Source organism: Centroberyx affinis, unplaced genomic scaffold (assembly GCF_046629955.1).
Source record: "Centroberyx affinis isolate AG114_WGS23_722 - 3 ecotype Tasmania unplaced genomic scaffold, CSIRO-AGI_Caff_v1 ptg004702l_1, whole genome shotgun sequence".
NCBI classification, from domain to species: domain Eukaryota; kingdom Metazoa; phylum Chordata; class Actinopteri; order Beryciformes; family Berycidae; genus Centroberyx; species Centroberyx affinis.
In genome coordinates, this window is record NW_027282273.1 from 1 (window position 1) to 66,979 (window position 66,979).

Genomic DNA, 66,979 nt, shown 5'->3' on the forward strand with positions numbered 1-66,979 from the left:
TTTTTTTTCTTCTATATGGGAATGATGATGATGATAATGGACAATTACAGTGATAATGGTGGCTACATCAATAGTGATGTTGATTGAGGCTGTGATGATGATGATGATGATGATGATGATGATGATGATGATGACGATGATGATGATCTTGGTCCGCAGGGCTCCAACAGCACCAACTACATCCAGAACGCATTTCAGCTGCTGCTGCCCGTCCTGCAGATCTCCCACATCCAGAGCCAGCACTCCAGACCCAACACACAACCACCAGCCCAGACCCAGCACTAACACACACACACACACACACACACACACACACACTTTCTCTCTCTCTCTCTCTCTCTCTCTCTCTCTCTCTCTCTCTCTCTCTCTCTCTCTTTCTCTCTCTCTCTCACACTCACACTCACACACGCACACACACACACACACACACACACACACACACACACACATCACTACCTGCTAGCACACCTGCTTGTCTTAATGTAACTATTGTTGTACAGTAAGGTATATATAGAATAGATTATACCAAATTAAATGCTTATATCTACAGCAAGTGCCATAGCTACAGACAGAAGATGCTGTTATACATATACACATATATATATATATATTTATATATATACACACATTATTGGAGATAACAACTTAATATAGACAGGTACATATAACATAGAGATGGTCCCAATGCAGGCCTATTCCATTTCATGTGCCAGTGATTGTATGAGCGGCTATTCCAAGTTGTATCTGAATGTTGTTTTGTCGCTGTTTTGCAATTGATATTTTGCTTTGAGGAACCAAACAGAGTTCGGAGCTGATTCAAGGTCTATCTAACAAACCAAAAGCTGAACCAAAAAGGAGGTACTGATGTTTTCCTCTGTGTTGAAGGGATTCTACATTAATCTGTATTAGTTTTTCATTGCACTCCCAATGTCACAGAGGGTCACTTGTTTCTAGATTAGAGCGTTGACTAACACTAACACTAGGGGAATTTCTCTCTGTGGAAATAGATGTGTTTTAATCTGATTTGAGTCAAAATGCCAGTATTGGTGATTACACCAGCAGTTCTGCTTGTTTTGTTTTTGTATGTTAAATTATATGAAGCAACACTACCTTGTGCTGTTATCCAGTTTGATTTGAGAGAAAAGTTGGATCATGATACTTTAACTAAGAAGACATTTGGTTCTCCCACTGCCCTCTTGTATACGTCGAGGAGGTGAATTACTGACTAACTATGTATTGCTATGCTGCTACTAAAAAACTGAAAGTCCAGCCCTCAATTGGCTCTTAGCTTCCAGCCCATAATTGTTTAGATCGTACAGTAGATACAGGATATTTATTTCTCTTCCCCTTCTCTACTTCTGCTTCTCCCCTTTAGAAATACATTGATTTTGGCCTGAAAGCTCATACTTGTCTAATGGTTTAGATCTTTTTAGCTGTAGCCAATTTGGGTAAGCCCGGTGATCAGATATGAATGGAATACAGAATGATTTATAATTTGGGCTGGAAAATGTCTGGGAGCCAGTTCATTTATTCAGGCTTGGACCGTTTACTGATGTAATGTCTTATTATGATCGCCCCTCTAATGAAGTGCCCTTAGACTGTCGGATGATGAGACGTCAACAATAAACACGTTTTAACCATCAAAATGTGACTCAGATTTCTTTATTTTCACCGTCACAATGGTTGCCATGTGAAGAAGCAGTCATCTTTATTTCACTCTATCCATTTCTATTCGGCTCACAGGGGGCAGCTGTCTCACTGGGCTTGCTCCTCAGCGGGGGAAGAGAAGGGCGGATGACCTCGGTGATGCAGATGGGCTGAAGGCGAGGATGGAAGGATGAACAGATTGGAGTGGGAAGATGAGAGAGAGAAGGGTCAGGGTGGAGCTGATCTTCACTTTCAGCCTGTGGTCTATTTTACAGTTCAAGTAAATATATAATATACATTACCATCCTGATGTTCAGACTGTAAACACTGAACATATAGATAAACAGACATGGAACCAGATAAAAGCTAAAAAAGGTGATGAGTATGATGCGGCTAATGCTGTGACTCACAAGAACCTATTTTAGGAAACACTTCCATTATGGTCCTCAATGAAAACAAAACATAAATTTAACAAAAAATACATATTGAAAGTAACATTATGTTTGATTTTTGGTAATCAGCTAGTGTATTGACAGCTAGGATAAACATTCAGTTTGTATGATTGTTCCAATAGCTGCTAGTTTACCATTACAGCCAGTGATGTCATACGACTGATGGTCCATATCACCAGCCAGCAGAGTGTCTGCGAAGTCTGAGAGGTGTACAAGACATAACACCATTAACACACACACACACAGAAAGTCTTGTTCTCTGTGGTGTCTACTAATATTACATGTGCTCTTATTTATTTATGTGTGTGTGTGTGTGTGTGTTGGTGCATGCAAGTGTTCAATTTACCTGTCTCAACTTCTTCAATTGGTGATAGTCCTGTCCATTTAAAGGAAAAACAGCTCAGTGTAGTCAGAGGATTGAGTTTAATCAAATCATTTGGTCTAAACTGTGTGTGTGTGTGTGTGGAACTGACCTGACCAATAGTGGGACCCAAAGGAGCGAAGGACCATCCCTATTGGACAATATACAATCCTCAGTGAGTCATTACCATGTTTGACATTAGGATCCTGTTCCACTCAATCTACCAAATTTAAAACCATAAACTGTAGCGTTTTGCAGTGCAATGCACCAGAGACATTTACCTTTTGGAGCGGGCATCTCTGTGTGCTTCTCTTCTATTGAAACATGTATCAGAAATGATCATTATTACACATTGCATTCATATATAATTACTATCACAAGAGAGAGAAGTGTGGATCTGGTCTTTGTCAAAAGCAGTGGAACAAGCAATGTACAGTGAAAGCAGTGGAGCAGCTGAAATACCTGAGCAGTTTCCTAATGAGGGAGCAGACGCTGTTAGGAGAAGAAAAATGTATTGCTGGTTAGGTGTGTGTGCACATGGGAGATAATGACAAAATAATTGTGAGTAAGAAATGTGTGTATGTGCGTGTGTTTGGTAAAATACTGAATATTTCCTTTACCATCCAAGTGTTGACCGGTGTAGCAACGAACAGGACACACCTTGGGCTTTTCTGACAAAGGAGAGGAAAGGGAGGGTTCTCAGGTCACTTCAAAGGAGACCAGCCCAGTGTGTGTGTGTGTGTGTGTGTGTGTGTGTGTGTGTGTGTCTCACCGCAGCAGCATCTCCCCCGGTAGATCTGTCCCAGCACTGTGGTGGCTACAGTCAGCAGCACCACACACAGCAGAACCAGCCAGAGCAACCTGAACATACACCACCACTCATCTGGAGGAGAGAGAGAGAGAGAGGGTGAGAGAGAGAGAGAGAGAGAGAGAGAGAGAGAGAGAGAGGCTCTAAAAAGCAGCCTACCAGGCGATTCACCAACTCAAAAAGAAGAGAAACAGGGACAGAGATGTAATTGGTGAGCAAGTGAGAGGAGAGAAACAACCGGGGGGGGGAAGAAATACGAAAAGAGGAAGATAATGCGAGAGACAAAGAGGAGGAAAAGGCAGAAGAATAGCGGGGGGTAAAGAGAGACAGTAACAGATAATGAGCGTGACAGAAAGTGATGTTGTGTAGTGAGGCTGGGGGGGGGGGGGGAAACATAAGATGGAGGGAGAATATGGGAGAGGATGGTGAAAATGGGGCAGAAATATGAAAGTGAGATGGATGTCAAGCCTTCAGCGTGATATTGGAAAGTATTACTTAGTCGTAGCTTTAAGCACGGGGGAGAGAGGGAGAGCCGAACAGACAGAAACCAAGCCAAAATCAATAGAGCCTAGGAGATACAGTGGATTAAGATGTATTATCACTCTCTCAAAGTCTGCCTGACCGCACAGTACAGTAGGTGAAGGAACAGAGAGTCACCAAACCTGAACGAAACTGAAGTCAAGAGGAGAACTGAGTGAAATTATTTCTATTGAACAAAATGACTCAATTGCTGGCTGAGGGACTGGGCAGGTTTGAATGAAATGGAACCTGTTTTACCCATTATGAAAATTGATCCAATTTCCTCCTCTCCTCTCCTCTCCTTCTCCTCTCCTGTCCTCTCCTCTCCCTCTCCTCTCCTCTCCTCTCCTCTCCCTCTCCTCTCCTCTCCTCTCCTCTCCTCTCCTCTCCTCTCCTCTCCTCTCCCTCTCCCTCGTCCTGACACCAACCTTTCTCTGTCCGTTTCCATGGCAGCTTTCCCCTCACCGCTGCAGTCCAAACGGTTCGATTGCTGAGCCGAAGGAAACAGCGGTGGCTGCGATTGGTCGACTCGGAGGCGGGGAAACAGCAGTAGCACGCCTCCGTCTGTCCTTCATCTTCCTCTTGTTCCTCCTCCTCCTCAGGTGGGGGGAGGTATAAGGAGCTGTGGTTGGTGTGGCTGTACAGGGTGAGGTTTAGGAAGCCGGCCCCTCCGAGCCGAACCTTCACTGACACCTCCAGACTTGCCTCTGGGCCTGCGGATGGACGGACGGATGGATGGATGAATGCATGGGTGGATGAATAGATGGATGGATAAACTGTAGGGATGGGACAATATGCTTATCTCACGATATGATTTGTATACTTCTGTGATTACTACAGTGGAATAAAATGTAGCTAACATCGCGATTCATTTTTCTGCCCCACAATACGTATCGTCACATTTTTGCATTGTGATATATTGAATTTCGATATATCGTCCCATCCCTTATAAACTGGTCTTATCTGCAGAATGACTACAAAAACCCACCTGACAGCGAGTCGTTGCCATGCAGATCTGCCATGTCCACGTCAGTCTCACACATAAACCAGCTCACGTCCGGTCTGGGGTCTGTCACATTACTGCAGTCCCACTTGTCACTTCCCAGAGTCAGGCAAGTGTCACACACACCCTTCCTCCTCACCTCGGCCCTCCTCGTCTGCCCTTTCCTCGCACGACTCCCTCGTTCAGACGGTTGGTAGGGCGCACACAGAAAGTTAACTCTCAAGACTAAAAAGGACGAGACAGAAAGATGGAAATGGTTTCAGAATGCAGTCGCTCTCAGGTGTTGCTGTGTTTGTGCATCTAGCAGTGTGACTCTAATGCTCTTTCACTCCCCCCCCCCCACACACACACACACACACACACACAGACACACAGACACACCACAAAGGAAGCATATAGGCTCTGGAAGAAACGAGACACACTTCATCTTTGATTTCACCACAGGAGCAGGCAGAGAGCAAAGAAAGCAAACTGCTCTCGAGCCAAAATTCTATTGATCGCAAAATGAAAACCATTGCCTCCATTTTATATCAGAGGCAGAGAGAGACAGAGAGAGACAGATGGAGAGACAGAAATGAAGAAAGACAGAGAAAGAGAGACAGAGAGAGAGATAAAGAGAGAGAGACATTTAAAGGCAAACACACGTGCACAACTACAAAGCGAGTAGAGAATACTGAATCTCGTTTCAAAGCAGCTGTCAATCAACAGCGTTCTATGTAGCTGTACGTGGGTGAGATTTTTTTTAGTTCAGAAAGAGACGGAGAGACAGAATCAGTGAGACAACAAGGAAGAGGAATAAAGGGAGATACAGTAACTCAAACAGAAAATGTGTTTTTTTTTCTTTCGTCAGCCCTAAAAATGTCAAGTTTCAACACAATTGCAAAACAAAGCACAAAGCAAACAGTTGTTCCTTTTTTAATGCTTTAGAGGCTCTTGACTGATAGTGAAGCATGTGGACATGCACACACACACAAGCATATGGTCTCACACACACCACACACAGAGACACAGTGTGCCTCAAGAATAACCCACCTCTGTGTGAAGTGAAGAATTCTGGGAGGCAGATGATGAAGGTGAGGATCACAAGGATGAAAAGTTTAGTAAGCGCCGCTCTTGTCATGGCTGCACCATGGGAACAAACTGACATTCATTCCCACTCACACACACACACACACACACGCTTTTACTCTGACACAGGCATGACTCGTGCCTCGTGGTGTCTTGCTTCCTTCTTACACAAACACTCACACGCTGTCGCTGCCCATCAGACTTATTCTAGATGTTGGTAAGAGTGTAACGAACACAAACGCTGTTCCTCGTGTCTTCATGTGGAGATAGGCAACAACGCCGCATGACACACACTCCACACACTCCACACACTCGCTCGCCACTTCACTTCCTATTACACTTCCTGTTGTTTTCTCAGAAAGAGTGAGAAATGGAGAGCTACAGAAATGACAGGCAGTTTCTGTCAGCAAAATCTAAGTAGCAGTGTTGTATCTGTGTGTGTGTCGGGGGGGGGGGGGGGGGGGAGTCAGATGCTTACAGTAAATTGCCCTTTCTTGGGGAGAGATATAATATGCTTTCACGTCATTACTTTTGGTTATGTATCTGTGTGTGTGTGTGTGTGAAAGAGACAGAGAGAGAGAGATAGAGGCAGAGACGTTGATCTATGTAACAGGATGAAAAGAGGAAACAATCTCCACCCATGGTAGACCGAACAAACCTTTTCAACCTTTCACCTGCTGGTATGAAAATGTGAATGGATGAGCTGTTGACCGCAAGCTCAACCCCCAGACCTTCGGCCCGACCTCCTTTTTATTAATTTTGCTGAAGCTGAGATGTTTCCACTGATGCTGGAGAGGAAATTACCCATTCTGCTTGTTAATAGTGTTATATTCTACTCTCTTCCATTAAAAACACTTATGTTTATTTTCTACTGTTTGACTTGATCTCTGCTGGTGGGTGAGTGCAGCTTAGATTTGACGGTTGGGTGCCTGAGAGCCCGTTATCTTGGCAGGCCTGGGACAGGGACACACACACACTCACACCCACTTGCACACACACCCACACACAGGGTGATGAGTGTAGCTGGCAGGTGGGGTCTTATCTCCGCTCTACAGCGGCTTGCCTCTCTCAGGGCTCAGTCGGCAGCTTATAGAATGGGACAGGAGCTGCCAAAACCAAGAAACTTCACTTTCACTCTTTTGTATCCAATCAAAGCTGCGCGACACTTTAAGCATTGCCAAATATTTTGAGGGCCATGGGTGAAATGCATTTACCACCGTACCACCTGTGCAGAGTGGCCAAGGGGCTGCTGTGCACCCAAGTGACCCAGGTTCAAGCATCCAACCTGCTGAAGTGTCCTTGGGCAAGACATTTAATCCCCACCAGCTCCATGGCTGCTGTTCTGCAGCTGGCCCTGCATTCAAGCAATAAAAGACTTTCCCTATGCAGGAATCAATAAAGTATCACATTGTTATTACATTTATTGGAAGGACTTACTCTGCAACCTGGTGGATTAATTGTGAAACTTAACCAGATGTTGCCTAACAGGCCATTTTGTTACAGGCAGCTAAATCATTCGTTAGGGAAGTGCTTCTGCAGTCCAGCTATTTACTGTCCAATAAACAAACAAGGTGAAAAAGGACAGCCGGAGAGCAACAAACTATTTGCCATAGCCTACTGAATGTGAACACTTAGTATGGACCAGTGCTTGTAAAACTTTTAACACACTATAGACCACAGACCTCCATTTCATAAAGGTTTTGCCGCAGTGACCTCAATCTGAAGGAAGTGTCTCTACTGGTGAGCTCGGATGAGGTTCTATCTGGCTTTTTCTTCCAATCAAAACCGAGTTGTCCACATGTTGATGATCTTTGAATGTTACTTTATGCTTTGATATCTTTAATGCTCAATATCTCACAACTCCACCCAGATAGGGCGAATTGTAGCTGGGAACATAACAGGGGGAAGTGAAACCTCTATGTGTGAATGAACAGTGAAAATGAACTATTCCTCATTTTGCAGGGGACCGACTGGAATCCCCTCGAGAACCCCTTGGCCTCCCCGGATCCCGGTTTGGGAACTACGGGTATGGACTTATTTGCCTCAGATGTCATGTGTGTGTGATTAGTCAACTGTGATCCCGTGGTTCACTGTGGGTTCAGCAAACAGACCAGCATGACCGAGAAAACACACACATCCTGACTCCTTCACAGCTTCACTCTAAGGTAAGGCGCCCCTTTGTCACCAAGCTGACAACCTGTCACTTTGACAAATAGGGAAATCTGATAAACCGTAAGTGGAGCTGACTGAAGCTCCGCCGGGTGGACCGGGAACGCGGAAATGCGAAACCCAGCCGAGGACGCGTGGAGAGCGGCGTTGACTGAGAGGAAAGCCGGGTGTCCAAACGGCCTCGGTTCAGGGCGTTATAATGACTTTTTTACGGTCACAGAAAACAGCCCCTCCACTTTGTTGCTTTGCCTTACCTGTCGCCCGTTTTTATCGTTGGGACCAATCAAACAAGCGAGTTGTTTAGCAATAATGTGTTTGCAGACTGTAGCATCTTTCGCATCACATACACCTTTGCCGTTAAAAGCTTGAATAATGAGCGCAACGGTGCAGTCGAAATGCTGAATAGTGACAAGTGTGTGTGTGTATGTGTGTGTGTGTGAGAGAGAGAGAGAGAGAGAGAGAGAGAGAGACGAAAGGAAGGAAGGAGGAGTGGGGGGCGTATCTGCCCTTTACTTTAATGGAGACATTCATTTTATGAATATTAACCATGCAGTCAATCAGGCACTTGACAGTCTGGTGTCACCATGGACAGGAATCACAGCAGAGGGGCGTGGGCTATTTGGGAGATGTGCAACATACTGCAGGATCTAGTGAGGAGGATGTAGTGAGTCTAGAGATTTTGATGTAACAGCCTGATGAGATTAGGGATTTGGATACAAGAAGGGATACAGTGTGTAAGAAGAGGCAAGGCAGGTTATGGCTGTGTTTTAGATGCTGTATATTTGATCTCTGCCGTTATGTGACGTCTGAACTTAATCCCTATATGGACACAGTGATGATGTCAACTAGGCTAAGGCATTAATAACACAGTTATTATTACACACACGCACACACACACACACACACGCACACACACAGTGAGGAACTGGTGCTGGGAGGGTGGCTTGTGCAGTGACCTCAGTCTCTGTGGAGGTACAGCACATGGAAAATGAGAAGGGTTCAAAAATTTTATTTTGTCTGTGTTGCAGCTGACACACTAATATGTATTTTTATTTTGCGTGTGTGCCCAGGCACTCTTTTCTTTCACAGCCTCTTCATTCAGCTCATAGAGGTGAATAAAGTAAAGAGAGCACAACATTGCTGAGGGAAGACTGGAAGACTATCTATCACATTGGATTGATTGAAATCTCTCCCTCCCCTTCTGCCTCTATCCCAGTGTGTGTTTGTGTGTGTGTGAGAGAGAGAGAGAGGGAGAGAGAGAGAGAATGAACGAGGGAGCGATAAAGTATTTCAGTGTGTTTATATATTTCAGATCCGCATAAAATTTTCAGCTCCGTTAGCCCTATGCCTCTCATCTAACATCCTTGCAGCCTGCAAAATCTCAGTTTAAACACTGTGTGATGTATGTTTGGGTGAGATGGGTGGGTGAGATGGGTGGATGGGGTGTGTGTGTGTGTGTGTGTGTGTGTGTGTGTGTGTGTGGGGGGGGGGGGGGGGGGGGGGGCTCAAACGACTCAGGAGAAACCAGCCTGTCTCCCCCCTGCTGACTTTTCCATCATACAGCTCTGCTAAAAACACGAACAGATCATGATATTTTCACCATAAATGTTCTGATTTTACCAACTTCACTAAAGCTTTTCATTTGGCTTCCTGACTGTTGTAATACCTGTTGCCTGTAATTTCTTCATTAGGAGCAGATTAATTGACACCTTCTCCTATATTTTTGAATCCATGTTTACAGAACTGTTGCTGTTGGCTTGATATTCCCTCTTTTCTCCAGTCCTCTGTTGATGTATAAAACACACTACTGCGAAACTACGCATGTTTAAACAGGAGTAATCACTCTGGTATGCTCATTACATTTGTATTGTGTGGGCCTTTTGAATAAGAGACTCAAGTGAAAGAGAGACAGAGGGACAGTTTGTCAGAGAGATGATGAGCAATAGTTGAAACTTAGGGAGGGGCAAAAAAAAAATGACAGTCTGTGGGCAAGCAGTGGGAAGTGAGAAGAAAGAGGGAGGAGTAGTGAGTAAATTTCTCCATTAAAACCAGAGGAGGAGGAAGGTGGAGGGTCTTTCTGTGCGCGGTGATTTAGTGCTGTGTCAGCACAAAGGCGTCGTCTGGCTCTCCGGGGATGAAGCTCATTGCGAAGCTTTACGACTCTTTATGGAGAGATTATGATGTTTCAGGAAGAGATTATGGTGCTTCATGAGCAAACCCTGAAAGGTGACGAAGGTTTCCAGATATAACATGCTTTAGTCTGTCTGTCTGTCTGTCTGTCTGGATCTCGGTGCTTTATAATTCATCTCTGCCCTCAATATGTTCCTCTCCTCCTGCCTGTCTTCCTCCTCCGCTCCTCTGTTCACTGTTTTGTTCACTTAAAAAAATATGGAGGAGTCTCTCTTGCTGTCTCGTCAGTTTCTGCTCTAAATTTCAAGGTTTCAGAGTCTGCCACATCATTGCTTGTGCTTGTGCATGTGTTTGTGTTTGTGTGTGTGTGTGTGTGTGTGTGTGTGTGTGTGTGTGTGTGTGTGTGTGTGGAAGAGAGCACGCATTAAGTGCGCTGAGTTTACAGGCAGCCGAGAGCAGAGGCGCTGCGTCTCTTTTGTTTCCCTCTATTCTTCACCTTCTCCCTCGCTCCTCTCGCTCCCTCTGCCTTAACCTTTACTGGTGAGAAAATGCCACGTCAATAAAAGCTTTTTAACATGAGCGAAAATCAATGTGCTCCGATTGCACCTCTTTTCAAGCACGCCCACGGAACAAATGAGCGGTTTCTCCTCTGCATGAAGGGTGGCGGTTGTGTTGGAGCGCTGTCATACTGAATACTGTTCTCTAAAGTGGGTTTTTGGGTGATAATTATACGTACAATGAATTGAAATTGAAATGAAAATCCAGGGAGTTTTCAGAGACACTAGAATTGCTGTTTATTTTGATGTGTCACAACATTAATCATTTTAAACTGCTCTATTACTAGTCAGCGAGTTCAAACTTTATTATCCTGTAAGGAAAACTTGGCTTGCAGCTTGCAGTAAAAACCACACAATAAAAAACATAATAAAAACAATAAAACCACAATAAAGAAAACACATTAACATAAAAGCTCAATAAAACGCATAACAAATTGCAACAACATATACCACATCAGCTGGTGAGACCAGACAATCAGTCGGTCAATGAATCAATCAATCAATCTTTACTGCCCCACCAGGCCAATAGTCTGTAATGTTGCTACTTCATATAAGAGTGAAGCCTGTTGATAAATGGAATAAATGCAGCCCCAGCATTATTTTAATCACAGGCTCCTTATGCAGGGCAAGGTCAGGGCAATCCAGTACTGCATTTGCCTTCTTGCCTGACTCAGCCTGAGGATCTTACTCACTAGACACCTTTGACCAGACTGTTTACTCTGTTCTTATTGGCAAGGTTCAAATTTCCAAATCACGGCATAATACAAGGACATGGCAATATTAATCTTGTATTCTGTAGATATCAAAAACAGACCTCTCAAAATCATTTACCACACAGTGTAATTAACACTTTATGTCAAAATTTTGATTTGCCAGTCAAATACACAGAATCGCCTTGTCACTTCATAGGTGGGTGTTGTGGTTCAAACTGTAGCTGCAGCTCTATGGGTCCAGTGATTCTATCTAAAATGATGTTATGGCTTGAAATGACTGGTGTCGTTAATGGCCTGGGTGGGTAGATATTATCCACTAGAAACAACGTTACACTGAGTGGTATCATCTGTCTTGCTGCTGGTTTTGGAGAGGAATTCAGATTGTGTGTGTGTGTGTGTGTGTGTGTGTGTGTGTGTGTGTGTGTGTCTGTATGTGTGTGTGCCTTTGTTTGTGCTATGATGACCCTGCTATTTATAGAGCTCTTCATGCATAGAAGAGCTCACTAAAAGATGAAGAGAACAAAACACAACATCTCTCTCTCTCTCTCTCTCTCTCTCTCTCTCTCTCTCTCTCTCTCTCTCTCTCTCTCTCTCTCTCTCTCTCTCTCTCTCTCTCTCTCGCTCTCCCCCCCCCCCTCCCCCTCTCCCTGTCTGGTAAATTGTGTGGTATTTCTAGCGCTGATTATTCTTGTCACGTCTTGTAGCACAGCTTGTACAATGAGAAGGAAATGGGCCCTCTATCTGATGCTATAATGGAAAGTGGCAAGCGCAAACATCAGACTCACGCACACACACACACACACACACATAATTTCTCATGCATAAGGGTAAATATTTTAGGATAATGTTATTCATGAGCATGCTACAAAAGGAGCAAGCAGATGTTTTGGGCTTGTAGGTTTGACATTACAGTGACATTGGCTGTTCCTATGTTCCTGAGCATTGTGGCTTTGTGCTCTAGATAAAAGAGGCTGTCCCTATATCCCATGATTCAGTGGAAATAGACTAGCAGGTACATTTTAGAATAATAGTAAAGACATAAAAACTATGAAATAACACAAACTGAATTATGCAGTGACCAAAAAAGTGTTAAACAAATCAAAACTATCTTATATTTTAGATTCTTTAAAGTAGCCGCCCTTTGTCTTGATGGAAAGGCAAAGGCTTTGGAAATAAATTCATACATAGGCATCAACTTCACTATTTATATTTGTCTAAGAAACATTCAATCAGGTGTGTCCAAACATTTGACTGGTAGTGTGTGTTTAGGTGCACAGGTGTGTTAGTTAATTGTAGTGTTGTATTGATATCTCTAATTGTTTTTGGCATGAATATTACAATCATTCATCAGTCACGTTCAGGCCATTAGGGTTTGATTAACATTTTATTTCCCCTGCTCCTGTCTGATACTGGCACACACACTTGCTGACACACACACACACACACAAACATACTAAATGCTCTCTTGTGTCATTTGATGATTTTATTCCCTTTCTCAGTAACGCAGATGCACACTAAAAGCCCCCCCGCGCTAAACCATGAAGAACTGAAGGCCAGCCATGAGGTGATAAACTGCTGTGTCAGCGTCCTCTAAATGCCCCCTCCTGTAATTATCCCACAGTACCTGCTGATTAATGCTTAGTCACTCGGTCCGACAAGGCGTCCTGCCTCCTCCTCCTCTCCTCTTCTGTACGATAACATTACCTCTATCCCCTCATTCCTATTCTGAACCTTATCTTGGTTAGTTCCTTTTATCCTGCATTTATGCTGGATCTCATTCCTGGTTGTTCGAAGGCATAAATTTGGTCACAAGTACCAAAATAATTATTTCAAAGTACAAAACCTTAAAGGAGAAATCCACCCTTGGATACTGTTGGATATTATCAATCTGTGATGTTCAGTGCATTAGCAGTTATTTTGTGATGTTTTTGCAATACGTTTCTCTCAATCTGCCTTGATTTCTGTTTCATTTAGTGATTTCCTACATTTCCTAGAATGCCTTTTGACATCCTATAGAGAATGAGTGTGATCTTGTTGCATTCAGCTTTGGGTTGTTTTACACATAGTTTTCACTGTTTAGAAAAAGCAGTTATGCCCCTTACTCAAAACACAACATGTCTTGTAGCTGTATTGCATTCTGGTCTATGGTATCTCTTCCTCTTCTACTATGGATTTATTCCTGTATGATTGTTGAATGCAATGCAAAATGGCGGCTCTAGAAAGAAGGCCTGTTTCATTCTGAGGGACTGACATCAAAACTTGATGTTTATGGTTCATGTTTTAGATCGTTGAAAAATATTCTATCAAACTCCATTGTAGCTACTGTGAATATCTCAATGTAACGTCACATTGTCTACATTTGCTCAGTTATCCAAAAAAAGAAAAATACAAAAATACAACAGCACATGACAAAATGGACCCAGAAATTCAAGGTACATCACCAATAGCTGTTTTTTAAACAGTGTTAAAGTGTTTTAGGGTGAATTTTTCTTATTCACTGGCTACGAAGGCATATTAATACTGACGGTGCTAAAGGGAGTGGAGGTCAATCAAAGATAACAGCCTACTGTTTGTGGTGCTGGTAGTTCATTGTTATTGTTATGGGGATGCTCCTAACCTCCTGCTTTCCTCCATCTCTGCCTTTGTCCTTTTTTTTAGAAAGGCCAAAACAAACCAAAAAGGCAGAGAGGGATCACTTTCAAACACTCATGCTAAGTGAGGAATCGATCGAGTGTCGACTGGCCGAGTAATTGGTTTGAGATTGTGACTAGTGGCCCAGTGATCGGCTTGAGATTGGGCCCACATAGGCTTTATGTACAGAGGCAGCTACACTTGTACTAGCTCTTTACCCACTATTCCAATATTCATTGATCGCCTTTTAACTCTCCTCTTTCACACCTCTCGTTAGATTTCCGTCTCTGCCCGGGCCTGCTCTCCTCTCTCCATGCCTGACTCCCGTCTCAGAGGTTTATGGATCAATGATTGGTGGGGGGGTAAGGTGACCTTCCTCGGACCGACCAATCAGAGAGCTCGCTGGATGAGACCAGAGCGCTGCCTCATCCGAAGAATAAAAATGCTACTTGGGCATTATCTAGTCCTCTCACACCAGGGACAGACTCTGTGTGTGTGTGTGTGTGTGTGTGTGTGTGTGTGTGCATGTGCGTGCATGCGTGTGTGTGTGTGTCATTTTATCAGAAAGAAAGGTATTCCAGATGGCTTCCTAAACAAGATATTCTGCCACACATCATCCTTGATTATAAATATTTCACTTTATCCAGAGTAAATCCCACATGTAGGCATTCATATCACAAATGCAATACTGAGAAAAAAATCTCAATGTAATTGTCAGTACCATGTGCAGCCCAAACGCTGTTTTTGCAACAGAGCCCAGATGTGTCTCATCTGATTTGTTCATGATGTCCAAAGGCTAATTATTCCAATTATTATGAATGTATAATTATTTCATGGTGTGGGTTCTTCTGTACTATTCATGGCACAACAATGCGTCATGAATGTGAATGTTTCAGAGCATTTAGACCAATGTATGATCAACTCAAATAATGAATCACAGGATGGAAGGCAGCCTCTCTCTCTCTCTCTCTCTCTCTCTCTCTCTCTCTCTGTCTTTTCCTTTTTCCCCTCACTCTCTGACTCTCCCTGTCTCATTTCTGTGGGAGCAATGGGCTGTGATTGGCTTGTGGCTGCAGGGCAGAGTAAATTATTAAGGCCTGCTCTTTATTTGGCCGTAAATGCTCTTCCTCTCTTTCTCTCTCTCTCTGGGTGCATTCCATTTGGTAACGATTTCTCCTCGTCTCCTCGCCTCGCATCTCTTCCTCGACTCCTCGGTCAAAGGTCATGGAGGAAACGAGGAGAAGATGCGAGGAGGCAAGTGAACCTGGCTTGTCAATTGGAAAAGAGTCGCATGTGTGCATTTATAGGCTATGTCTATGTCCTAATGAACGGATTTCATTCAGGCTTATTAGATCATGGATTGTCATTCATATTAACGATAAATCCTATAAAATAACTCATAAAATTCACGTTACTTGCCCCCCACTCACCCTCTCTATGCGCTGGAGGATCAGCTGGCCTCCTCTGTCCCTATAATCAGATTCAAGCCTTAAGATCATTTACTGATGCCTATTTGGGAAAAGTTTGACATCCTACAACTACAACAGATCTGTCAGTATATGAACATTTAACGTATAACCCTTCATTAACAAATGTTCGGCTAACATTTAAAACCTATGCTATTTCTGTTTGAAGAATATAGCCGATAACAAGTTGGGGCTACTTACACCTGTGGATTTTTTTTCTGCCAATGCCCCCAGTTTTCTGATGGTATGGAGGTGGGCTTATATCCGCACGTGCCAATGGTTAATTGACTTCACTCATTATTTCTGCATCGAGGATACACCTGAGTATCCTCCGACTTGAAGGATCTTTCATGCGTCTTTTAACCAATTGGAACATCCTTAATGATGGCGGCTCATTTTTGGATGCCGGGTCAGCGAGGAGACGAGGTCGCCAGGACGGAGGAGGAGACACGAGACAATGCACCCGAGGAGACATGAAGGATCCTTCATGCGTTTTTTGACCAATTGGAACGTCTTCATGATGGCGGCTCATTTTTGGATGCGGAGTCAGCGAGGAGACGAGGCCGCGAGGACGGAGGAGAGGATGCATTTTGGCCAAATGGAATGCACCCTCTGTCTTGTTTTTTCCCCCCTCCCCCTTCAACTCCCTCTGCCCATTTAGGAAGAGACAGAACAGAAAAGGAAGGCGCTGCAGTGTGGGAATAGACAAAAGAAAAAGGGAAGATAGTGCAGAGACAGAAACTGTTTGTAGTGATGGACAGATATGGAGGAAGACAAAATGGCAGTGGGGAAATGGGAAAACGAGCTATGGAGCATTGGAGAGAGAGAGAGAAAGAGAGAGAGAGAGAGAGGAGTGACAGGGAGATGAAAGGTGAGAGAGAGAGTGCCGATGAATCGCAGAGCAAGCACTTTCCCATCCTCCACCTGCCACCTGCCCTGCACTGAGACCTGAGTGCATCCTGGGAGAGATCCTACACACACACACACACATACACACACACACACACACACACACACACACACATACTCACACACAAACACATACACACACCTGCTTTACACCTAAGAGTGGGGACTATTTTTCAGGTGTGGATATTTGTGTATGTGTATGTGCTTGCACAGTAAATCGAAGAGGGACCTCTTGAGTGTTGCTTTCATTAGAGAGCTGTTAAACTGCCACAATGGGTGGGGAGAGAGAGAGAGAGAGAGCAAGAGAGGGAGAGACAGGGAGCGGAAGAGAGAGATGCAGACAGAGGATGAGAGTGGAAAGAAAAAAATAGAGTTGTTTTTCATTTCCATCAATAATTCAGGATGTGTATTATCTCCTGTTGTTTGCAGCTGCAAACTTTATGCCTCAGCGATTTAACAGTGGGAAACAGCCCAACCTGCGCACATGCGTGTGCACACAAACACACCCACCAACAGGGGGATTAGCGATCGTTTGTGTCATTCAATACGCAGAATTGAAATTGTAATTTATGTAAATATGGGATTCTTACTGTGGGAAATTCTGCCTGCAGACGAGCAGCGAGTTGATTATTACAGTGCTTTGTTTATCTCTTGGTGCCTTTTTAATCCTTTAGCCAACACCTACTTAGCACTACTGTACATGGCTGCTCAGAAAGGGTGCATCACCATCTTTTTTGTGCTAATTGTGGTTATATTATGCTTCTGACTTTCTCTGCTGCTGTCTATAATAGGAGTTCAAACCAGAAACTGGTGTTTTATAGATTAGCATATTCTTTAGAAGTGTCATATCCCAATTCAGTGTTACACCTTAGACCTCAGGGATCAATAGTATTAAGTGTTTGTTTTTATAGTGGATGGATGTCACTGCAGTATTTGCTGTTGCTGCAGAAGGGGGTGGGGGGTAGATTTGTTGGGGGTCATATAACCGCATAACACCTCCCCATAAACTTCCGTCTGTCCTGCTGCAGTGGAATTTAATGTCAAGAGTTAAACAGGTACACACTAAGGCCGAGTGTGGAGCACGGATCGATGGCAGCCTGTGTGTGTTTGTTTGTGTGTGTGTGTCTGTGTGTGAGAGACTGGGTGGGGTGGGGGGGTGGGTGCGGGGTGATATAATGAGGAGTTTAATTGGGTTGGATGTGCGCCAGAAAAGCCAGAAGTCATTGCTTTTCAGCGGTGGCTCCTCTCATCATCATCGTCGTCATCATCATCATCATCATCATCCTCATGTTCTGGAGTCGCTAAACAGATGCACAGCTTGCTAAATGCGGTTAAAGTCGGCAGTTTGCATTCTCCTTCCCTCTGCCTCCTTTCTCCCTCTCTCTCTCTCTCTCTCTCTCTCTCTCTCTCTTTCTCTCTCTCTCTCCATCCTCTTAGGCAATTAGAGGAACCAGCGCTGGCAAGCCAGACCATAGCCATTATGCCGTCTGGTTTGTGTGTGTGTGTGTGTGTGTGTGTGTGTGTGTGTGTCGAGGTGATGTGTTTGAAGGCAAAAAGGGAGAAACTCTTTTCCCTCCCACAGCAACAGGCATGGATCAAAGTAATTGGACAGTTTGGTTCACACTTGGGCAGTCCAAAGGCTTTGTGATGTGTATGTGTGGACGTTTGTGTGTTGTCGCGCGCATGTGTGTGTCTGTATATGTGTGTGTGTGTGTGTGTGTGTGTGTGTGTGTGTGTGTGTGTGTGTGTGTGTGTGTGTGTGTTCTGCCTCCTGGACCTGATAGCAAAATGGTTCCATACAACAAACATCCATTGGATATACACACACGCGCGCGCACACACATGCGTGCACGCACACGCACACACACACACTCACTAACATCTTGTTCTCTGACTCTACATTTGTGTTGAATAAAACATAGCTGTAAAAGTGTGTCACAGTATCGCTCAGTGCAGAGAGAGCAGGGTGGAAGGTTTCTGCTACAATATGAGATCAGACAGAATGTGTGTGTGTGTGTGTGTGTGTGTCTCCGTCTTTCAGCACAGCACACAGACAAGTAATTGGGGGCAGTTTTGGTGTTTTGATCTTTGTCTGCCGTGTTCCCATCGCTCTCGCATCACACAGCCTTTCTCTCTGCCTCTCCATCCGTCTTCTCTGTTTGTCTGTCTGCCTCTTTCTCCCACTCATTATTACAATCTCACACAATCTCACTTCCACACTACGCTGACTAGTCGCACACGCACCAAATTAACATGGGCCTTTTGCAGAGAGCTGTCTCTTGAAGGTGTGTGTGTGTGTGTGTGTGTGTCAGAAGAAATAGAAATGAGAGAATGAGGGGAAAGGACGGGACAGTAAAGGAGCAGGAAAGACAAGGAAAGCCAGATCAGCAAATGAGTTAAGTAAGTTATTACAGGAGTTGATCAAAAGAAGGAATGTAAAACAGATATTAAAGAGATGGATCGTGACCTCATGACCTCTCCGATCAGTGTCATAAAAAATAATAGAAAAAGAGAGAGAGAAAGGCAGAGAGAGAGAGATGCAAGGCACCTAAATGTGCTGATGGACTGATGTCGAGTTTCTTTCATTCTTTCATCTCTCCTGTAAGTGGCTTCTCGGGAAACTGGGACAACGTAGTCCGTCTGGAGCTAAAACACACATTCCCTGAATGCAGATAGAGCCCAAGACACACACACACACACACACACACTCATACACACACACACACACACACAGACTGCAGAGAATGCTGTCCTTGATCTGTGTGGTTCTACTATTGACTGATGTGATGGAGGATAAGAGGGAAATTAACAAGTGAAGGTGGTCTGCGTTTATTCAGATTAGACACACACATGCACACACACCCCCACACACATTCACACCTTGGGTCTCCTTTCACCCTGTGCGCCTTCTTGCTGGTGTGAAATTAAATTGCTGTTCAATGATATTGAATATTGTGCCTCCAGATCAATTTGATTGCAATCAGACGCTCACACACAGACACATACACACACACACACACACTCCCCCTCCCTCCCTCCGTCAGGCGTGTCGGTGTGGAGAGGTAATTATTTGCTTGGCCAGTCTGAGCCTGCTCTGAGTCTCAAGGACAGACTAGCCTACAGCTAGTACCGACTAACACACTGATTACACAACAAAAACAGGCAGTGAGCATGTGTGTAAATGTGTGTTTGTGTGTGTGTGTGTGTGTGTGTGCATACACAGGGGAGTGATGTAAGGGGTGTGACTTGAATGAGAGTGTGTCCTTGTGTTTGTATGTTTATGCATGCAGCATGTATGCAGCATGGTATATGATTCATGTTTCTCGAACCAGTGTGTGTGTGTGTGTTTGCACACAAGTCATCATGTGTGTATGTGCGGGTGCCTATATAGAACAATGGCTCCTGCAGCTCCGTCCCTGCAGGTCTCCACCTCAGGGAATCACTGCCACAATCCCACTATCACACACACACACACACACACACACATCCCCTTGTGTGTCATAGCATAATAGCAGGGATGGGGAGCAGGAAATTGAGGTAGCGAGGGAGAGGGAAGATGGGTGGGGGAGAATGGGGGAGAGAGAGGAGGGGAGGGAGAGGAGGTTTCAAAAAAGGGGCGTAGCGTAGGGAAGAAAGAGAAGAAGACAGGAGGGAGGAAGAGAGAGGAAAGAGTAGGAGAGAAAGTGAAGGGAGGGAGGGAGGGGGGACCTTGGAGGATGAGCATCAGTCATAAACAAAAGATGGGAAGAGATGGGCTGATCATCACGCCCGGGCTAGACAGATAATGTTTCACTTTCTGGCCTCGTAAAACCTTTACAACAGCTCTCCCCAGATGACTACCTGCTTTTATTTGACTCTGTTTGTATATGTGTGTGTGTGTGTGTTGGCACACACATACTATATGGATGCTTTACAGAGTGTGAAGTGTGTGTGACTGGGATTGTATGGTGTCATTTCCTTGTGTGTGTGTTTATGCGCTTGTATGCATGCATGCGTGCATGTGTGAATGCACATATATGGGACACTTAGAGAGTGTGAAATGTATGTGAATGGGATTGCATGGTGTCATTTGCTTTTGTGTGTGTGTGTGTGTGTGTGTGTGTCCAGAGTGCTCTACGGTTGTAAAGCTGTGCCACAGAGTTTTGACTGATAGCCTTGGACTGCCACAGCCAAGAGACCAATAACAGTAGGCGGCTCAAGAAGGCTCTTGCCAAGTGACCAATGATTAGATCCGACTGAAGGAGACTGCAGCTGAATGGCCAATCATTCCTCAGTTTCATTCCCCCTCAGAGCCCCATTCCCAGCCTCCCCAGCGATCGGACGGCATTTCCTGTCGTGAGTGCTGTACAAATGCATGTTTCTTCTCTGGGCCTTTGGTTTTTGCAGAGGCGTGCCCTTGGCTCTACGAGGGAGAACATATTACACTGTCTGGGTGGTCATTTAAGAGGCAGGATTCTGAAGTTATCCAGATAACTCTCTAAAATACATATTTTATATATATATATATATATATATATATATATATACTGTATATGTATGCAACACGTGAGCCAAATGAGAAATTCATGCTCTTTTTCCCAGTACTCTTGTCAGGTGGGGACCCGCCAGCAATATAGGCCCGCAGCCCAGTTTGAGTCCCGAGGAGCAATTTGTGCTCCAAGATAATTAAGAAAGGCCATTAAATATGCGCAACAGGTAGACATCCACACAAACCAATATTTTTAGTTGGAGTTTTACAAAATATCCAAATCATTATGAGTTACATGTGGCTCTTATCTAGCTGTCTGGGAAATATTGCTTCCTGCTCCCCCAGTCCGACATTCTTTGTCTTTTCTTTGCTTTACTCATCCTCTTGCTTGTTTTCCTGTCTCCTTGCAGCAGCTTTTGTGACTGTATGTGTGTGTGTGTGTGTGTGTGTGTGTGTGTGTGTGTATTGACTTTGTTGTATTGATCAGAGATAGACTTAGAGCGGTGGGGTGGTCCTGGACTCGGTACTCGGTATATCCTGCAAATGCAGAATAGCCCTCCGTTTCTAAGAATCAGAAGGATAAATAACGCTGTTCCCTGCTCCGTTCAAGCATGTATTTAAGGTGGAAACACGGGGTCTCGGGGCCCGGTGGTTCATTTATAAGTAAGAGCTATCGCGTCTGTGTGATTCACAAACTGACCTCCGCTGTTTGACTTATTGATTTTTGCTAGAGCGCGGCCCCCCGAAGCGTCCCTCCCCTCCAATATGCGGGACTCCATCCAGAACGCGTTGTGTTCCGGCTGCGTGGCTCCGGCATCCCGCGGCCGTCCCGGGGTTAGTGTGGGAGGTGAGGAGGGGTTCTGGCTGGCCGGTCTGCTGGGCGCCCCGGAGCGCCTGGATGGGATGGCTTCCCCGGGACCAACCCCTCCTCGCTTCATACTGAGCATCATTCTCTGGGAATGCTGCTGCATTGCAGATGGAGGGAAGAGGGGGAAAAGAAATAGCCTAAAGTTGGAGGGGCCAGAAGCTATAGCAACGGGGTGAAGAAGAAGAATGGTTTGTGGGGAAATAGAGGTGTAGGGGATGTGGAAGCGCACAGGAGGTGTGTGTGTGTGTGTGTGTGTGTGTGTGTGTGTGTGTGGGGGGGGGGGTCACAATCACATAGAGCCACAAGTGACATGTTCATTTCATTTCAAGGACACTCAGTGTAGGCTGTACTCTGTTCTCAATATCTGTTCAAACAACAGATCCGAACGTCTGCTTATTGCAGCCGGTCGTTGCTGCTGGGCTCCTATTACCTGAAAACAAAGTCCGATCCTCGAGAGAGAGAGAGAGAGAGAGAGAGAGAGAGAGAGAGAGAGAGAGAGAGAGAGAGAGAGAGAGAGAGAGAGAGAGAAGACAGGAGATGGAGGAGATGGAGATGATAAAGAGGATGTGTCCACCGCTTCATTGCATTTCAGACTCTTTGATGAACAGGTAATGATTATAGCCTCACAGCTCCGTGTGCACTCACTCTCACACGCATGCACGCAGGGCTTGTGTGCTCCTTTGTACACGCACACACACACACACACACACACACACACACACAGAAATCCCGTATAGGCTACTGCTTTTACCATGACTATCGATTGCCAAATGTATTGTATGGCGTGCGTAGTCTAATATTCAGCGTTAATGATTGACAGGCTCTTGCCTTTTGAATAATAATGATGATGATGATGAAGACATTCCTCTCTTCTTCAAAATATCTGTGGCTTGCACGTCATTATTTGGCAGAGAGGAGCATGTAACATTAATTTGTCCTTGTGTCAAATATTTGTGGTTTGGTTTGTGCGTAAAAGGCTTGGCACTGAAGTGCGCTCTCTCTCTCTCACACACTCATGCTCTACCTCCCTCCGTCTTTCTCTCTCTGTAAATCTCCTTTTCTCCCTCCCTCTTTCTTTCATTCTTTCACTCTGTCTCCCTCTTTCTCTGGCTGGATACCCTCAGTGCATAGGAGCGTAGTCAAGGGAGGGATGAGGCGACCGTTCTCTCTCTCTCTCTCTGTCTCTCTCTCTCTCTCTCTCTCTCCTCTCTCTCTCTCTCTCTCTCTCCCCCCCAATATACTCCACTATATCCAACTCGCTCCCTCTAGTCGCAGTTACCGGGCGTGTGGTTGCCAGGAGAGACGCGCGTACAGTTTAGCTTAACGGCAGAGCGGCACGGGCTCCCCCCCCCGCCATTTCTTGTCTCGAGCCCTGGAATGTCGAGTAGCGGCTCGAGCTCTTCCTCGCGGAAGGAGTTCGACGTGAAGCAGATCCTCAGGATCCGATGGAGGTGGTTCGGTCACCCCGCGGTCCCTCCGCCTCACTCCCCGCCGCTAGGAGACTACTTCGCCGGGAGGGGAACGGGCGGCAGCCCCGGAGACGGACCCTCAGTTAGCGGCTGTAGTAACGCGAATTCCTCCACCGTAAATCCCAGCACGGGTAGTCACAGCGGGCTGGTGGCCAGCGGCAGCGCCGGGTCTAATCTGTGTAACGGCAGCAACAACAACAGAAAGTTTATCGGTCCGGGAGGAGCTGGGGCAGCAGGAGCGACGGGGAGCTCCTGTCCCCGCTCCCTCAGCCAGCCAGAGTGCCGGAGCTCCGCCGCGCTGTCGTGGATCTCCCCGCCGCCTCGCCCTCACTCTCGCCCGGTAACGAACATGGAGCCTCCCGCCGAGGGCTCGGTGCCCCAGCTGGTACCCGAGCCCTCCGCTCCTCCCGGGGCTGAGGAGGAGGCAGCGGCTGCGGCGGCGGGCACCGAGGAGAACAACAACCACCCGGACACTGACTCCAGCTCATGCAGGTAGCTAGGCAACGGTGGGGGTTTGGGTGGTTTGTAGGTCTGCTTTAGGACGTTTTCGCAAAACGTCTCCGGAGTCCTTCAAAGTCATGTCTCTAATAGTTTGGTTTTCGAAATACAGTCCGAACTCCACTTCTCAACAATGACTCCGGACTTCTTCTGAAAAAGTGAGGGCGGGTGAACAACTTATTCACTAGGCTATATTGTGATATTACCACAGAAATGCAAAGTACGTTAGCTAGCTTACGTGCGGCTACAAGAAAAATTAAGCTGTTTTTTTCCTCCTCAGTGCTTTATCTAGCTTTTCATAAGTTGAGTCATTCTGCTATAGCCTATCATCATTAACCACAATGTTCTAGTTAATAGGGTTGTTTTAAGCTGATCATCTACCACAACCACCATCATCATCATCATCATCATCCCCACATTCTTATGACTGGTGAACTAGCTTATGAAAGCACACACACACACACACCTACACACACACACACACACACACATACATACATATTACAGGTGGAAATTGTATGCCCTGCCCAGTCTTACTATAGTACCATATTGGAGAATAAGCAAGTGGTGATTTACCAAACCAGTGAGATGATTGGTTGGACAGGATGCAGAAGGCTGGTGGAGGGCCACTCATTACCCAGAGATAGACAGACAGAGAGACACAGGGAAAACAGAGAGAGAGAAAGAGGGATAATGATGGTTGAGTACCTTTGGGACAGCATGTGGCCCACTGATTCTCCCTTCAACCTCCTAATGAGGCTTCACCAACCAGGCTCTTTTGGAAAACACATACACACACACACATACACACACACACGCACACACGCACACACACATAATTGGTACAGCCTTGTGACTATGGGGTTTTCACAGTCATATTAACAATGTGACTCAAAAGGCTAAGCTCGGCATGTACATACTGCACTTGACATTTATATTGTTTCGCTTTCATTGACAGTCTCCCGCTTCTAGTCACAATCCTTACTGCACTGTGTGTGTGTATGTGTATATGCCTGTATGTGTAAGTGTAGGCATAATTTAGTGTGTTGTGTTAGTGTGACCATCCAGCTTTAGTGGTGTGGAAAGGCATTTAATTAATAGTTGCCATGGAGACAACCAAACAAAGCAGTTAGAGCATCATAACTCATCTTAAGTGCATCTGCACAGACTCCCAGATTTATGTCTATATTATCTTATCATATGGCAGTAAATATGATGAAGTAGGAAGAGAAAGAGAGGGAGTGTGTGTCTGTGTGTGTGTGTGTGTGTGTGTGTGTTTAGTAGATACTGGTGTAATAATGCGACTGAAAGCCTAGTAGGCCTATCATGCTCTATCTTCCCAAGACACACATCAGAAGATATAAATGATTCATAGGAATCACACACAGACACACACACACACACACACACACAAACAACATTCAGTGGGAGCAAAGATGTATTTATTAATCCATTAATCTGTTAGCTCTTTTGTTCAGTTATGTTTCATTTTATCTGTGTGTGTGTGTGTGTGTGTGAGGGGGAGAGAAATACGGTTTTGAAAATATCTATTGATATGCAAGACTTGATCTCATATCTTCAGTGATGATCGGAGCCTTGCTGCACTCACACAGGAAATTACTTTTGCTTAATAGTAATGTACACACATGCATGCACATACACACATACACACCAAATACCAGCCTCACAAACATAAGGGAAGGAGAACTTCTGATGTGAACCTGAGTAGATCCCAGGTGTGTATGTGTGCAGATGTGTGTGTGATTGCATTGTACATGTACATGCATCCAATCTAGCCTCGTTCTTGCACATGTTACGGTTGCCATACCAACACAGAGATTAGTTTCTGCAGTATATATGTGCAATCCTGAGCACGTATATGTTTTGTTGTGTGTGTTTGTGTGTGTGTGTGTGTGTGTGTGTTGGCGTAGTCTTGTAATCTATTCTGCCTCTCCCTCTGAGAGCTCCTATGTACAGTATGATATTCCAGGAGCAGGGGTGGCAAAATCCAAATGGGATCGTGGGAAGGGACACAGAATGGGATACAGAATCCCAGAGTGGCTGGAGGCTCGGCTCCACTCATCTCTTCCTCTCTCGTCTCTTTTCTATATCCCCCCCCCCCCCCTTAATCTTGATGTGCCTCATCCTCTCCCCCTCCGTCCCGTCTTAGTCTCTGCCCACCCCCGTCCATTCATTTGCTTTCTCTTTATTCCCCTCGAATGTGAGGGAAACAAAGGATTTGTATTTGTGTGTCATTGAGGGTGTAACATGTGACCAGGCACCATGGGTGTATGAACATGTCGTAGATCAGCTTACAGCACTAAGTTTCTTCTGCATTATAGCGCTGTTAGTCCGCAGGCTAATAAAACTAGATAGTAAATCGCTAGGGAGTGTGTGTGTGTGTGTGTGTGTGTGCACGTGTTTGTGTGAGAGAGAGAGGGAGAGCGAGAGACTGAGTGATTGTGTGAGTGTCCTTGCCCAGTGCAAGGGTTTAGGAAATCTGGCTGTATGGTGATGATTTGCCACTGACTCTCTCTCTCTCTCTCTCTCTCTTTTTCTCTCTCTCGCTCTCGCTCTCACGCTGTCTCTCTCTGTCTGTCTCTCTGTCTCTCTGTCTCTCTGTCTCTCTTTCTCTCTCTCTCTCTCTCTCTCTCTCTCTCTCTCTCTCTCTCTCTCTCTCTCTCTCTCTCTCTCTCTGTCCACATTGAGTGGCTGCCAGGCTCAATTAAGGGGACTGGAAGGCAGCGTTCCCCCACTTCAAAGCCATCTCCTCTGGCAGCATTTAGCCACAGCACTCGTCTACGCACACACGCACACACGCACACACGCACACACGCACACACACACACACGCACACACGCACACACACACACACACACACACACACACACAGACACATACACACACAGAAGGACAGGAAAACCAGCCAAAACGCCTCCTTGGAGTGTTAGAATGAGATCGGGAAGAGCGAAAGCTGAGGCAGAGATGGATGCTGGGCTGAGGGGGAATGGAGTGAATGATGGATGAGATTAGTTGAAGATGAAAAAGTGAAGATGGGAGGAGTAGAGAGGACAGAGACTGGGGGAAGCAGTCACTCACAATCATGTACATGTGTGTGTGTGTGTGCACATACACACACACAAGTTGATTCATCCATCATTTTTAAGTTTTCATGACAGTGTCCGACCAAGGAGACTGTTTTCATGTTATTTAAAATCCTATTTTAGATTATCCAGTTGACATAGATTTAAATTCAGTTTCCCATCTACGTGCATACAGTATGTTGTGTACACACACCACATTTCTATGGCCTTTTCCTAGAACATGTGTGTACATATGTGTGTGTGTGTCTGTGTGTGTAGAAAAGTTTGTGAACTGGAAGATGTAAAGAGGCGTAAAGCTGTCAGCCAATTTGATACTTAACAGCCCGGGCTGTGGATACACACACACACACACACACACACAAACAGACACACTTTCACATCTGCAAAATGACTGTAATTTCTCTTTTAACTGCGTGGTTTAAATGATCTCATCCTCTGGAGTATCAGTTCATCTCTCTATCTCTCTGTCTTTCTCTCTCTGTCTCTGCGCTGTAGGGCCAGTCCTGCCACTCCTGGTGTTAAATAAAAAATGGGAGTATGGCTCTTGCTTCCATAAATTAAATGCTGGTTTGGGAGCCATGATGGCTGATGATTCACTGGGTAGCCATATTTCAGCGCATATCTTTGAGAAACACACATGCGCACACTAACTCACACACACCTCATCAGCTCAGACTGAAAGAATAAGACGTAACAGCCCCGGGCTTCAATGCTTCCACCGGTGAATAGTGAATGTTGAAGCCATTCTGGCTCAAAACACTGCTCCGTTTCCCCTTTGTTGGTATAGATACAAGGAAACTGGGAGACATTAGGGAGCAGAGTAAATTACTGCCTATCCTATGGGCTGAGCTCCCACAGCTATTTAATTGGCAGCTTCTCTTTTAAGTGGGCTAAATTTATCTGGCCATTTACTCCCAGTAATTGGACCATTAAAAAGCCTTTGTCTGCTTTTGGCGACACACAGTAACCCTGTTGAAAAGTGAAAGTGAGAGAGAGTGTGTGTGTGTGTGTGTGTGTGTGTGTGAGAGAGAGAGCGATACAGAGAAAAGATGGCACATGGAAGACACACAGCAGCTGCTGTAGCTCTCTTTCCGCACATCTGTCTCTTTGTCTTCAACAAAAGAGATCATCAACGCAAGCCTCTATCTCCTTTTGTTTGTGTCTGTTTGTCGTGTGTGTGTGTGTGTGTGTGCGGGTGTGAACACAAACACCTGTCTTTGTCGTATGTCGCTGTGTGTGGGCATAGGACATCCAACAGCAGCGCCACACTGTCCTCATGCGTGTCGATGGAGCCGTGCGCGTGTCCCGAGGAGTGCGTGTTCACCGCTCCGTCCCACGCCGACATCACCGTGCGTAAGATGGAGGGCTACCTGAGGACCCGGCAGCTGTGTGACGTCACACTGGTGGCCGGAGACAGGAGGATACCTGCACACAGGTAGGAGCAGAGAGAGACCACACACACACACACAGACACACACACCCAGCAAACATTTTGACGTTAAATAGATGTTGATGTGACGGCGATAGCCTGCACCAATGTTGGAAACTTATGTAAATATAGCACAAAAATTGTCCAAAACTGCTACTTGCATCACTTTCTGAAATCAGGAGATAAATATCTTTTGGATATCAGTTCAAAACTGTTTCCATATGCTGCTGTTTTAATTTGAATTTTTAGTGTGGCATTATATCATTTTGTGAAGATTTTTGTGCTTGTTTTGATTAGCTGTTGAACTTGGACGCCTCGCATGCTGTCGTCCGTCCAACACTTGCTGGGCCCACACTGAAAGTATACATGCTGCAAATGTCAACACATACACACCTACACACACTCATGCCAATACACAAAATACTGTCAAACACAAGCGCTCACAAATGTCAACACATGCCGACATACTGCCATGTACACACATGCAAATGCATTAGCGCTAATACTTACACCCATTCCAATGCTGACGCAGTCAACACAAATATGATGACGCATACACACCTGATATAGTTTTGACAGAATCTCTCCCTCTCACACACACGCAGACACACACACACACACACACACACACACACACACACACACACACACACACAGCACAGACACGCTCATAAAAGTCCCCTTTTATTTTCGTAGTCTCTCTGTACAGCACATAGTCATCTGAATCTCTGAATCATGCATCAGACACACACACAAACACACGTGCCTCCCACCCAGCTCATAGATCCTGCTCTGCTGCTCTGTCGCTGGGCATGTGGCCACTGGTGCAGCAGCAGGGTCCATCTGCACAGGGACGAGACAGAAGAGCAGCCCTCCACCAGTAGAAAGACTCCTTTTCTCCCACTGCCTGCCTCTCCTTCCTCATTTGATTTAGTCCTCCAGGCACAGATGGTGACAAACAAAAGCCCCTGCTGTATGAGAATGGTAATGTGTGTGTGTGTGTGTGTGTGTGTGTGTGTGCCAAGGGGTGGGAGTAAGATGTCTTGGTTGGAAGGGAGTTGTTTTGTTCACAATTGATTTATTGTATGTGTAGGATAAAAGTGCTTTTCTGGGAACAAAACACACACCCCCTTACACACAAACACACGTATACACAAACACACTGTACAGTACATGCTGAATAGGCTACTTATATATAGATGCATATTTCTCGTGGAGTTTGTGGCAAACAGCACAGTTTGAGCAAAACTCTGGCTCTGTTCAGAGGGAAAGGACACGATAGATTAGCAATCCTCTCTTTCCTCCCCCCCGTTTCTCTCTCTCTCTTTCTCCCTCTTGCTTCACTGTATCTCTCCCATGCACATCCACACGTAAACACAAACAGGCACAGTGCTGCTCACTGTCAAGGCCTTGCCCTCTTTCCCTGAGTCCAACTCCTCTGTTTCCTGCTCTCCTCTCTCTGGCATTTTGTCTTCTCTCTGCTCGTTCCATTTCAGTGTAACACACCGCATGCCATGACTCTGTCTTTGACACGGTGCATTGTGTGTGTGTGTGTGTGTGTGTGTGTGTGTGTGTGTGTGTGTGTGTGTGTGTAAATAGCCCTGTGCTGTAAATAGCCTGTGTCGCTCACAGCAAGTCAGACAGAGCTGTTGCCCCCCAGGAGGAATTAAGGAGTGAAACAAGCTGTGGGTGTGTGTGTGTGACTGTGTGTCTGTGTCAGAGACAGAGAGAGAGAGAGAGGGAGAGAGAGGGAGGGAGACCATACTAGAATACTGGCAGAACAACTTCCTGCTGACTAGAGTCTATTTTGACATCCTTTTCTGTAAAACATACACACACACACACACACTCTGCTCTTCTCTGCTCTAGGCAATCTTTCTAGGTCCCAGTGTCGCTCTCAGTAATGAGATTATACACATGTACATAGTGCATACACATATTCACACACACACACACACACACACATGCACATCCAAGTCTGTTGACCATGAAGTCAGAAACACACAAGCACACACACGCATAGACAAATGTGGAAGTACAAAGTGTAGGTGTACAAAAACCATTTTAACAAAACAAATTCAATTAATATGGCTGTCAAGTGAAGCTCTAATGTGAGTTTGATCCTGCTCATGAGCGGCCATATTTATATCATTCACTTAAAAAACACTGAACCATGTGATCTGGAAAACCATGTGTCACTGTCATTTTTTCCTCCTCCAGACTGTGCCGCCTCATTTCCAAGGACACCTTCAACTGCAAGGACTGAAAAATATTATACATAAAATAAGAAATGATAAGCTTAGTTCTTTTTTTTTTTTTTCTGTTACTTCTTAATCCCATGATAGTGGTAGTGTGTGTGTGTGTGTGCGCTTCATGGTCAAAGGACGAGAGTAATAGATTGTTGCGGTGGGGAATTAATTAACATTCTTTATACAAGTGACTGTAAGATTAAGCCTCTCTGTCCTTCATCTGTCTTGCTCTCCTTTCCATCCCTCTCTCTCTCTCTCTGTCTCTCTCCCCTCTTCTCTCTCTCTCTCTCTCTCTCTCTCTCAGCCTCTCTTGGCTCTAAATTTTTCATTGACCTTACATTAAGCTCCTTCCTTTTCTCCTCCTTACTCTCACATGCATACTCCCTCTCCCTCCCTATCCTCTCTATTTCCCTCTCTCTCCCTCTCATCCATAAGCTCAGCTACTGTGATAGGCACATGCAAATTGAAAAATCTCTTCTCCCACAATAGTCGAGTAGTATGATAGATTGGAGGGAAATCCTTTTTTGAGGAGGTGTGTGTGTGTGTGTGTGTGTGTGGGGTTTGGTAAGAAATCCTTACCGTCGGGGCGTGAGGATTGCTTACCTTGGCAGAACAAAGCCTTTTCTAGTTAGAATAAGCTCCTTTGTCTCTATTATCTCTACTCCTCCTCCGTTCCCTCTCTCTAGCATCCACTTCCCCTCTTTCTGTTTTGGATTCTCTCCTCCACCTCCTTCTCTACATCTCACTGCCATTTGTTTTCCCTTTGTTTGTGGATGAGTCAGTCCAAGGCAGGCGGTGTGTGCAGCCGTTACTTGCTGATGTTGAACAAATTCTAGTCGGCCTAGAAAATGTTTTGAAACTCACATTCACTCACATCCCACCCCCATCCCCTATCTCTCAACTCTCTACTCTCCACTCTCTACTCACTCTACTCAGGTTCTGCGTCTGTGCGTTGGCCTTGGACGCAAGTGTTTTCCAAATGGCAGCCCTGCCACAGATACCAGCTTTGTGAAGCTCACAACGTATAGTTTTTGTTTTGTTTTCACAGACATGGTGATTCATTTCTGTACTTTATGAAGCTGTAGTCCGTGTATCCCTGCTGGTGAGCTTTGACCTGTAGCCAGTGCCTCTCTGCCAAGTCAGTTTTACTGTATTTGGCATATGTTGTATGATTTTCTGTTTCCCTTCCCTTGCAATTTGGGTTACCAATGCACCTGCAGTTCTTTGGAACAGTCAGTTACCTTGTGTTGGTTTGACAACTCGCATATAAAAGTGGTAATTGGCATTCAAATTAATAAGATTTGCCTGTGTAGCTGCCTTTGTAATTGTGGTATAGTTACTTCAGAGTTGGTGCTTTTTCATTTGGTCTTCCTAATATTTTGCTCACCTCCCCTGTACTTATGACTCACATACTCAAAATACCACAGATGTGGCAGGAATGAGCCCCTGTCTAATTACTGCAAGAACATAGAAGTGGTGACAAAAATTGGCTTCGGGCTGCGCTGTAGGAAGAACAGAGGCTGCATATTTTTCTTATCAGAGCTCTAATTTCCCTCTCTGGCACCTTTCCCTCCTTCCCTGCCTCCCTCTAAACTCTTTCTGCTGTTGGTGTATAAGTAGGCCCTTCTTTGCAGCCATATTGGCCAATGGAGATGTCCCCTCTTATTCTCTGGTCTAGCTTTCTCCTGCCTCTATTCTGCTTCCATCCAGAATTTCATCTGTATCAGTGTACTATCTGCCTTCATCCTCCAGATTTCTCTTTCCTGCATCCCCACGCTCCCAGACTTGTTTTGTCATCGTTTGCAGTCCTGTTGGCAGTAATAGTCCTCCATTCCATCCTGCTCTTTCTCTGACTTTGTCCTGTCTCTTTTCTCTTTCAGTCCAGACTTGTGTGTGTTGTGTCAACAGTGTCAAAGTACTCCATCCGTCCATCCATTACAGCTGCCCATCCTAATGCCCTACATTCTCTCCCTTCTTAGACTGGTCCTCTCTTCCGCGTCAGACTACTTTGCAGCCATGTTCACCAGTGATGTGCTGGAGGCCAAGCAAGATGAAGTGAAGATGGAGGAAGTTGACCCTGATGCACTGTGGGTCCTGGTGCAGTACGCATACACAGGTACACACACGCTGATTTCTTTTATTAGAAACTTTATATACTGTCAAACAGCACACCGGGCCATATTGTAAATGCAGTACACCGGTAGATTTTTAGTCACGCACAGGTAGAGACGGCTACAGATCTTCTCTTCTCTTCTCTTCTCTTCTCTTCATCAAATTGTTAATTAAATATTATGTCAATGTTATGTAAAGGGTTTCAATTTATGGTCAACCCAGTATTGAGGTGAATCCACACATTTGGATGTATGTTGCTTAATTGTAGATGAACTCAAGACTAACCAAGTGTATTCTAACTGTGCATACACACTGCCATCAGCTTGGCTGCACACAGCTCCAGTATTTTGTGGGTGGCCAGGACAGTCCCAAAACACTGGGAAACCGAGAATAGCTGTGATCATCTTCTAGTCTGTTTTGGTTTTGGAATATTTTTGAGCGGAAGCACAAAAATCTGATTGGCTGTTGTTGAGCTGATGCCGGTGTATACACACAACAGATCTCTCATGGACACATGTTTCGACTCACGGACCTTTTGTGCCATCTTGTCTTCCTTTCCCTGCATCCCCTCTCTCTCCTCCAGGTCGTCTGGAGTTGAAGGAGGACACCATTGAGTCGTTGCTGTCAGCCTCCTGTCTGTTGCAGCTGTCCTCGGTGGTTCAGGCCTGCTGCGCTTTCCTCATGAAGCAGCTCCACCCCTCCAACTGTCTGGGCATTCGCTCCTACGCCGATGCCCAGGGCTGCAACGACCTGCAGAGGGCCGCTCACGCCTACACCATGGTGCGTACACAGCTGGTTCCTCTGTGCTCGTTCAGCGCTGGCAGGGCCACCACAACAAGATTAGTGCCACCACTGCTGGAGAAAATATGGATTTTAGACCCAGTATGATTTAGTATGATTTTACACCTCATAGCAAACACCAAATACAATAAAATGTCCCAAAAAGAATAAGAGTTTGTGCTGCAACCCCAAAACACAGAGATGTGCTAAAATGCAACCTATAGCTTTTTTTTTTGTATGCTATTGTATATACTTATTCACAGACACACCAAAGGATTAAAATCATGCAAAGGCACACTGTGTGTCCCTCATTCCCATATTCATTGGTTCCTTAAAGGATAAGTTCATCGATTTTGGACCTATAGGCTATATATTTTGTCTCTAACATACCTGTAGTACTTGGACCTGCAGAGAATATCGGCTCCCCAGTCAGCTGTCAGTTGAAACAGCGAGCTCCGTTACTAGCCTCTTGCTGCTAACAAGCAGTCCAAACTGGGTTTGTCAAAGTATCTCCAAAAAATCCAGTCTGTGAAAACAACATGGTGACCAACCAACATATTTATATCCACGGCCTGGAAAGCAGCAGCACCACATCATTTCCACTCAGTGGATGGTCTTCTACAAAACTCTACCTGGTCCATGTGCAACTGTTTACAACCTGAGCTGACTGTCCACAAAACTAGATCACACCGCCAGTAAGGCACTTTCACCCCACAGCAGTCTGTGCTGCAGCAGAGAAAAATAGTTTGGTGATTTCCTGATTGCGTGTGAGTACTGTGTGCGTAATTGCGGAACTGTGTCATGAAATCAGAGCTAATTTTAATTTATACTTTTTACTTTGTAACTTTACTGTTTACTCTCAACTCCCCTGTGGAGCCTACAGATGGCTTTTTTAGAGATATTTTGACATAACCTATTTAGACTCGTTAGCAGCAAGAGGCCTAGCAACAGGAGCTTGCTGTTTCAACCGACAGCTGACACAGGAGCCAATATTATCTGCAGATGTATTGCAGGTATGTTAGAGACAAATTATATATAGGTCCAAAATCCATTAACTTATCCATTAAATCTTTGCATCTCTCTGTCTCTCTTTACTTCTACCTTTTCCCTTTCCAGCCATGCCTCTCTCCTTCTATAAGACATTACCCAGTCAGAGTTTGGTAATTTTTCTGCCTTGATGCTATCCTTGGACAACAAATTGGTTTCCCATTCACAACGCACCTCACACCATTATCACGACAATGACTGTTCCCGCACAGGGTTGCTATGGTGACTGTGAAATAGCTGCTTCATCCACTCGATTATTCTTCTTCTTTTCTTGTTCTCTCCTCTCTTTACTTCCCTGTCCCTTTTTTTCACCCTCCCTCCCTCTCTGTCTCTCCTTCCTTGTTTCACCGTTTCTCTCTTGCTCTCTCTCTCTATTTTTCTCTCTAAGTGGATTATTATTAAACTGTAATCGGGGGTAATTATGTCGTAGAGGTGGCTTTATCTGGGTGTGACTGGCTGCCTGTGTCTGTAATTCACTTACACACATATACACATCCGCACACACACACAAACACAAACACACAGCTCACAGGATTAGTGCAATATATGTGTAAAAGCTATACAATAGACTGACTTGGTAGAGATTTTTTATTATTTACCACTCTTCTCCCATTTGGTATTGTGTTTCTATCTGAATGTGCATGGCTTTATGAGACTCGAGCCCCTGACTCTCCTCCCACAGCTGCTCTTCATTGTCCTCCTTCCTTCCTCCTCCTCTCTCCCTTCTTCTCTCACAAACTCCTCTTCGTCTCTCTCTATTCCTTTCATTCCAACCTATCTCTCCCAACCACATCCTTTCCTTCATTCGCTTGCTATTTCTTCTGCCTCCTTCCAACCTTTTCTCCCTCTCCTCTTCCCCCCACATCCTCTTCTCGATCCTCCTTTTTCCTCCATCCCGTTGCTCTCACTCTCTCACCTTTCTTTCCCTGTATTCAATCCCTCCTACTCCCTTCATTTCGTGCCCAATCTCTCTCTCTCTTTCTCTTTCTCCAAATCTACTCCAAATCTCTCCTCCTTTACCCTTACAATCTTTTCATCCATCTGTCTTACTCTAACCTCGCTCAACCCTTAATTTCTCTCTCCCACCCCCTCCTATCCATCAGGAACACTTTCTGGAGGTGGTAGGAGGCCAGGAGTTCCTGCTGCTCCCGATGGAGGAGATGGAGAGGCTGCTCACCTCTGATGACATCAACGTTCCAGACGAGGAAACCGTGGTGACCGCGCTGCTAACCTGGGTCTGCCATGACAACGATGCCCGGCAACCCCATTTACCCTCACTGCTGGCACACATCCGGCTGCCTCTGCTGCAACCACAGGTGAGAGCAGCCAGGGTCTCTGTAGCAAACGATAATGTAATGATTTTGTATTAAAATGCAATAAATTCCTCTGGATGGGCTCTATTTCTGTGAATCAAAGGCACACGGCTCAAGCGCAGTGGGTGTAGTGATTCATTTTTAGTAATTTCATGACCACGGCATGAGGTGCAGCGCATCTGTGACACAGTTGGAATTATGACCAATCAAATCACGACTGATCAAATCACCTGTTTCTTCCCTTTAAAAGCTGTGCACTCTGTGCCACAGCGCTCTGACAATTTGGTGATGGAATAGAACAGCCCGGAGCGGCTCCGCCACAAAAGGGTCTCCTAAGAGGAAACTGATGTCCTGATGTCCTTGTGGAGGAAGTGCAGAATTGCCACAAGCGAAAATGCAGCACCTTAAATAAGCTGCTGAGGGCAGATGATGTTAATTGAGCTTGGGATCAAATAACACATTTGGTTAACACATGTTGCTCTGGTCCTAAGAGAATTATTGCCCAGTGTAGAAAACAGCTCAATGATATTAGGCGTGGAGCCAAGCAGAAGTTGGTGGTGAACCACTGGGACAGTTTGGCTACAGAGGGGGGGGGGGGGATCCACTAGCCAGTCCCTGATCTATAGAGGATGTGGCCGCCTCCACAATCCTCACTGAAATTGTGGAAGGTTCTGGTTTGCTTATTATCTAATATCTAAAAGTTCAAGTTACATTGTTTGCCAAAAGGTGACATAGTGAAATTGTATTACGCCGGCATCACACACCGATTACACACTATTCTCCTCACAATTTGGGTAGACCTACAGTAGATTATCAGATTAAAATGAGAAGGCCCACAGGCTTTCTAACCTAAATATTTAACACACTTATTTTGTAAACCAATTATCTTGGAGACCTATAAAGGAGGTCTTGTCGCCATAATGGCCTGTTAATATAATATAACATAATATAATAATACCCGTCAGTGTTCTCTGTGCGTCACAGCGAATACTGACAATTCTATACTCGATGATAATCATTCACACAACAGCCACATGTGTATATAGTTAGAATGAACAAAAAATATTGTCTTATTTTAAGTTCATGGTCATGCGCACGTCGCTTGGTACAGCCACAAAAATAGCATAGAACAGACTGTACTTTGCGCTGTGCGTTTTGACCCGATCTGATCATGCAGGCGACGTTAGTGCAATTCCCATAATCCTTGACATCTACTTTGCACTACGCTGCTTGATGGTAACTGGCACACACCTGCCTCCTCCCACGCAGCCACAATTTCATGGTGAGTCACCAAAATGCCAAACCTCTTTAAATTATTACAATATTAGTCTGAAGATGTTATTACGTTGTGAACTGATTACATTGACACTTTTTTTTTCAACCCATTTAAAGGAACATTTTATTACATTTTGAACAATTATTGCATTATCTGTCTGTTACAACATTATCAGTTGCTACTGTGCCTCTCTCTCTCTCTCTCTCTCTCTCTCTCTCTCTCTCTCTCTCTCTTTCTTTTCTCTGTCTTTTTTTTACAATTTTACAAAACAATACAAACAAAATTATAATTTTACAAAACAATTACAATCAAATAAGAGCAGGTTAGGTATCTAAAATCGTATAATTCATTCAGATTTGTTGACCATTTCCATTAATGTGTCATAACAATCAAGTTTTAAGCTAAAATTGCAAATTGCAAAAAATTGCATTGTCACCACATAAATATGGAACTTTTTGAAGACTGGGTAGATTGTTGCACTTGCAGTAAATTTTACTTATTTTGTCAAAGCCATTCATAATCTTCTTCATATTCATCATATCTCTTACATTGCAGTAAGAAGTGAGATTCTGTGGCAATCTCCCTCCTTCTGGTTTCTATGGCCAGGTTGGTCCACTGAGTCTACATTGTCGGTGATTTTCTTAGTTTCTCAGTCACAGTGGTGACAGATATTTGGTCTCTCTGAAGTCTGGTTTGCTTTGAGAACTGGTTGTTTCATTCCAATATGTGATTTAATTTTCTTTTTGTTTTGAGATTATGTGGTTGGACCAAATGGATTGAGGGCTCTCCCAAAACTTTAATCTCTCTCTCTCTCTCTCTCTCTCTCTCTCTCTCTCTCTCTCTCTCTCTCTCTCTCTTTCTCTTTCTCTCTCTCTCACTCTCTCTCACTCTTCCTGCCTCGTCTCACTCTCACACTGACCGTAGATCACAGCCATTACACTGTCAGGTGTTTGTGTGTGTGTGTGTGTGTGTGTGTTAGGGCTGAACAATTTATCGAAAATTTATCGAAATCGCAATATGGCCTACTGCAATTTTCAAATCGCAGGAGGCACAATATTTGTTAAAGGCGAAATGTGTATCAAAATACCATTTTAAATGAAATATTGTCGTGCTGCAGAGATGTCCTGGCCTACACATCATATTCTACAGATTTAAGAAAACATCTTTGTTTGGTACAGATCCCCGCAAAAATCACACCATAATCATTTTAATACATTTTTCAATGAAAATGAGAATAAGGATATAAAAATGATCATTCCCTCTAATATTGCAAATCATAGCGCAATTGCAATATCAGTCAAAATAATTGCAATTAGATATTTTTTCACAATCGTTCAGCCCTAGTGTGTGTGTATGTGCATGCGCGCCTCTACCATGCTGTCACTCACTCTTGGCTGGTATTGTTGACTGATAGTGTGATGCTTCACTCTTTATATGCTAGGCAGAACCTCAAATAATGCCTAGGGGTTTGGATGCACACACACACACACACACACACACACACATTTTCACCCTTAATGAAGTGTGATATCTCTTTTAACTGCAGTTTAATAATCTGTTCTCCTCGTCTCATAACTAACTCTCTATATATAGAGAGAGATAACATCACCCCCCTCTCTCTCTCTTTCTCTCTCTCTCTCTCTGTCCCCATCCGTATCTATCGATCTCCCTGTCCTTGCACCCATACAGTATGCCAGGCCCGTACTTGTCCATCCAAACGCCTCAGATATATGACTTTGGCCCAGCCCAGCTGAAACCACAAGTAGCTGTAACATGTAATCAGCAGAGAAGATGGATGGCAGAGAGGGAAAACAATGCAATAGAGACGGGGCGAGGAGGGAGAGAGAGAGAAAGAGCAGAGAGTTGATTCAACCTTAAACAATCGATCATGTGCGATCACTTCCCCCTCTTCACTGACAAATGGATTAACCATTCAGCAACCTCACCAGCTGTAAAATGCCAATAAAACGAGGGATAAACCTCATGCAGACAACCAATCAATATTCATCAACCAATTAGTCTGTTCTCTATCTAGGCCTCAATGTGCACTGCTCATCAAGAGAATGTCAATTCACCAGATTAATGCCCTTCATCCGCATCCCCCATCACCCCCTCACACACACACACACACACACACACACACACACACACACACACACACTTGGTCTAGTCTGAGTCATCCCAGAAGAGCATCTATGGGCCATAAATCAGGCAGAGTGCACCAAACAGATTTACAGGGCGGTAAGGGTGTGTGTTTGTGTGTGTGTGTGTGTGTATGTATGTGTGGAGAGGGAGGGGGTTGGAGGGGATGCGGGTGCTGGGGGGTCGGGGGTGGGGGGCTCATAAAAAGTCAAGATGGAGAGGGTAGGCGCTGGGCAGCATATATTGGAGGGGAAATGAGAGGAGTGGACAGAATGAAAAATATAGCTGTGTGTGTGTGAGAGAGAGAGAGAGAGAGAGAGAGAGAGAGTTTGTGATAAGGGACAGAGCGTATGCTGTCACTTCTGTCTGTGTTTGAGCTGGGACAGGAAGGGGAGCCGAGCTAAGGAGAGGAAGGAGAGGAGAAGGTGGGACGCCTGCTGGATTCTGTCTTATCTCCCCCTCCACATTCAATCCCTCACACCATGAGGACAAACACACACTCACACACACACACACACATACGCTCACAAATGAATGCGAAGTAGGGCTCACCCTAATTTGTCCCCAGGCGATTGTATGCTGTGCAAGCGTAGGTTCACCCTACTGCGTAAGCTGCTTATCCGTTTACCATGCTTGCTTCATGCTCTCCACGTCCGGCTGAGAAAACGCTTATATATTCAGTGGCAAAGTTGAAATAGAATAGATGAATGAAGAATAATCCCACTTTGTTGTGATTTTTTATTTTTTATTTTTTCTGCTGACATTTATCATTTGGGCCCAGTCTTTCTTTCTGTGGTGGCGGGAAGTAGGGAGAGCAGAGAAGAAGAAACAGAGGGTGTAAAAAAAAAAGTGAGCATTTTTTATTGTTCAAATCTCCTCTATCATACTTCACACCATACAACTTCATATCATACAACTGTGTGATTGATTCATCGCAGCCATTTCCGAATGTCCCCGCTGACTTAGTTCCAGCACACACACACATGCACGCATATGCACAGTCTAAAAACTTCACATAAATCTTGTGACAATTCAATCTCCTCTGGAACGTCCACTACTCACCTTCTGTAACATACACAACAACACACACCTATCTAAATGTAAATCATTGTATTTCTTGCCTTCAGGGAAAAACTTGTTTCTCACAACCTCGCCTTTCTCACAGGCAATGTTTTCCTGTGGATATATTTTAAGGAACAGACTGATGGATTGAAGTGCTTCATGCTGCAAGCCATGGCTGTGTGTCTGTGTGCCTGTGTTTGTGCCTGTGTGTGTGTGTGTGTGTGTGTGTTTTAGAGATGAGGTTAAAGGGTATGGTCTAGAAAGCTGATGAGATGTTGAGGACAGATTAGTCCTCTAGTGTGTCAGATGCTGGTGTGTATGTGTGTGTGTGTGTGTGTGTGTGTGTGCGTGAGCGCTAATGGCTGCTGGTCTGATCTAATCTCTCAATCAATGAGACAACAGCTTTCCTTCGACCCTCAGACCTCCACACTCACTGATAACGCTCAACCACACACTCGCCCACACCCACAAACCCAATACACACACATGCTCTACATTTGCCTCAGCTGCTTGTTGATTTTTTTTATTTTTATTTTTTTATTTATCCTTTATTTAACCAGGAAGGTCCCATTGAGATACAATCTCCCTTTTGCCAGGGAGTCCTGGTCAAGATGGGTAGCAAAAAAAAAAATGTTTGATATAACATATAACAACATAACATAATGTTTCATATAAAAATACAAACGGGGACAGGTTACACCACAAAAACACAACAAACAGGCACAAAACATACAGGGATCAGGGGCTAAAAAGAATCATAGAAAATAATAGCACATGTTAAAAGCAATGACATTGTTCTGTAAGAACTGATTTTAAAATATTTTTAAACATGTCAAGAAAGGGCAAAGTATGCCTTGCAGCTCATTCCAAGTTTGCGGTGCATGAAAGGAAAAGGCAGATTTACCCAGCTCTGTTTGGGTGGTAAGGACCTTGATAACTGTTGTACATATCCCTGTGTGTGTGTGTGTGTGTGTGTGTGTGTGTGTGTGTAGTTCCTGGCAGACCTGGAGTCCAACCCTCTGCTCCGGGACAGTGTGGAGTGCCAGCGGCTGCTGATGGAGGGGATGAAATACCACCTGTTGCCCCAACGCCGGCCCCTGCTGCAGAGCCCCCGCACCCGGCCTCGCAAGGCTACTGTAGGGGCGCTGTTCGCCGTGGGGGGCATGGACGCTACGAAAGGTAGCACCGTCACTTACCCACACACACACACCCACACACACACACAAATTAATAGGAAACAAAACAGACAAACTAAAAAATGTACATACACATAAACAGGACAAAAGACATATACTTAAATCGATACATCTCTTATTTTTAATTAATAATATATTAAATATAATTAAGAAATAAAGAATGAATGAATACATACATACATACATATAGAAAAATAATTCAATGAAATCTTCTGCTTAGCTAAATAGGTCTTGAACAGTAGCTAAACAAAGTGGTTGTTAAATGATAAAATTGTAGTGGTATGATTTTCTGCCAGCGCATTGATTTTTCAATTTGTTGTTAAAAATGTGGTAACACGTGTGTATTTATCAGCTATTTTACAGTGGCTTCAAACATGATTCAGCCAATCAGAACTGGGGACTGGAACTATCTGTTTTATAAACCCAAACACACCATGGCATGTACAGTACATAAAGCACAGGCAGAAAACCTTTGCTCAAAATTATGATTAGCTTATAGTCCTCTGGTTTCTACGAATATGTTCCCTCTGAACTGAATGCCCTATAACTGGAAAACTTTGGTGACCACAGTATGACTATTATTTTTGAAAGCCAAATCATCACAAATTCAGACATTGAGATGATTATAAGAAAGACAAAACTTTCTCTCTTACAGCTTAACTTTCAGTGCTGGATCAGGCACAAAACGCTCATGCTCAGACACTGAAATGCACACCCACACTCAGCATTGCCCCTCAATGAATAAAATATAGGGAAGTAGCTTTCCAATTGCTTAAACGGCATCATGCAGGCTGATTTGCATATTACTTGATACTTGAATACTAAGAGAGACGTCGAGCACTACTCAGTACTCTGCTCCCACTCTGCCATTCTGTTGCCTCTTAAAGAAAATGCAGTCATTTAAAGCAAATCAGGGCAGCAGTATTTAGAGGAACTGAATGAGGAAATTAACATTAGGCCTTCTTGTTTCCACATCATTTAATTACTGTAGCTTGTGATTTGCTAGACTTCATGATTGAAATAAAAAATGTGAAGCAGACTGAAGTGACAGGTTTCAATAAATGCTTCACACCAGCTTATTTTATAATTTTGTGAGTGTAAAACCTGCAGAGCTGCTTCAAATGAGCATCCACACATCCAATACCAAACATGAGAAGGATCTCAATGGGGAGAAGAATGCAGGTTCAGGGCCCATATTTTTATATCCTGATGAAGGTTGTAGCAGTTATTAATATGTTCTATCCCATTTAATAAAGGCTTTTTAACTTTATGTGAGAGCCTTGGAACTCTCCTTTTTTTCCTGTGAGCCCATATTTTTTATATTTACACAGTTTTGTGTTGTGTCCCAGGTGCCACCAGTATCGAGCAGTACTGTCTGCGTCGGGACTCGTGGAGGCAGGTCGCCACCATGAGCGGCCGGAGACTGCAGTTCGGCGTAGCCGTTCTTGACGGCCGTCTCTATGTGGTGGGGGGCCGAGACGGACTCAAGACCCTCAACACCGTGGAGTGTTACAACCCCCACAGCAAGACCTGGAGCGTCATGCCCCCCATGTCCACACACAGGCACGGCTTAGGTGACTCCCTTTTTTTTTATTATACACACATGTTTTACAAGCAGAAAAAGGCTGGGGATGGTCACTGCATATTTAATTCAGCTAATTGTAAGTGTAAATAGAGAGTGAAACTCATTGGCTAATGATGAAACAGCTATTCTTAATCAGATATGACAAGACTCTAATGCTGAAGGTTGTTTGGATTTTGAGTAAGGCATTCATGAATAAACGCTTTAAGGAAAAATAATCTTTTGATACTTAATTGATCCTTGAACCTCAGCCCTCTGTTTGAAGGACGGTCTCCCAACTCACTGTGCCAGCCTGCAGTGTCAAAATTTGATAAGGCGTGCTGTGTGTGGGCATAAATGTGAGTGTGTGTGTGTGTGTGTTAAGGGTGGAGGGGTGGGGGGGATCAACCACACATCTGGAGCTACAGATGTTCTGGCAGATAAATCCCTTGAGTACAGAGGTGTCATCATGCTGCTATCCAGCCGTAATCTCAGCATGCTTAATGATCGGGGTTGCACATGCAATAAAAACACACATCCCCTTGTCCGCAGCCATCTGTGTGGTTTTATGGGCTTATTCTAGCCAATAACTTTTTGGTAAGTTGCCATGATTTAACCCTATGTGACTGTGTATTGCAGGTGTAGCAGTCCTAGAGGGGCCCATGTATGCAGTAGGAGGACATGATGGCTGGAGCTACCTCAGTACAGTAGAGAGGTGAGAGGATACTTCACACAGCTAGCTTTATGGGACTGGTTGTGTTATTCTATATTATTTACTCTGCTGTTTTTCTCATTTTGGGGTTTGCACCTCAGAGCCTGAGAATGCTAGTTTGTTATACTGTTCGCAGCATTTTTACATTGATTATTCTTCTAGCCTGTCAGTTCACCTAATAGTTCCAAATGAATGCTTACCACATGAATTTTACAAATATTTTCCCCGGTAGTACCATATCCATTTTTTCAATCATTAACTACTTATTAATGTTTTTTGTGGGCTAGATAATGCTCAAACTCAGATGTTTAGCTCTATAGCACAGCATCACATTTGTAAACCTCACACATCCAAACTGACGTCCAGACTGTTTAAGTGAACAGACACGAAGGAAGGAACATGCAGTGATGTGAAAATGCAATCTCTTGTTGGAATTTCCATGTCTATGCAGCCATCGCTCTTAGAAGGATTTCATATGATTATAAATTAGAGTGTACCTAGAACATTTCAGAATGCATCTGTGGATGCATGTGTCATATTTTGAATAATTTCTGGCACTGTACTTCAGTATTCACTAGTTGGAAAAATAGACTTTTTCCCAAGTGGTTCCACCGTTTGCAGGACTGAGTAGTTGTTTCATCATTCCTACCAGGTGGGACCCCCAGGCTCGCCAGTGGAGCTTCATCGCTAGTATGGCTACACCCAGGAGCACTGTGGGAGTGGCTGTGCTCAATGGCAAGTAAGTGAGCACACAGATGCACTCACACATTCATGCATACATACTGTGTACTCAAACCAGACTCAAGGTTCAATAGTTTCTTGCCATATCAACCAAGTTATGTGGAAATTGTCTCAGTGTGCTTAGAATAGACACAAGACAGGACATCAGATACAAATGTACATACTGTATACCCCGTACAATACCCATTATGGTATATACCCACTATATACAGCAAAACCAGTCAATAAAAAAAGTAAAATCCAATGCTAGTGGCTAGTAGAGCCCAGACCCATGGAGTCCAACACTTGCACTGCTGCAGGATAGATGGTGTGATGAAACCAGTACGTCCTGGTCCTGCCGCTAAGCCTTCTTCCAGAGGGACAGAGTGAGAAATATGAATTTGTCTGGTGAGAGGTGTCAGAGAGCATCTTTAGAGCCACACATCGTACAGACAGAGAGAGGAGACAGAGAGAAGGTCGCAGGCCATCATTTCTGCTGCCTCCCATCCGGAGCAGATGTATTGCCCCACCAAACAGTGATGGAACAGGTAACAATGCTTTCAATCACAGCACATACATACATGCAGACACACTCACATACAGTACATGCACACATGCATACTCAAACATAATAAGGCTTGCCCTAGAATTCTCTAGCAGTCCACAAGAGAAGTTATTAGTATCATAATTTTGTGCTGTTATTATTATTCAGTGCCTCAGAGAGAGGCAACAGAGAAAAGCTTTATAGATGGTAATTAATACAGAAAAAACAGCTTTGTACTAAGGGTGCCCAGCAGTAGTGTGTGTGTATGTGCGTGTGTGCGTGGGCGTGCATGTATGTGTTTGTGTATTCTCTGGGCTCTTTGCCTGATGGAGCTCATTACTTGCTTGACTGGTTCGGTTGCACTTTTTCTTTCTTTGCCTTCCGCGTACACGTTGAGTGACTGGTTAGGGTAGTGACGCCCCAAGAGTGCTGGCTGATTGATTTTGCTCACCTCACTTCTTCCTCCTACCCCTCCAACCACACACACACACACACACACACACACACCCCTTATCCAATCTGTTCCGCTGTCACTAAATTGAAATGGGACTCCCAGAGTCCAGAAATCTGCGCAGATGGGTGTGTTTTTGTGTTGCAGTGTGGGGCAGGTGTGTGTGTGTGTGGGGGGCAGGTGTGTGTGTGTGTGTGTGTGTCCAGAAGCATAACACCATCCTGTCGTTCCCTCTGTCTCAGGTTGTATGCAGTAGGAGGTCGTGACGGCTCATCCTGTCTGCGTTCAGTGGAGTGTTTCGACCCCCACACCAACAGGTCAGACACAACATTCTTCATCTGAACAGAATTAATCTCCGTCTCCTGCTTTATTTCCTGTCTGTTCTTTTTTTCTATAGAAGTGCTCCTGTCCTTAGGTTATTTACCCACAGATCAAAGGAGACAGCTAAACCTCAGAGGGCATTAGAGTAGACCGCATTCAAACAACTTCTGTTTATCAAAGCCATTCATTATAGTCTTCACTGGAAGGGTTGGGACCAAAAAAACACTAGAAAAACATTTGGGAACATTTTGACCTGAAGCCTTTGTCAATAGTGTTTTTTTCCTCAGTGTTGGGGGAAATTGTGAAAGTTTATTCTTGACTCTGATTTTTGTTTTTCTCTTTTTCTCCATGTTGTTACAACTTGCTGACCTCCTTCCCCAGGTGGAGTGGTTGTGCTCCCATGGCTAAACGCCGCGGCGGGGTGGGTGTGGCCACGTGGAATGGCTTCCTGTACGCCATCGGAGGTCACGATGCTCCAGCCTCATCCCTGTCCTCACGGCTAAGTGACTGTGTGGAGAGGTGAGTGTATTTATATACTGTATACAGTGTAGATACACACTACCAGTCAAAATTTTGGACACATGCTATTTTTCAAATTTTAGAATAATAGTAAAGACATCAAAACTGTGAAATAACACAAATGGAATTATGCAGTGACCAAAAAACTGTTAAAGAAATCAGAAATGTGTGTGTGTGTGTGTGTACACGCACAGGTATGACCCTCAGACGGATGCATGGACGGCAGTAGCCCCAATGAGCATCAGCAGAGATGCGGTTGGTGTTTGTCTCCTTGGCGACCGTCTCTATGCAGTGGGCGGTTATGACGGACAGGTGTACCTCAACACTGTAGAGGCTTATGACCCTCAGACCAACGAGTGGACACAGGTACACACCCAAACACACACAACTGCACCGGCACACACATACATATATAAATATAGAGAGAGTCTATACACACTGAATGTATGCACTAGCACATACTGTACGTATATAGACACACTCAGTGCAGTTCAACAAAACCAAGTAATAAATCATGATATACATCAATGAAATCATTATGTACACACACACAGTCGCTGGAGTACACAGTCTGACCTTCTCTCCCATGTATCTTGGCATGTTGTTTTTACTGTTATGTAAATGTGTGTTTTGTTCATGCTAATATTGTCCTTGCCGCTCTGTACAATACTGCAGTGGAGGGGAGCAGGAGTGTTTTAAAGTTGAACACCAGTCCCACTCAGCAGGATTCAAGTCTCTATCACACTCCATGTTTATATCCCATCTCACCTAGCCTCAGAGGATTTCTAACCAAAGTCAGTGGAAGTCTGCCGTATTAGAGACATGCACCATGCAGAGAACAAGAGAGGTGTAGGTGGGCGGATAGAGAATATGGAGAAGATTCACAAAGCCATGGAGCGATGTGGATAAAGTGAGACTGTTAGGGAATGTTCTTGAGACAAACGCAAACCGTGTTCTCCATGAGAAACTGAAACAAACAAACTAGTGACACATTTCACAATTATACCGATTCTATTTGCAACACCGCTCCTGCTTGCTTCAGCACAAATCTGTCAATCCTTGCTCCCTCCAAGACGAATAACGTGGGTGTTAAGTTTATGTTTAAAATGAAGTGACTGACAGGCGGAGCATCAGTCAAATGTGGATAAGCAGTGGCTCCAAAACAAACAAGCATGGCAGATACACAGCTTCCTCTAGAGCACTGATTGATGCTGACAAATTTTGGTGGCTCCTCTCAATGAGGCAGGTTTTTAGTGGGCGTGACCCGTGTTGTGACGCTGGTATAACACGTTGAAAGCCACATGTAACTGTGCCTGTGGTGAGGGGATAGCACAAGCTTGTTAACTGATTTAGACTGCACATAAACAACTAAGCATTCAGGTATATAAAGAATTTCACCCAAGTGTATATATATTGTCGCTGTCAGGTAAAAACCTTGTATCTCAAGAAGTAAGAAAAATGGCCTTGTTTTTAGCTTGATGATGATGTGCTTTTGGCATTATCCAATTGGTTTTGAAAGGGCTTCATCAGCCCAAGAGGTCAGAGAATTTTCTCAACCCATAGAGGAGCATGTAATCCTTCATTTGAAGCGAAAACATGAAAATTAGCAAGAATTGACATTTTTCACACAACTACAGTGATAACAGTATACACTTATACCAGGGATGGGACGATATGTTTATCTCACGATACGATTCGATACGCAATATGTTGTTCAGGATTCGATGACAACAAACTATGACTTTGCAGAATTATGTTTATTTCTGAGCCACAGATCTTTCCAGCAATGGCATTGGCTTGTTAGAATGTTAGAAACAATTTAAAAATGTCATTACAAAGTGCAAATAATATAATTTCAATTGAAACTGTGATGGATATATTGGATATATTTGGATATATTGTCCCATCCCTAACTTATACACTTCTAATAATCTATCGCTTTGCTTGTCAATACAGGCGAGCTGTGATTGTGATCCTGGTTTTGTCTCTTCTCTCTCTAGGTGGCTCCACTGTGTCTGGGCAGGGCTGGCGCGTGTGTGGTGGCCGTCAAACTGTGAAGACACAAAACCAACATGTGGCTCGGAGACCCACCCCTCAGTCGCCGCTGGCATGGTCACTGTGGTTACAATAAGTCTGTCCAATGAGATGAAGAGGATGAGATCCATTGCTCTGGTAATATGTAACTAGCACCAGGAAGTGAGAGAGCGACTACTGGACACACTCGAGGTTTTACTCTTCGGCAAAGTCACAAAGTCAAATTTTACTCTCTTTAAAAATTGCAAATTCAAAGCAGTAGGTTTCTAATAAAGTTTTTAGATGTGAACATTGTGATGAATTCTGCCATAGAAATGAACAGCCACCGACTTTCATGACAAAGAGGATTCTGCAGTGTTTATCTGAGCATGACAGAACAGCTGTCTTATAGATTTTTTTGCCTATTATTTTGTTTCCCTAGACAAGGTGTGACACACACACACACACACACACACACACACACGCACACGCACACAGACACACTCACACACACACCTACATGGATGCTTTCAGCTCCTATTTCCGCTGACAGAAGAGTGAGAGAGAGAGAGAGAAAGAGATTGTCATGACTGTTCAGATGCCTCATCATTTTACCCTCAGTTTTCCTAACAATTTCAGATAGCCTGTATTGATGCTATTTTAATATATTCACTATTATTTTATGCTGCGGCTGGTAAGTGCTGAATAGCTCTCTTCCTCTCTTGCTCTCTGACAGAAGAAAGAGGGAATTTGACATAATCAGCACAGCCTTGAGAACGGTTATGACAAATTGGAAGCTTCTTTATTCATCACTTCAGTCAAAAGCATGTTGTCATGCTGCATCTGATAATAGTTTGTGTGTGTGTGTGCATTTCACCTGGCGTCATTTCACATCCAAAGTGTGTATACTGTGATATATGCACTTTTTGTTGTGTTTTTCTTCACAAGCTCCAGTAGCAAAGCACTATCTATAAAATAGATAGGTGTGTGCTCTAGACTCCCAATGTTTTGTTTATCTTTGACATTCTGAACTGCCATTTTACACACTATTGAGCTCCATCAAGCATTACTTGTTTGGTTTACATCCTCAGTAATAATAATAATATATTTTTTTTTTTTTATTGATCCCTACAGGGAAATTTACTTTTCTTTTTCCACTAGAGCACAGGGTCGGCTATTAACAGGCTTGGTTTTATATAGCACTCGGTTGGGGTTTTCTTTGTGCCAGCTTCCTTCTTTCTCTCCACTATGGACCTCTCTTTAGTGTGAGTGTGAGTGTGAGTGTGTGTGTCGTGTGTGTGCGTGTGTGTTTGAGTGTTCAGGGGTTGTGAGGAGTATATTTTTATCTCAAATGAGAATCTTCTCCCTTCCTCTCTCCACATCTTCAATTCCCTGCTGCTTTCTCTTCATCCCCATTTCCCCATTTCATCAGCACACACACCAGTGCACACGCATACACACAACATTACTTTTATAGAGCGGAATTAGATACCAGGACAAAATGGGGAACAACCCATATAATGAGACCATGAATTTAATAACGCTGATTCAGCCGGTGCAGACGTTTTGTTTGATGTTGAGTTCAAAGGCCTTAATGTATTATTAGGGTTTGATGCGAATGCGGGCAAAAGATCAGACTTGAGGGGAAAATGAAGCCCACCGATAACTGTGAAATCACCTTATGTGTCCGTATGCGTGGGCTTGTCTGAGATGCAGACTGTACGATCAATATTGACACATGCCACGACCATTTTATGTTGTCTGCTTAATTGCCTGCTTCCCTCTTGCTTGTTTGGGTCTGCTGCATCTGTTGGACTGTGTTTGTGTTTGTGTGTGTGTGTGTCTCTGGCGTACAAAAAGCAAACTGACAGTGAGAGGCATGGCAGGCGTCCTGCCTGTACTGACAGATCTAGAGCTAACGTAGCCCCCAGGATGCACTTCACAAATACACACACACACACACACACACGCACACACACACACACACACACTTGGACAAATACACACACGCACTTGGACAAACCACACACTTAAACACACAGCTGAAAGCCAAGTGCCCCAGGAGCCAGTGAAGATTGAAAAGCCTCCCAAATTTGTCGGCCTGACATCTAAAAAGCAGCGACGAGCGGGCCAGCTATTCCCCGCCGCGGAGCTCTGAGCTGATGTTTATTCGGGGCTAATGCGCCACTGTATTATTCCGTTTTCTTCCCTTTCAAACCTGCCTGCTGTTTATTTAGGATGTAATTCTCCTTAGATCACAGCAGAAGAAGTGTGTCACCTCCGCTGTGTCGACACATTCAGAGAATTAGATTTGGGTCAGAGGTAAAAAACAAAAAACAAAAATAAAGACAGACATTCCAAATGAAACAATACATTCAGTGTATATTATGTAAATGAATATCTATGAAATCTGTATGTAGTCTTATTGCATTATGCTGTATATTATACAGGGGCCACTAAATATACCATGTGTTATCGTGTGTTGTTGCCTTTTTGTATCATGAGATGAAGATGAGATGAAAAGAAATAACCTGTAATGTCCTCCGTTACGGCCGCTAGTGAGAAGTGGTTTTGTTCTTGTTATTTCTTATGCTGCTCATCTCCTCTTTTTGTACCTACACTATGTTACACCTCCTCTTTACAATAGAGCTAATGTTATGTATGTATATGCTGCTGTAATATACTATTATTGGTCTTTTCTACATTAAAGTCAAGATGTGAATTAACCCTTTCTGCTTTTTTTATTCCGTGTAAAATATTTATGCACAGCTGCTCAAAGAATAACATCTAAATCCTGTTTATGGTGCCGACATTTTTGCAGGCAGTTTCCATTTGTCTCAAAAGCCTGGCACTAATAAATGGCATTATACACACACACACACACACACACGGGATGTAAATATGTGTGTTTATGTGCGGCTCTTATCTGTGACAGCATCCCAGTCGGGGCCGCTCCAGAGGTCTAAAGGTTTCAGTGGGATTTATGCAGCGTTTATTGCTGAAGAATGCTTTTGAATTAATTCTCAGAACTGGTGTGGGATTGAAGGTAAAATGAGCCCTCATTATTCTGAAGTGTGTGTGTCAGTGTGTGTGCATGTGTGGGTGCTAACATATAAGGCGCAGCCTGAGCCAGAGACACAGCATGGAGAAGCATTAACTGAGTGAAACAAGTGTATGAGGAATGCTCACCATTTACAGACACTCTAACCGTGGGCCCATGGCCTGCAGCCAAGTGATTCACTCTGTTATTTATTGCAATGGGAACTCTAAATCATAACCAGCTCTGACAAACGGCTCCCGGTGGCGCTGAGAAATGGCGCCGGTGACCTTGTCTTGCCGCCTTAACAGCACCTGAGTCCATTAGGTGTGACAGGAACAAGAGAGAGATGGAAAGTGTTGGAGGACTGTCCGACCGCGCGTTACTCATCCAAATGTAGAAATAACCTGCAAACAGTTCAGGCATGTTGCTGCCCGTTTTCCAGCAGTGTCTGTTAAGTCTGTACACAGGCATACACAGTATACACACCTGTTCCTCTGGAGTACACTTACTTAGCAGCTTAATTACCACCTCTGCCATTACACCGCTATTTAACAATGTTGACGAAAAACTAGGCTTTACAGTTCAGATATCAATGTACGATGAGGGACTGAGCCTATGTGCAGTAGATCTCTCTCTCACTAATGCAGGCAACTTTCAGCTACTTATGTGAGCAAGATGTGAATAATAACCTTTTGAAATATAAATAAAGACATAGGCCTTCCTATCTGCAGTCCTGTTTCCAATCTAGACTCTAAAGGTCCTTCAGCTGATGTGAGTCATTACAGAGTGATGAACAAACAGCTGAGAAAGTCCTGATGAAATCCGGCTACACTGAGACCTTGGCACCCAGCTTGATGTCAGGAGTTTGTATTTTTGTTATCCCAGCCCAGCAGGTCTTCCCTTCAGCAAGGCCTTCAGTGTTTGGTTCCCGGTCTGTGAGGCAGCAGCACCGTCCTTCACTGACCCCTCTAGCCAGCAGGCTCTGAATACCATCTAGTCTCTACTGCACATGAAGTCTGCATCTCATCTTTACATTAATGTTTAAACAGGCAGATTCTGTGTTGTTTTGCCCTGTTTAGATTACCATGATGACCTGTTTCCCAGAGAAATCAGTAATCAGACCTTTTGCACTAGTGTACATTTGTCTTATAGTCTGTTCCAACTTAAGTTAGCCTATCCAGCATGTTGCTATAGGTATCTTTGGGCTGGGATTTAACCAAAGATCATACTGATAGAACTTTATTCCTGAATGCCCCCTAAAGTTGATATCAAACACCTGTATTCACCCTCATTATACATTTTTGTGTATTACAAAATAAGTAAAAAAATAAATAAATAAATAACAAATCTATATATATAAACATTTTAACATTTCTCATCTTTAGGTAATAGATATTTTCAATAAATCGTCTTTCAGTATTAGCCTAATTTTACCTTTCTTTCTAGGAAGTGCAGGTCCCTTCAGTTCATCTTAGTGGGATTTTAGGTAGTAGGGTGTGTTCTGCTTCACTTATGGATGGTATTGGATTCTAGCTCCTGGGGTTTCAAAGAAAAATAAGCACTCATCCTTCCCTCACAATATGTAAGAGTACAGAAGGTGCCATTTTCAGTAGTGTTTTTTTTGTCCAATGTCTATTGATTTCCATAGTTAAATTGGAGAAGAGTGCACTTGACCTTGATTATTGTAGGATGGATGGACGAGGGATGAAAGCCTGTTTGGTGTTTGGATTAGAGAAATTGAGGATTGCTGGTGTCACCCTTCTTCCAAAAAGTAACACTGAATAATGGATATAATAGGATCGGATAGGATAGCTGTTATGAAAGCCTTGAAAATACCTGGAGGTATTTATGGGAAAGAAATTTCACCAGCTGAGAATATTGGCATCTAGTCCTACATACTGCACATGGCTGCTATCTAGTGGTTTTGTTGTGGAAACACAGTAATTACATATTCTTTTAATTTGGTGTGTCAAGCTCACAGAGTTTCCAGAAGGCGTCCTGACTGCAAATCGGCTGTGATGACTGTGTGCACCTTGTGTTTGGATTCCTAATGTCCTGTTCTCTCCATGCTGGCTGCGTCATTTAAACCTGTTGTGAATTTTGGGATAAGAGGTGGGTAAACTATGACCTCCAGTCAATGATCAGCAGACAACCACCAATATCAACAAAAATCAATCATATTTTCAGGAAAGCATTTTCCCATATCTTCAGTTTACTATAGATTTAGGCCATTAAGATTTGTTTCAGCCAAAACATGTGGAGTAAACTTTCTTCCACAGATAAAAAGATGAGTAAACTGAGTGTAGGGGGATTTCATCAGCAAATACATAGGCCTACTATAGGATTTTTGTGTGTGCTGAGCAGTAGCTATAACTAATGGTGCTGTGAACTAGTGAAGTGGGACCTGGGGGCCTCCAGGGGTCTTTTGAGGGTGTTCCAGGCCGTCCCCGCAGCAAAATGATGAATAATTTGATTTCACTCTCAGTTCCTTCATTCACTAGAAATTAGCACAATGAGATACCTTATATAACTTATGATACTATTTTGTGTAAAGGTTTCACTGTCTCCACTGTTTTTCAGTCACCTACAGTATTCCAATTTTATACTAAATCATATCTAACAACAAAAATCTTCTCAGACAAAACCTTATCGAATGGGGAATCTATTGTCATCTATTTGTAGGTCCTTGACATGAAAATGTTTGTAAGGATAAAAAGTGCACTTCACACCCGTAGGTGCTTTTGGATATGTGAATGTGAAAAGGAATTAGACTACACTAATCAGTGCCACACCCAGAGCCGGTCCTGACCTCCATGGGGCCCTAAGCAAAATTCTGCTAAGGGGCCCTCCTACCTGACCCGTGAGCCATGTAAACCATTTGCCATTGCCACACAGTCACACCTGACACCCCAGTGCTCCCACTACAATCCTCCCTCCTTTAAAACAGTTTGCTCCATCTGTCGGTCTAAGAATAAGTAGACCTATACAAAACAGGATGAGGTATAAACAAACAATATTTATTGAATAGAATATTTTCTAGAATCTTAAGATACGTGAATATTAACATTAACATAAATAAGACACTGTAGAGCATCCATATTGCCCAGTATGCCCAGCTAATCAACATTTTAAATTCAATATTTAATCAATAGTCAATGTCAATCCACTGCTTTCCATCTTGCATTAGTCCAGAGTTGTAACTAAACCTTGACTGAGAGACTAGATAATCATTGTCTTGTTTTAAAATTATGTGCGCCTATGAGGAGTGCCATCACGCCCATATACTGTCTGGACTGGTCCCCACAGATGTTGCTGCTGGAAAGCGCGAGTTTCATTTTGTGCACGCGCATATGAACGCATGTTCACGCGCGACGCGGTTATCTTTTCCGAGCTGCAGTCTATAAACACCGTTGCCCGTTGGCGTTTATCAAACGTAATAAATAGTTGACACAGACAGACCAAGAGATGCACTGCCCAGCTAGGTTAGCAAGACAGACAGACTAGAGAGAGATGCACTGCAAGCTAGCACATCAACTTAACGTTACTGTTGCCGACATCAAACTTGGAGAGGAGAGAACACAAGTTTACCTGATTGCTGTTCCCGCAATTCACTCTCATGGTGTTTTTTTCCCTCTTTTCGTGACCAGAAGGATCGTTCCGCTTTATCCTCTCATCGAAGTTGTAAACATTGACACACGCTTTGACACGAGGGGGAGGCGGGGCTCTTGAATAATTTGCGGGGCCCTACGCAACTTGCGTAGTGAGCGTATAGGGCCGCCCGGCTCTGGCCACACCTCTTTGGTTCGCATTGGTTACCAGTAAGGCCACAGAAGTGGTTCAACAACATGAAACCGTTTCCTCCTCTTATCCACTCTGCACAAATAAAGTTCTTCTCTCTTTGAAATCTTCCAAAAAGAGGAATGCCATATTGAATTGAAAAGCAACCTAAGCCTGTGGACAGAATTGTAAGCCCAGACATGAATCTACATGTATATAAGGTTTCCAATGTGGATTGTGCTGCATAAGGACTGACTAGACATGGCAAAACAAGGTTCTATTCTTGGCAACTGAGCCACGGCTGCCAGGTACAGCTATTCAGAGTGGAATTATTATCTCCGCCAAGGAGGTTATGTTTTCAGTGTCGTTTGTTTGTCTGTTAGCAGGATTACGGAAAAACTACTGGCCCGATTTTCATGAGTGGATCCGGATCCGACTCACGAACAAGCAATAATAGCACGAACCTTGGCGTCCTCCAAGTGCCCTTCTAGGTCTGATTAGTAGAATTGATCAAAACAAAACTGGCCTGTTAATTATATGGGCAAACTGAACAAAACAAGTAAAAACACAGAAATTAGAGAGAAATATATTCTCTCTAACTCTTTTGGGTTTTCCAAACCAATATACGGTAAGCCATCAAAAAGCATCTGAAGTACTGGGCTGCAGGGCGTGTTTATGCTCAGTGTGTGAGAAATGTTTCATAGTTTGAACTCTGTATTTCATCATCCAAGCTTTTCAACGTTCAGGTTAATACAGTTTACAGAGCAAGGAACTTAAAAAACAGCACCACTGAGTCACAAAACTCAAACCAATAAATTATCAATACTTACAGGAATATAAGGTAAAGACCCTCACCCTAAATCCATATTGAAACTAGAAGGGCACTCGGAGAGCGCAGACCTCCGCCAAGGTTCATGCTATTATTGCTTGTTCATGAGTCGGATCCAGATCCGCTCCAAAATTTAATGGGTTCTTCCTTGGCCCATGCTACACCCTTCCACAAAGTTTCATGAAAATCGGCCAGTAGTTTTTCTGTAATCCTGCTAACAGACAAACAAACAAACAGACAGAAAAACAAACAAACGGCACTGAAAACATAACTTCCTTGGCAGAGGTAATCTGGAGGAGGAGTTTATGGGATGGATAAACTGCAGATGGGATTTGATTCTGGACTTGAGTGGTTCTGATTCTCTGGTATAAACAGCAAGATTGTCAGGCTTCATAAAGTGAAAGACTGTAGGCCTACTCCTTTAATGTCCTGCTACTGCTTGTCCTGCACTCAGTTGACTAAGAACGTCAGCAAAGTCAGCAAACTCCAATAGGTCATGATTCTGTCAAGTCATGCTTTGTCCAGGAAGTGTCACGGAAATGTATGTATGTAATGTAATGGAACAAAAATTTTCCTGTGGCAAATCACATTTTCATCAATCAATGAATCACACAGATTTACTATATGTTCCCTCTGTCTCTGCACCACAGCCTGCTGGAGGGTGTGAGCATGCTATAGCTGGACCAGTGCACCAGATGGGATTCGACATTAAGTGAGATTAATACCTCAGATGAAGTCGTTTTGACAACAGAAAATATCTCTCCCATTATTTGCTGAGTTGGACTCCATAAAACATCTAATAAATGTCGGTATTCTTATTAACAATCTGCTCTCGTCTTACTGCGTCTGTTTACTGAACAGAAACCCAACAGGTGTGCTGGGTCAGATGCGCAGCGCAAACCAGTGCTTGTATTTTAGTACTGTGCGCATTAAGTACTTAATAAAAAACCCTTACTGTCCCTGCTAGTGAAGTTTTATTCTTTTATTTCACAGACAGTATACAAAATGTGACAGTTTGTGGGGCTTGTGTCCCTGCTGGACCACACAACACAGAATATTTCCTCAACAAACATGTGGTTGTGTATTTAGAGATTATATGTCCTATCATCCTATCTCTTGCCGCAAGGCCATTGTTTATTTTCTACCTGTTTTCTGCTAAAATTCGATCTACGAAGCCTGTCTGTTCTTTAGCATGAACAACTTTTTCAAAGAGGGAAGGAAATGCAGAGAGAGTTTCAATGGTGTTCTATTATTTCAGCCGGCATCTGTTCTGTTTACTGCCTATCTTTAATTGGAAAGATTCAGTCCTTGTAGATCTCAGCTGCATTTTGAAATGTGGCTGATGTTTTCTTGACATAATCAGTCCAACCACCATGGACATCAAGTCATCAAACATCTCCATCAGTGGAAATCTAGATGGCACCTAGTCTTATTCCATAGAGGTTTGTTTATGCAATAGTTCAGCCTGTTTTGCTGGCTAAGGAACCTGCTTGCTTTGCTAAAATGAGACAATTGATAATCAGTTGTCATTCGCAACCTGGCTGAGAGTCCATCCACTGCAGACACTGACAGAGACAGTAGACCATATAGAGCGTGTAACTGACAGCTGAGAGATTTAATGATTTACTCGTTCTCACCACAGAAAGTACAGCAGAAGATACCGTACTGAGCCTGAACCCAGTGGAGGATCTTCTGCGGAGACGTTTGGTCCACACGACTCGTTGTTTTTGCCTTCAGGGCACATTCTGCACGATGAGGACCTCAGTGACAATCTGCAAAGGTCAAAGGTCACATCGAAGGAGATTTCAGCGCTCTGCTAGATGGCTGGAGACAAAGACAGGAAGATGGATGAGGTGTTTGAAGAGATACCTGCCCATCGGCACCCGGGGAGCTGACATGGACTTTGTGCTGGCTGGCTTCCCCCAGATGGACTACATCCTCCGGTTCTCCCCGCACTGGTTCAGTGACAAGTGATCCAGGCTGCAACAGAGACGATAGATGGCCCAGTGAGTCTATTAGGAAACACTGTGGTCTTCCAGAGCCGAGATCCTGAGGAAAATATCAAACTGCTGCAATGTGACTTTGAACCAGCGTCCTGCAATAGAAATATATGTTATTATCTCTCCTCTTCCATGATTTGTATTTTATGTGCAGTGCATCTGCTGTAGAAGCCAGGCAGTTCAGTTTGAGGTGGTTTGGAATCCAAAACAAACCCAAATAAAAAAAAATAAAAAAAAGGAAACAACCCTCATACATTCAACAAACAAAGTGTATTATTTATTACATATTTACTACCCCCAGATCAGCAGTTGTGTTTCCACTTTCTGATGTGCTGAAACATCATGAAAAATACTCACAACCTCATGCCGGCGGGCATCGAGGAGGGAGGCACATTTTTAATTCTCTTTGATTTACGTGGCCTAAGGGGATATAGTGAGTGAGAAGTAATTTCTCAGTGTTTTAAAAATGTACTCTAAGTGAAGAGTTTTGAAGTAAGCTAATAGCACAGATGTACTGTTTTTAATATTCCTGCCACACAAAATAACAAATTTGAGCTATGTTGAGTTTTTCTGTCATTTATGAGAGAGAATATAAGAAATGGTGTTGAGTGTTCATGTCATCATTACTGTGGGAGAATGTCCTGACTAACACAGCCAGTATGTGGGCAGAGTGTCTGCACCTAGCTTTATTAATACCAATTGGTTGACCTACTATCTATTTACCTCTAATATGTGTGCATGTGTATGTGTGTGACAGGCGTTTGTACAACAGATTCCTCATCCGAGTGGCAGCAAAGCGTTTGGATGGACAGGTTTCTCATCCAATATTCAGGATCTTTCCCTGGTCTGCGGGAGTGCATGTGTGTGTGTGACAGCACTCAAGCATACACCTATGTCTAAGTCCTGATACCTACTGTATGGTCACGGTTGAGTGTAATTAAATGTCACATTTCATTTTTCACAGGTCAAGATTATGCTGAGTCTTTTCGTCTCAGAGAACGGGCTCCAAAAACCTAGAAAATGGAGCGGCTTCCCTGAGGGTTGAGCATGAGCGGTGCTGTGCAAATTACCCAGTGAGTAATGGCAAATTATGGCAGCATGGAATAGGAATTCGAATGGGAGGAGATATAAATTCCTGGTGTATTGCGGTAATCTCCCTTGATACACCTCACAAAAGGGAACATTGTTTTATACTGTATGTGGGTAGTGCATGAGATGAAGAAAGCTGAAATGCACTTTATATATAGAGCCATCATGTACGTACAAGCCAAGTAAATCTTCAGCGATGCTACACTGAATTAGAATATCCATTCTACCTATTCCAAATCTGTAGATTCATTGTAGTTTGTGATGGCAAAGTAAATGCCTTGCACACTGCTTGTAGAGGTTAAACATTTCTTTGCATGAGAGCCCCATCAAGACATATATACTTTTTCCATTCCAGCCACAAGATTGAAAGGCTGTACATCTCTTGCCGGGAGCCATTGGGCCAGTATTCAGGCTAGATACCTTAAAATAAATGACTCCTTTCTCCTCAATGTCTTCCTCCACAGGCATGAAAGACGGGTCGCATTTAGTGCAACTAGTACAGGATCTATTTTTTTTGGAACAGGGGCTGAGGGCGGAGGAGATCCAACGTGTGTGTGTGTGTGTGTGTGTGTGTGTGTGTGTGTGTGTGTGTGTGTGTGTGTGTGTGTGTGTGTGTGTAGACCTCTATGTGGAAAGGTTCAGATGTGGATCATCACTTCCACACCTGGCTGTCCTCTCACCCTGACCCAGCGTTTCCATCTGCATCACAACAGAGGGCTGTCAAGGTTGGAGCGCCAACACACTCCACTGCACTACACACACGTCACTCGGCTTCTCCGCCAGCGTGTGATAACCTGCGGCGGAGCCCTCCTGCGCGGCCTGAAAGAGAAACCGCTTCACATCTTCAGCGGGGGAAGTCACAGATACCATCAGCAGCCTCATGTTGCTCTTCAACCTTTGCTTTTTCAGTGCCATCTTACAAAAGGGGAAGAAACACGGAGCTGTGGGCTGGAAAGCTCCCTGCGTGCTGTCTGACCTGGAGCTAATGCAGTGGAACGGTGTGACTCAAGAAAGAGGCAGAAAAATGTTTAATACATAGCGGGGTTTTTGACTACAGTTAGGTTTTTGCAACATTTTGGCATAACCAAATCATAATGCTATGCTTGAATTTGAAGACTATGCCTCAGTTCCACTCTACTAGACTGTGTGCTCATCATCCCATAATCATGCAGCTCTTTGTCTTGGCTGTGTGTGTGTGTTTGTCTGTGTGTGTGTATGTGTGACCTTTGGCATACTGGACCTGCAGGATGCAAAGGGCCACTGCAACAGCCCCGGTGTTCTCCAGAATGGACATAGCTTCAGTCAGACAAAGGTATTCAACTCTACTCAATAACCTGGATTTATACAGGGAAACACATGGAAAGAAAAGCATCCTTTCTCAAGTGTTCCCGGTGTAGAAATACAATTTAAAAAGGCACTTACTCTGCCTAACCAGGATATAGGGAGGGAGTTCCAACGCTCCAGGTCCTGCTTGATTTGATCAAATAATGGACTGAAATTGGCTTTGAACATCTGGTGAAACTCCGGTGTGATAGATATTCCCAAATACACAAATCCTGTGGGGTACCTTCTGAAAGGAAAGGGAGAAGGAAAGCTAGGCACCTGAAGCCGACCACCTAAAGTCATAGCTTCAGATTTGGAAAAATGTATTTTATACCCAGAGAAAGCACTAAATTGGGTGATATTTTGTATTAGGCGGTGAACTGATGCAGCAGGATTAGACAAAAATAATAACATATCATCAGCATATAAAGCAATTTTATGAGATTTCTGGCCAACAACCAGCCCAGATATTGCAGGGTCGCACCGAATTGCCTCAGCTAATGGCTCAATCACCAACGTGAATGTCTGTATTGTTTTAATTCTCTAAGTGGCTCTATAGCCAACATTGTATGCAGAGGATTTAAGACAGCTGGACATGTAGACATTGTAGAGAAAATATAAAAGCTGTTTTGGATCTATAGTTGTGTTTATGTTTTTATTGTATTAATTGTTTGTGTGGTTTTGCCATTTAAATGCTGTTGTCAAACTCAGAAATGAAAGTGGAACTGCTGTGGTACACTGACCTCATCCTGATGTCACATCATGACCTTGGAATAATAAGGTCCCATCTGACATTTTAGTCAAAAATAAGTTATTTATATAATGTAGCTCTAAAACATGTCTTAAGCTTAACTGGTAGGGTGTTGCAATCTGAAAAAGGCTGGGGTACTGACTGCAGGAACTCTCACCCAACAGACAACCCCACCCTGCCTGACATCCACCTCTGCCCATTTAGCCATTTTCAGCCACCATCTTCTTCACTCTTCTGCCTGTTCAGTGAGTCAACTCTACACGTTTTATACTGCAGGCTATCTACAGAGGATATTACTTCACCCCGATAAAGTTTTATGTTCACAATGAAATTATATACCCTATTGTATTTTACGCCTATTCTGTATTCTTGCTGGCGTATTGGAAAATATAGTGAATTGAGACAGATGAGATGAGAGGATAATGAGAGATATATTGTGAGCCAGACTCAAACCCACATGGTGTCACAAGCACATGTAATGATCTACAGACCACCCAGGTACCCAGGATAATAATAATAATTTAAAAAAAAACTAATAAAAGGGGAATAAGAATCAATTTAAGAATTCAAGTGTTATTCCTTTAGTAGCCTACGTTTAGGGTACGACACAGCAACACACACACACACACACACTTGTTTACTGTCCCACTTGTTTGTTTGTTTTGATCCTTACTAGGATCGACTAGGAAAATGCAGGAAGTTAAGCGATTTTGCAAATACCTAGCTTTTGAACAGACGAATATTGGGGTCAGAACAACAAAAAGCGTACCAAAATCCTCATCACTTTGAATGTGGATTGATACTGTAATATTGTTGTAATATATAGACTATACTATGGTGCGAGGTGTTGTCACTGTGGTACTTTGTGCCCTCCCTCCTTAGAAACACAAAATAAAAACGTTGCAATATGTTTGACAATTTATTTTGAAAGTGTAAGCGGAAGTTCATATAGTTCATAGAAATTGTATATTCTCCTAGCTAGCTTGACATCGGTGGGCTAGCTATAGAAACAGGTCATTGGTTAATGGCTGTTGCTATGACATCGCTGTAGCTTCTGCAGACGCTTAAGAGCGAAGCATTCTGGGATATACACAACTGTTGCAGCGAAGATGCTTTGAATAAAAAGGTCGATTAAATGTCATCAAAATGAAGGTTGGTGCCAAGGAGAGAATTACAACAACATATATTACTTGTTGGTTTATGAGCTTAGTCATATGAATGTGTTTTACATGCTAACGGTTACTCCTGCTAATTGAGCTAATGTCTACATTAACGTTTCTAGCGTTGGCCAGCAATAGCCAGCTAACATTAACGTTAGCTATCTTGCTAGCTGGGAACTCGTTAACGTTAACTGGCTATCTAACAGGCTCCGTTATCAGTCACTCAGTCACAACCAAATGAGCTAACGTTATGTAACATGAAGAGTCCGTTGTCGGACACAGTTTTCCAACCTTTTATCAGCATAACCCCAAACAAACCGATTAAAAATGTCCAAATAGTTCTTAAAACATGTAGCAGCTATACTGCTCGGTCATGTAACCTACGTCTATTTTTCGTGTGATGGAGAATTACCAATGCAGCTCATAAAACGTCGGAGTCGCAATCTCATCTCCGGTGTCAGACCAGCAGCCAAGCCCCGTAACGGCTAACATTAAATCCTTTTTCTGTTCACAGCGTGTTTTCACCCTCACGGACAAAGCTTGGGTAAACTTCAGCCTACAGTACAAATGGCAGAAAACCCTCGGGAATTATATCGCTGTTGCAGGGTGAGTAGCCTAATCTGCTGCGGCAGGAGATAGAGCGCAACCAAAATATTATAATGTTCAACTTCTTTGTAAGGTAGTTAAAACGACACAGTAAGTAAAATGTGTGATGTATTTCTCATACATACAGAAATGACAACTCAGTGAAAATATTTGATCGATATGGGCATAAGAGGAATGAACTCAACCTTCCAGGGTAAGTACAAGAACATATTGTGACTATTCCACCTCTGTTGACATTTTCTGCTTATAATTAAAGGGTTTGTGCTAATTACCTCTTGCTGTTCAACAGTTATTTTAAGTGTCCCCTCTTTCTCTCCTTCCTCTCGCTCCCTCCAGGCGGTGTGTGGCGATGGACTGGGATAAGGACGGGGACATTCTGGCGGTGATAGCCGAAAAGTCCAGCTCCATCTACCTCTGGGACGCCAGCGTCAATAAGACATCCCAGATAGACAGCGGCATGAGGTGGGACAGACATGCCAACACATTTCTAATTCCAGCCCTTGTTGTTCAACAGAGCCACTGCCAGTATTTTTTATAGACTACATTAGCACTGAAGTGATTGATGATCACCCCTAATTCTTAACGAGACATTCCTGGTTTCCTTCCTGCTTGTGTTGGTTTCAATAGGGATCAGATGTCCTTCATCTCGTGGTCAAAGACCAGCCCACTGTTGGCAGTTGGGACGGCTAAAGGAAACCTGTTGATCTACAACCAGCAAACCTCACGCAAGATTCCCGTGCTGGGTAACACACACACACACACACTCACACACACACACACACACATATACATATCAGGGTTTCCGTTTGAAAAAACTGGTGCCGGTCCACGTGTCCTGGAAGATTTCAATGACCCGGACAAATGGGAGAAATTCCGGTCAAATATTATCTGTGTTTATTGAGCTTAAAGGCAGGCTATATAAAGAATGACATCATCAAGGCATGTAGATTTATAATATTTTTTATTGAATAGTAGGCTACTTTTGCTTATACATTATATTCCAAAAAAAAAAAGTCCCGTCAATAGACTCACGCGCATAACGCTATCTCTCTCAAACACACACACAACATTACCATGCAAAATAGAAAAATAGGATCATCTACTATGAAAATTTGCACTTTACTTCATTCCTGACATGTATTTTGTTGCCAAATAGCCATATGCTTTCACCATTACGCAATGCCAAATGCGCGCATGTCCCGTTAACCATCATCACACATTGCCAATTGTTAAATACGCAACCGACAACCAAGAAAAACAACACAGTAAATATGTAAAAAGCACAGCCCAGCAAAAAGCCATGAAAATAACCTGCAAAGACATCTTACCTTCACCCGACGCACACACACATCGCCCTTGATTGGTTAATACATTAGGCTACATTCAAAACAATTTAGTAAATCCTCCCCAGTTGTGTCTCATGTCAACTCACGTAGTGCAATATTTAATATTACTTTACTGAAAGAGACTCAAAGTTACTCGTCTCCTCTATTATAGTGATCCTCTCTCCCCTCCCTCACCACGCATACTAGGTAAACACACCAAGAGGATCACATGTGGGTGTTGGAGTACTCAGAATCTACTGGCACTCGGCAGTGATGACCGCTCTTTGAGCGTCAGCAACCATGAGGGGGACACCATCCGACAGGTATACACACACACAGGCATGTGCGCATGAACACACACACGCACAGCCACAAACACACACACGTAAGCACCACATGGCTGTCCGTGGAATGCTATTATAATTAGGCCTGCTCTTGGGAGAGGGAGGAGTTATGTTGACAGATGATTATTGATGCAGTAACAAAAAACATTTAGCCATATAGCTGAGGCTCCTATCCAGATGGACTTAAAATGAGTGCAGCAGTCGAATAAACTTAAATTCCTAGATCACTAACATTACGAGCAACCAATAGTAAATACTGCAAGTAATCCTAGAGTGAGCATGTGTAAAAGAGAAGTGCTAGGTAAATAAGTAAAGCTGAGGAGAGAAAGCAGAAAAGATTTTTTAAACACATTTTCAAGACAACTGCATTCAGACCAAGCACAGGAGGAAGAACAGGAAAGAGGATCTGGTATAACTTTCTTCCCTTCTGTCTTTTTGCCAGACGACGCTGCGCAGTGAGCCTGCTGACGTTTACTTCTCTATAATGAAGACAGATGAGAGGTCATCTCCAGGAGAGAGCACTGTAAGTTTGTGTGTGTGTGTGTGTGTGTGTGTGTACGTGAAGAAATGAGAACAGCGCATTCATCCCTAGAGCTACACATTCGCTATTAAAACCATCTGTTTGATTCATGATTTCACACACCTTCCACTATCCTCTCCTTATATGCAACTGATTTTTTACATTACATCACATGATGAGCGAGAATGTGCTTCTGGGTTCTTCGTCAATTAGTTTGCATAACAGAGTGTGTGATATTTAAAGCAATATTTCCACTTTGTTAGAACATTTTTTTTTTTTCACCTATTGTCATTGGTCATCTGGGGCCACAATATTGACTTATGGCTACTTGCTTTCATTAACATCTGTATTGTTAGCAAACTGAAAAGTCAAAGTTATACTAAAGTAAAATAATGATTGAGGACTAATCTACAGGGTGCAATAGAGTGCACAATAGAGATTTCCGGTCTAGATGAAACTTAAATGATCCCTGTGGGTGTATTGGGTAAAACAAAAAAGAAGTGATTGAGCATACATACTATCCTTTTGTGCTGTACTTCCATGACTGCATGTGAATCAAGGATGGAGATTTAGGACGTAGGAATAATGTCATCACACATGCTCACCTGACTGTGACCTTTGACCCTTCAGGTGAGCGTGTCTGTGGGGAAGAAGACGCTGTTCCTTTTCAACCTCAACGACCCCGAAAACCCTATAGAACTGGAATTCCAGCCTCGCTACGGAAGCATTGTCTCCTACCGCTGGTAGTGCACACACTCCATCACACAGCCAGAGATTGGCATTGAATCACGGCAATGAGATATTTGTACTGAGTCTGATTCCCTCCCTCTCCTCCAGGTACGGTGACGGGTATATACTGATCGGCTTCTCCCATGGCTACTTTGTGGTTATCTCCACCCACATCAGGGAGATTGGCCAGGAGCTGTACCAGGCTCACAACCATAAAGACAGCCTCAACAGTGTGGCCATCTCCCCGGCCTTGAACAAGGCTGCCTCCTGCGGGGACAACAGGTACACGGCACACACACAGGTTGTCTCTTTGAACACACAGCTTCAAAGAGACAAGTATGTACGACAGTTCTGTATGTAAAAAGGTCTAAAGCCATGTGTGTGTCTGTCTGTGTATTTGCAGCATAAAGATCCATGAGCTGTCTGATCTTAAAGACATCAGCAACATAGTTCGTCTGGATGACGAGACTAAAGGTGAGACTGTCTTCACGCCCAGCCACAGTGCCAAAAGGGACATTTTGAATGCAGCTGAGTCAACTCAAATAATTCTGCCCCCTCCTTCTCTTTCCCTCTCTCCCCCACCTCTCTCCCTCTTTCCTCCTCCCTCAGGTCTGGACCAGTTGACCTGGACGGATGACGGCCAGCTGTTGGCGATTTCCACACAGAGAGGGACGCTCCATGTCTTCCTGACCAGGCTGCCCATCCTGGGGGACAGCTTCTGTACCAGGCTGGCCTACCTCACCTCCCTGCTGGAGGTCACTGTCTCCAACCAGGTGGAGGGGGTGAGGACACACACACACACACACACACACACACACACACACACACACTGTACACCAGTGTTTGGGCACAAATTTTCCTTGGTGGGATGTAAATTCTCTTAGGCAGGGTGACTTTTACATTTTACCTTTTAGGCATTTAGCTGATGTTCTTATCCAGAGCGACTTACAATGATTGCAGTGGTACAATAAGCTTAAATTCCTAGATTACCAACATTGCTGGAATGAATAGTAAGTGGAAGAGTTCAAGGGTCAGAGCCATAGTGCCCTGGCAATATTCCTGTGACCCTAAAATGATCATGTAAGAGAGAAGTGCTAGGAAAATAAAAAAAAAGTATGAGCTAAGGAGAGAGATTGAAGAAAGTCAAAATAAGAGCAAATTAGAGTGATTCGAAGATGGGCTGTGATTCAGCTGGGGGG

General features: G+C 43.8%; 3 protein-coding genes across 4 annotated transcripts; 2 read left to right on the top strand and 1 right to left on the bottom strand.

The window, feature by feature from the left end:
- Window positions 1-1,655: 1,655 nt before the first annotated feature.
- LOC139665853 (uncharacterized) lies at window positions 1,656-6,181 on the bottom strand. 2 transcript variants are annotated; one of them, XM_071544854.1, is made up of 11 exons: window positions 5,823-6,181; window positions 4,776-5,015; window positions 4,216-4,500; window positions 3,233-3,343; window positions 3,081-3,131; window positions 2,923-2,952; window positions 2,742-2,774; window positions 2,573-2,611; window positions 2,446-2,475; window positions 2,234-2,299; window positions 1,656-1,817 (listed from the first exon to the last, which is right to left on the bottom strand). In XM_071544854.1, the coding sequence occupies exons 1-11, from the start codon at window positions 5,935-5,937 to the stop codon at window positions 1,756-1,758; spliced, it is 1,062 nt and encodes a 353-aa protein (XP_071400955.1). In that variant the 5' UTR covers window positions 5,938-6,181; the 3' UTR covers window positions 1,656-1,755. The 2 variants fall into 2 exon arrangements, with proteins under 2 accessions (XP_071400955.1, XP_071400954.1); XM_071544853.1 differs by having other exon boundaries at window positions 4,216-4,563.
- Window positions 6,182-23,146: 16,965 nt separating this feature from the next.
- Window positions 23,147-50,976, top strand: klhl5 (kelch-like family member 5). The gene is made up of 13 exons (XM_071544852.1): window positions 23,147-23,730; window positions 28,087-28,275; window positions 32,498-32,634; window positions 33,214-33,410; window positions 35,561-35,773; window positions 41,243-41,429; window positions 42,796-43,020; window positions 43,647-43,722; window positions 44,372-44,458; window positions 45,677-45,751; window positions 46,137-46,274; window positions 46,469-46,640; window positions 48,275-50,976. Exons 1-13 carry the CDS (start codon window positions 23,147-23,149, stop codon window positions 48,329-48,331), a joined length of 2,337 nt encoding a protein of 778 aa, XP_071400953.1. The 3' UTR covers window positions 48,332-50,976.
- Window positions 50,977-62,202: 11,226 nt separating this feature from the next.
- On the top strand, window positions 62,203-66,562 carry LOC139665854 (WD repeat-containing protein 19-like; the record flags this gene model as incomplete). The annotated part of the gene is made up of 11 exons (XM_071544856.1): window positions 62,203-62,248; window positions 62,771-62,862; window positions 62,990-63,055; window positions 63,199-63,324; window positions 63,490-63,605; window positions 64,395-64,510; window positions 64,974-65,054; window positions 65,682-65,794; window positions 65,889-66,062; window positions 66,184-66,254; window positions 66,390-66,562. Coding segments are annotated over exons 1-11 (1,134 nt in total), but the record flags the coding sequence as incomplete, so codon positions are not given.
- Window positions 66,563-66,979: the final 417 nt, after the last annotated feature.

Excerpts from the sequence above, each read along its gene's own strand:
- LOC139665853 (XM_071544853.1), bottom strand. The coding sequence starts at position 5,937 with ATGTCAGTTTGTTCCCATGGTGCAGCCATGACAAGAGCGGCGCTTACT. Across the intron at positions 4,564-4,775 it reads TGGCAACGACTCGCTGTCAG|TTTATCCATCCATCTATTCA; the intron begins GTGGGTTTTTGT and ends CCATCCCTACAG. Across the intron at positions 2,953-3,080 it reads CACCGGTCAACACTTGGATG|CGTCTGCTCCCTCATTAGGA; the intron begins GTAAAGGAAATA and ends TTCTCCTAACAG.
- klhl5 (XM_071544852.1), top strand. The coding sequence starts at position 23,147 with ATGTCGAGTAGCGGCTCGAGCTCTTCCTCGCGGAAGGAGTTCGACGTG. Across the intron at positions 23,731-28,086 it reads ACTGACTCCAGCTCATGCAG|GACATCCAACAGCAGCGCCA; the intron begins GTAGCTAGGCAA and ends GTGTGGGCATAG. Across the intron at positions 28,276-32,497 it reads AGGAGGATACCTGCACACAG|ACTGGTCCTCTCTTCCGCGT; the intron begins GTAGGAGCAGAG and ends CTCCCTTCTTAG.